General features: G+C 35.0%; 7 protein-coding genes and 1 pseudogene across 12 annotated transcripts; 7 read left to right on the forward strand and 1 right to left on the reverse strand.

The window, feature by feature from the left end:
• The first annotated feature begins 8560 nt into the window (after window positions 1-8560).
• Window positions 8561-10448, forward strand: LOC111898866 (kinetochore protein SPC24 homolog). Its single transcript, XM_023894760.2, has 5 exons — window positions 8561-8832; window positions 9519-9660; window positions 9754-9855; window positions 9947-10023; window positions 10201-10448. The coding sequence occupies exons 1-5, from the start codon at window positions 8655-8657 to the stop codon at window positions 10305-10307; spliced, it is 606 nt and encodes a 201-aa protein (XP_023750528.1). The 5' UTR covers window positions 8561-8654; the 3' UTR covers window positions 10308-10448.
• Window positions 10449-11875: 1427 nt separating this feature from the next.
• LOC111898823 (succinate dehydrogenase subunit 6, mitochondrial) lies at window positions 11876-13349 on the forward strand. Its single transcript, XM_023894693.3, has 3 exons — window positions 11876-12122; window positions 12724-12826; window positions 12968-13349. Exons 1-3 carry the CDS (start codon window positions 11943-11945, stop codon window positions 13120-13122), a joined length of 438 nt encoding a protein of 145 aa, XP_023750461.1. The 5' UTR covers window positions 11876-11942; the 3' UTR covers window positions 13123-13349.
• A 10658-nt stretch (window positions 13350-24007) lies between these two features.
• Window positions 24008-33259, forward strand: LOC111898824 (uncharacterized). 2 transcript variants are annotated; one of them, XM_023894694.3, is made up of 23 exons: window positions 24008-24249; window positions 24369-24469; window positions 24953-25528; window positions 25779-25942; window positions 26062-26133; window positions 26237-26371; window positions 26747-26871; window positions 27059-27364; window positions 27906-27993; window positions 28092-28197; window positions 28396-28503; window positions 28596-28759; window positions 28841-28961; window positions 29412-29636; window positions 29767-29957; window positions 30044-30211; window positions 30289-30394; window positions 31066-31203; window positions 31506-31667; window positions 31828-32031; window positions 32336-32530; window positions 32623-32694; window positions 32811-33259. In XM_023894694.3, exons 2-23 carry the CDS (start codon window positions 24422-24424, stop codon window positions 32961-32963), a joined length of 3627 nt encoding a protein of 1208 aa, XP_023750462.1. In that variant the 5' UTR covers window positions 24008-24249; window positions 24369-24421; the 3' UTR covers window positions 32964-33259. The 2 variants fall into 2 exon arrangements, with proteins under 2 accessions (XP_023750462.1, XP_023750463.1); XM_023894695.3 differs by having other exon boundaries at window positions 24008-24469.
• A 714-nt stretch (window positions 33260-33973) lies between these two features.
• Window positions 33974-37518, forward strand: LOC111898825 (CCA tRNA nucleotidyltransferase, mitochondrial). 4 transcript variants are annotated; one of them, XM_042895969.2, is made up of 3 exons: window positions 33975-34680; window positions 35576-35622; window positions 35760-37518. In XM_042895969.2, exon 3 carries the CDS (start codon window positions 35767-35769, stop codon window positions 37285-37287), a length of 1521 nt encoding a protein of 506 aa, XP_042751903.1. In that variant the 5' UTR covers window positions 33975-34680; window positions 35576-35622; window positions 35760-35766; the 3' UTR covers window positions 37288-37518. The 4 variants fall into 4 exon arrangements, with proteins under 4 accessions (XP_023750464.1, XP_042751903.1, XP_023750465.1 ...); XM_023894696.3 differs by having other exon boundaries at window positions 33974-34680; window positions 35576-37518; XM_023894697.3 differs by lacking the exon at window positions 35576-35622 and having other exon boundaries at window positions 35666-37518.
• A 1886-nt stretch (window positions 37519-39404) lies between these two features.
• On the forward strand, window positions 39405-40422 carry LOC111898859 (CCA tRNA nucleotidyltransferase, mitochondrial-like; annotated as a pseudogene).
• A 163-nt stretch (window positions 40423-40585) lies between these two features.
• Window positions 40586-43429, forward strand: LOC111898827 (uncharacterized). Of its 2 annotated transcripts, XM_023894700.3 has the most exons (6): window positions 40587-41086; window positions 41394-41586; window positions 41788-41874; window positions 42020-42415; window positions 42511-42625; window positions 42739-43429. In XM_023894700.3, exons 1-6 carry the CDS (start codon window positions 41013-41015, stop codon window positions 43272-43274), a joined length of 1401 nt encoding a protein of 466 aa, XP_023750468.1. In that variant the 5' UTR covers window positions 40587-41012; the 3' UTR covers window positions 43275-43429. The 2 variants fall into 2 exon arrangements, with proteins under 2 accessions (XP_023750469.1, XP_023750468.1); XM_023894701.3 differs by lacking the exon at window positions 41788-41874 and having other exon boundaries at window positions 40586-41086.
• Window positions 43430-44338: 909 nt separating this feature from the next.
• On the forward strand, window positions 44339-47003 carry LOC111898826 (argininosuccinate lyase, chloroplastic). The gene is made up of 7 exons (XM_023894699.3): window positions 44339-44785; window positions 44989-45252; window positions 45513-45629; window positions 45725-45873; window positions 45974-46265; window positions 46360-46524; window positions 46606-47003. The coding sequence occupies exons 1-7, from the start codon at window positions 44447-44449 to the stop codon at window positions 46855-46857; spliced, it is 1578 nt and encodes a 525-aa protein (XP_023750467.2). The 5' UTR covers window positions 44339-44446; the 3' UTR covers window positions 46858-47003.
• Window positions 47004-52138: 5135 nt separating this feature from the next.
• Window positions 52139-59151, reverse strand: LOC111898828 (kinesin-like protein KIN-4C). Its single transcript, XM_023894702.3, has 28 exons — window positions 59006-59151; window positions 58747-58895; window positions 58485-58631; window positions 58155-58304; window positions 57802-58049; window positions 57522-57697; window positions 57263-57387; window positions 57145-57181; window positions 56952-57043; window positions 56750-56866; window positions 56555-56668; window positions 56339-56422; window positions 56069-56255; window positions 55881-55981; window positions 55685-55783; window positions 55481-55594; window positions 55281-55397; window positions 55125-55205; window positions 54915-54986; window positions 54710-54803; window positions 54592-54617; window positions 54415-54500; window positions 54266-54337; window positions 53967-54194; window positions 53752-53887; window positions 53595-53681; window positions 52930-53526; window positions 52139-52810 (listed from the first exon to the last, which is right to left on the reverse strand). Exons 2-28 carry the CDS (start codon window positions 58873-58875, stop codon window positions 52412-52414), a joined length of 3915 nt encoding a protein of 1304 aa, XP_023750470.1. The 5' UTR covers window positions 58876-58895; window positions 59006-59151; the 3' UTR covers window positions 52139-52411.
• Window positions 59152-69667: the final 10516 nt, after the last annotated feature.

Below are 69667 nucleotides of genomic sequence, written 5' to 3' on the forward strand. Positions count from 1 at the left end.
TCCAACACTCCATCCTTTTGGAGTTGGGCAATGCGCTTCTTGTTGATATGTCCAAGACGATAATGCCACAAGCATGCTTTGTCCAAACCATTGGACGAATCAATATGCAATACATTATTTCCTAAGTTGTCTACAACCATCACAGGTTCATATATACCATTACAAAGCAATGCTTCAAAATAAAATTTACCATTACAAAAAGCATTAATAGAACCAATTTCATTGTTAAATGAAAGTCTAAAACCTTGTTTATACAAACCATGAAAAGAAATAATGTTTCTCGCCATATCTGGCGAGTAGCAACAATCGTTCAAATCTAACTATAACCAATTACTAAGCAATAAAGAATAAACTCCAATCTTGGTGACAGACGACACTTTCCTATTCCCCATGATCAAGTTTATCTTCCCATGCTCCACATCCCTACTTCTTCTTAGACCCTGCAATTTACAACAAATGTGAAAACCACATCCTATATCAAAGACCCAAGAACTAACATGTGATAAATTATTAGATTGAATTGTGTAAATACCTGCGAAGGTGGGCTTTATCTTACCATCCTTAATGTCCTGAAAGTATTTAGGGCACCTTCGTTTCCAGTGCCCTTTTTCTTGACAATGGAAGCACTCTGCTTCCTTTGGATTGGATGAGGGAGCAACAGAACCACCTTTGGACCCACTAGAAGAGGATCCCTCATGAGACTTTCCCTTGTGATTCTTTGAGGAAGCTTTCCTTTTCTTTACCTTCCCATGTCCAATTGCCAGGAGTAGGGCGACAACAGTAGGAGTGGATACAACCGATTTGCCTTTTAAACTACTTTTAGCAGTTCTCAATAGGCCTTGAAGCTTGCTTAGAGTGACTTCCTCCTTGTTCATATGATAAGTCATTCTGAACTGATCATAACAAGTAGGCAAGGAGTGTAGGATAATGCAAATAGCCAACTCTTTGTCAAAATTGACATTCAACTTTAGCAAGCGGTCCATATATCTTTGCATTTTTTGTAAGTGGGCCGTGATGGACTCTCCATCCTTCATTTTTGTTGTTATCATGGAGGCAATGATTTCATACCTTTCTTGTCGAGCACTTTGATGGTACCTTTCCATAAAGTCTTGGTGCATCTCGAAAGGCCAGAAGTCCTCGTAGGACTGCAGAAGCGTAAAAGTCATAGTGGCTAGCATGATGCTCGAAACCTTTGTAGCGTCCTTCTCACGAGCCCTATACTCAGCCAGTTGCTCATGAGTAACAATTTTTTCATCAATCTCCTTTAGCTCTTTGTCAAGGAAATATTCCTTTTCCTCGTATCGAATGGCCATGCTAATGTTTCGAATCCAGTCATTGAAATTCGACCCATCGGAAATGACCCTCCCACATAAGTTCATGAGGGAGAAAGAGCAAGAAGCATTTGAGTTTGAAGCGTTGTTTGAAGTAGACATTTGAAAAATAAAGAAAAGTTTCATTAGATAGAAATTCCTTAATATAACACCCAAATGAAATATTAAGGCTAGGACCAAAACACAATATTTCACAATTCGGAAGAGGGATGTCGTAATCTAATTGCAAAATATTTGAAGGTAGGTAAATGACGATTTACCAATTTCACCACCCAAAACTAAAATTTTAAAGAATAAGTTTTATGAAATTCCTAGTTCATTGATATTCATTGAAATTTTCAATGGCATGTTTAAATCTCGATTATGCCCTTCAAGTTTGTGACTAGGAAATCAAGGATTACAAACAAGGTGTGAATAACCATGCAAATATGCGTAGTACTCTTGATGTCATTTGTCACCTAATCAATGTGTCAGTGAACCACACCATCTCCATTGATCTATGACAAACATCGAGCAACCTTTTGCCACCCTTCTTAGTTCAAATTAGTATGTCGGTAAACCACACACGCTCCATTAACGACTTGGCAAGGTGCAAATTGCAATTTCATGGGATAACACCATTTTCACATTTTTTCTAAAGTAACTAAAATTGGGAATTTAGAAAAACATTTAGTTACTTTTATAATTATCATTATACTTTTTAATGAGAATTAATGTTCTATCCTACGCGTTCGGCTAACGACCCTCCACTAGTCAAGGGAGCAGTGGGTGAGAGTGGACACCCATTCAATCGCCATTTTATAGGCAATTTCCTTATACCCCCTTATAGACCAGCTTCGTGAATAAGGCCTACTAACGGTAAGACTGACGGTCTTATATATATATATATATATATATATATATATATATATATATATATATATATATATATATATATATATATATATATATATATATTAAGTTATTAATATTATAACAGTATAAGGGTTGAATTTTAAACTTTGAAAACTATAGGGATTAGAATTTAAATATTTCAAGATTAAAACTTTTTAATCATTTTTTAAATTCCAAAGCTTGAGGGCAAATTTTGAAACTTTTCAAAACTCTCTTGGATTAATTTGAAAACAATTAAACTAATCATCTAATTAACTATATCACAAAATTGACCTAACCTAATTTCATATAGCAAGATGATTCAAATCAAATTCTACAAATAATTAAATTTTCACAATATCAAGTGATTATCTTAAAATTTGACAATCATCATTCAATTGGATGAGGATAATCATTACCTTATCAGAAAAATCGAATTTTATCAATCAAAACAGTTTTTGGTAATGATCCTAATCCAAATCTGGTAAAAAACTCGAAAAATCTGCCAATTGATGATCCAACTCGCCGAGTCAGACAATGGACTCGTCGAGTTGGCCCTACTCATTGAGTTCCTTCATAGGACTCGTTAAGTCCAACAGTCAGAGGCAAAAAATGAAAATTTTGCAACTTTGAAAACAATAAAAGTGCATCAATATACCAAAAAACACCTTAGGCTCTGATACCACTGATGGGTTTTGAGCACTATAACAGTCATATGGTGCACAGACAACCCTAACGCTTTAGATCTATTTTTTTTCAAGTTATACATGCAATTTTCATTTATCCAACGCAAATACCCTAACTAGCATACAATTGGGAGATTTACAAGATAAAACAAGTTAGATGAGTACATCTTGTTGTAGTCTGTATAACTTGGCCTTTCAAGAGCTTAGTACCTCGAGTGTGATACTTCAAATAAGTCACAAACACCAAAAGCAAAAGGAAGCTTATGAGAGAGAGGTTAGGAAGCTCAAAAATCGGATAGGTTTTCACCTTGGAAGAGATTGGCCGATTTTGCAAAGGCTACGGGTTCAATTTATAGTGTGAAAATTTTAGGGCTTCTTACATAAAACCCTAATTTACTTAAACCTTTAAGTATTACAATAATCCATATGATAGACCATTTAGATTAACTCTTCATGGACTCTCACATAGATTTAGCCAATCCCTAATCAACATGGATCATTAGCCCAAACTATTAGTATTACTGATTTACCTAATCAGTCCCTGTAAATTTAATCAGTCACTTTTGATCACTAAATTAATTTTTGATCAGTACCAATTAAATAATAATATATTATTCATATAATATATTAATAAATCACAAATAACCTCTTTCTCATATATATATATATATATATATATATATATATATATATATATATATATATATATATATATATATATATATATATCCTATCAAATTGCTTCGGTGAATGCAGCCCAAAAGGACCATGCTACAATCAGGTCAAGTACATACCAATTATAGTTATGGGCTTAGACAGCTAATGCAACTGTTTCTGGATCCAAAATCTTGCAAGCAACCCCTCCTTCTGCACTAGTCTTCATCTTCAACAAAAGACCACCAAAAACACCACCAAGCTTCCATATCTTCACTCACAAAGGATACATTCAAAATCAGGGTTTGGAAGGAGTGGATGGTGATTAAGGGAGTCCTAAGGGTGAGTTAATGCCTTTAAATAGGGGTGATACCCTAAAAACCAGGGTTTGGCATCAGCCTACGTACCCCCGCGTACTCCTAGCATGCCCAATGTACTAGGTTAAATCTCATGATCATCTATTGCCTAGTGCGCTCAGCATACACCCTGTACTCCCAACGTACTAGGCTCAACCTAAAAACCCTCCAACTTTGAATGGCCATAACTTCTTTGTTTGAACTATGATTCCAACGATCTTTATATCAACGAAAAGTTATCAAAAAGCCCCACAATAATATCCAAATATCTGGGACTGAGAACTCCTCGAATAAAAAATCCATTTCTCATGCAAGAAACCGACCTATGACTTTTCCCACGCTACACATCAACCCAAAGCACAATCCAGAGGATTTAAGTCTCATAACCTTCATTGCCTTCTTCCAAAAGATCTAAACATTGCTTCCTTAAGGCCTCAAAGTTTTTATAGTATCGATTTCCGGCCCATGACCCTGAATCACAAAATGGCCCGGAACAGGGTGTTACATTTATAAAGGGAAATTAAGTAACTATGAATATAATTGAACGTGTCTTTCAAGGCGGTTGAATGAACTAAAAACTAAAAAAAAAAACTAACTAGAAGCTACCACCAACTAAAAAAAATACAATATTAGTTCATGAGCCGATTTTGCATTCATCCATTCCAATTCCTCCTACTTTTACGATTCTTATTACAAAACCAATTATATGAAAACGAAACAATGGAATCAAACATCAACTCTTTCCGATACTACACATTTCCAAACACCAAGACATTTCGATAAGTCCAAAGCACCCAAATTAAAGTGACACACATGGAATCCATGATCAAACGTCTGAAATTACCCGCCGTAAAGTCGTCAACCCAAGTAAACAACAAATCAATCGAATCAAAATTAGGGATCGAGATATCAACCCACTTTGCGAACTTCTGCCACGACTCTTTAGCAAGGGAACATTTCAAAAACAAATGAACAACATCTTCCTGGGCCTCACCACAACAAGGGCATAAAATAGACGAAAGATCAATACTACGCATAACAACATTACACCTAGCCGATAACCGCTTAAGAATAAGCTTCCAAGTAAAAATATTGATTTTTATCAGAAGAAATTTATTCCACCTAATAGCAATAACACCACACGGTAGAGTAAGATGGTCCAACCGAGATCTAGCTTCCTTAAATGTGAATTGTTTCTTTATCCCGAGGCTCCACTCATACGAATCCAACTTGTTAGAAATATGAATAGAGTTCAACAACTCCAACAAGGATTGAAACTAAGACTCCAAAGCAACACCAAATATCGACACTTAGCAAACAATGTCCCAATTATTTCCATTCCAATAATCGCTAGACCTAGCATCCCGACAAACACATAAGACATATATAATCCAGTGAAATGAGCATTAAAAAGCACATCCGAACCGAAGACAACTACAAAAATATGTTTTGGGCAAAAATAACCACTTAGTTTGTAATGGACATTCCTGAAGAAAAATACTTTTTCTAACAGAAAAAAGTAGATTTTGGATTGATATTCCGGACTAACATTCGGATTGAAATTTCAAAACTAAAAAAAATCTCTGAAATTTCAAAGCAAGTTAAAAATCTAATGAAAAATTCAGAAATTTGGATAAAAAAATCGTTTTTTACTTAAATTTAACAAAAAAAAAACAAATATTATTAAATAAGAACTATATACGACATTGTAAACATTAACATTTACCAAATGTTTTGATACTGTTTATAAGAGCACATCAGGCTACAGTGCTCTTACACTGTGCTTGAATGTACTGATTCTTTCTCAACACGCTTTCTTTAACATATCTGGCTCTCATTATCCCTTGCCAGTCACGACTTCCACAGAGACACCCTCTCTATACTTTCTTTCTCATAAAGTTTTCTTTAGGGAAGATTTGGGTTTTGGGAAGACGAAGACATATCTTCTATCTCTTTCTCTATGGAATCTAATCTCTCACTCTCTCTAATCCTAGACAATCTTACCAACACCGCTTCACCACCGTCGCGCCATAAACACAACACCGGAAGCGGATCCGACTTTTTTTCTTTGAGCAAGTTCGTCGTCAATGGAAGATACCCAAGAGTAAGATAGTTCTACTATTTTCTCTTTTTGTATGTGTATCTGTATCTGGTCATTTAATGGCTTCTGATTATTCAAGGTGCTCAAATTGAAGCCTTTTTCCAAAAATAAAAGAGGCAAACGATGAAGTTCTTCCGACATGTTAATGTTGTTTTTAACAAAGGTTTCATTTTTAGTATACCCAAAAAGTATTGATTTTTTGAGCTATTTCTTGACTTTGCCTCTACTATTTTCTCACAGGCGACCTCAGCCAACGCCACTGTTATTCCTTCACCACCATAGCCGTCATTGCTTTCCTATAGACACACGCATCACCACGAAACCATCGTTTGTAAAACCCCTAGATCTAGAAATCGGCCACTCATCTCACCCTTATTGTTATTTGTGTAGGGAACAAAGAAATCGACCTCAACATTGTTGGACCTCACTCCTCAAACCACTGCACCACCGCCTTTAAATGTCATAATCCTCTCTCATTCTCTTTTTTTAAGCTTTTTTTAGTGAGGACTAACTTATTAGAGTTGAACTCTCATTTAGGTTTATCTTGATTATGGACATTGAAGGATGAAGTAGTAAGAGGATTACCTCCACAAAGGTCGAAGCATAGAACACTGAAACCTGGCAGGAGTCACAATGGGTCTCCAAATCCGGGTCTGCTCAAGCGGAGGAAAGGTTTGGCTCAAACCAAACCTGCTAAGTTAAAATTCGGGAGCTTAGGACTATTGGAAACTTTGTACAAGTTCTCTTCTCTCACCTTTCAACCTGGTATTAAGTTTGCTTTTTATTTTTTCTACATTTTTTGAATCATATTTTTTTATTATAACTTGGTAGTGTCATTGAATTTTTGTTGTCATGTTTTCTCTAATTAGGGATTTTTTTTTCCAGATTGTGGAGTGCTTTGTGTAATGATAATTGTTACAGAGTAATTTGACAAGAAGAAAGGTAATGTATGAATGTAGTTAATTGGTGTTAAGTTCTATTAAACACCATGAAATCCTTTAGTTATTCAACTGAAAGTTTTAATCTTCCCAAATTCTGATCTATGAAGTGTTATTTGAAAGTTTAATTTATTCCTACAAAAAAATGAGTCAATGAATGGAAATAATTTGAGAGCATGATTCTAAAGGCAATGTATAGAAGTCCAGTTGGTTCTTTCTTTCAAAGTTAGTTGTTGTATTGATAAGGCTTTCATGTTTCAAGTTTTTTGATGATTTTATCTTTGCTGTTGTAGGTGCTTTCATTTCACATTTTATTGTTTAAAGTTTCTCACTGTTTTGGAATAATTTCAATTGTTGAAGTTTTATTTATGGCTTGAGCCCTGAAGTCCTTATTGGTGATTGTATTTGGTTGCTAATATTTTGGGCCTTCTTATTTGATTTCAAAGGTTTTGGTTTCCGGTTTTTTGGTTGAGTTTTGGCTTCTTCTTTTTTCATGTGTTTGATTTTTGGTATTACAATGAATCAAAGTAATTTTTTTTGGTGAAACTCTCTAATAATTTATTATCACATACCTTAAAAAACGTTACATGGTAAAAGATATATATATATATATATATATATATATATATATATATATATATATATATATATATATATATATATATATATATATATATATATATATATATATATTCAATTGTAAATGAAGTCCTAAACTAAGAAAATATAGATTTATCAATTATTTTACATAAAAATACTTTCTACTTGATATTTTTATCGAGTTGGAAAGCAAATTACATCAAAAATATATGAAAATTTGTCCATGAGTTTTGGTTAAAAACTTATTTCTTAGAAAATATTCGGTAGGTGTGGAAGTTTTAGTATGTGTGTAACTTATTTTTGAGTTTGCGTGGGTGCTCAATCCAAAGCAAATTCCATTTACAAATTAAATAGAATCGATTGCAAAAAAACACTTCATTGCTTTCCAAATGGTTATACTTAATGTTAATTTTGGTGCTATTTAGAAGAATATTCTCATAATCTATTAAAACACATGCAAAACAAACTACCTTATAACATTTTTAGAGTTTCACAATTAAGTAATTAATAGGAAAAAATGCAACTTATAAATATGTAAGATTTTTAAGTATAATATGTCTTAATACATCAAAAAAATATTATATCATAAAATTATTGTTTAAATTTCCGCCGCAACGCGCGGCTTAAAAACCTCGTTATGACATAAAATCAAACATATTATTGAAAAACGATAACATTAAACATTTTAAAATGAACCTTTGTAACTTCATGGTATACCTATGGATTGTTGAATTCCTATTTGGAAGGCAGCAATTTCTTAACTGCTGCAGTTTCTAAATTTCAGACATAAACAATAAAAGACTGTAATTTCTTAACTTCCGCAGTTTCTAAATTTCAGACATAAATAAGAAAAACGAAAAAAATTTGAAAAAAACTAAAATGTATTTCTGAAATTTAAAAATAAACCTGAATGAAATATTCAGGAATAAGGGATTATTTTTCTAAAACTAAAATAAAAATTATTTTAAAAAAAAAACGTTAGTTAACAAATTTACATAGATCTGTATTAAAAAGAAAAATTGCACTCTTCCCAACATTTCAATATTTTCACCATTTTCCCTCCCTTCGCCATATTTGAAGGTATTGTCGGAAACCCTAGGTTGATCGCTTCCAAAATGACTGAAATTTCCAGAAAGCTTGATGTCGAGAAACTAATTTCATATAGCGATGACCTAGTTCAGTTCTTGAAGAACGAAAAAGACATCAATGACTTGAAGCATTCAGTTGAAAAATCCGACACTCTCCGCCATCGATGCCGTTCAGATTATGCCGCAGTTCAAAGCACTCTAGAAGGTAATACGTCCCTTTTCACTATATGTCCCTTAGTTTGTGTAAAATAGAAGAAAAGTTACTCTCCTGTTACAAAAGAGATCCATATCAAACGGTTTACTTTTATTCAAAATCTTCATTGAGAAATTGGTATGCTAAGTTGTATATGGTATCAACATGAAATGTTTTGTTGATGAAGTAGTAGTAAAACCCTTTCAATTCTGTGAATTTCGAAGTCCATGGACGAAAATGGATTGAAATCCTATGTTTCCTGCTTTCTGTAAGCAATTACCCTTATTCGGAAATCAAGAAGTTAATTTCAAAGAATCAAAATCTCTCATTTGTCATGCATTAATTAGTAGTTAATCACATCTACTCTTTACACCTTGGGTCAATTATTCCAAGTTTTAGGAGTTTGGGGAGTACAAAGTTTCAGTGGATGTTTGGTAATTTACATTTAGTCACACATCCTAAACATAATTATTCGTTTCTTTGAAGATTTTTAGGATTAAAATCAATTTGTATATATATGTTCTAAATGTGGGGTGAAATTGACAGTGGTTTGCTTGGTTTAGGCTTTAGAGCAAAAGTGGCATGTAACATTTAAAAGGAAAATTAAGTGTCAACAGATTATTCAGTATTGATTAGGTATTTTAGTTGATCTTGATATTCCAAATTGCAATATTGTAATTTCACTTTTCACACAACAGATTATCAAAAAAAGATAGACCTATGCAAGCAAAAAACAGAAGCTGCAAAGGCTGAAGTTGCTTCAGATGCAGAAATACATTTGCTTCAGAAAGAATTGGATGAAGAACTTCAAAGAGAGACATTGCTACAAGAGGAGCTTAGATAAGTATATCCTTACTAATGTTTAATTTACTTTACTTTTGTGTTTATACATGATTACTGATTATCCACCATTATCATTATTATTATCAACACATCCATCACCAATGAAATTAAAGATCTTGAAGAACAAAGAAGTTCCATTGAAGACAGAAGGAAGGTTCTGAAGAAACTCAAACAAGATGAATTAAAAGCACAGTAAGGCTCCATATTTTTTTCCCCCATTAAATGTAATCTGGATAAATGATGTTAAAAGTTTATGTTTTTATGTTTTTTTTTTTTTTTCCAGGATGAAGCTATCAATGTTTGCATGTGTAACAAGCATCCTCCCTGACTTAAATGATCAGTCCAAGATGATATCTGGACGTATCCTTTTTTTTTTGTGTGTTTTACTATTACTTTTATACAATTACTAGATCATAATTTAATATATATATATATATATATATATATATATATATATATATATATATATATATATATATATATATATATATATATATTCCTTGTGAATTTGCATTTCTTTAATTTGAATAATGACAGATATTGTTGATAAAGAGAAGAAAGTTGTTGAAAAGTTTGAGTTCAATCCCCAGGAGAAGAGTGATTTTGATGCTTGTAATACAATCTGGGAGATGATAAAAGATTGAAAGCTTTTTCCTCCTCATATAAACTTAATATGTGATTGTTTTAAACCCATATTTTGGGTTGAATTTGTGAAGATTTGTATTCTTGGGGGTTCATTTGTATTTATTTGTTTGCTTCTAGTAAAATCAAAAATGGTTTGGTTTGGTTTGGTTGTAACTATACTAAGGTAGTGATAAGGCTATGGTGTTTTTTTTTTTTTTTTTTTAGTTAATGGAAATATATTTTGTATCAAGTAAACAATTTGTCTTTGTTTCTTTATACTTAATGTAGAAATAACAGACTTAATTGAGGAAGATATCCATCCATAAAGTCTAGCCAAAGTATTGTCAAATAGGTGTAAAATGACCAAAGTATCAACTAATGTTATTATATCATTAAAGTTTATAATAGCTATAGTGATATTGATTAATTTTTTAAATGAAAAAGAAAACAGTTGCTTTTAATATAGTGAAACTGAAAAATTAACTATCGATATGTGGAAAAGGAAATTTGAGATTCTATCTTTTTCTTTACTATACTCAGTAGAAAATGTAAAAGTTTATGAGGCGTTTTTTTACCATTGTCAAAAAAAGGATGGCACCTCTTAGCCTAACAGTGTTTCACAAACACAATTGGTTATTTATTGCTAACTTTAAACTAGCAATTTATTTATATACGTGTAAAGAACAGGGTATATACGTGTGACTACAAGTCCAACTAATGTGTTGGGAACTACCCCTCCAGAACCTTTAATGCATTTAAGGGCTAATGGAACACAACCACTTTTACCTGAAGGTTTCTCAAGACCATTTTTGACCCTTTATAAGATCCAGGATTCCCAGACAAGCTTTTTTACTAAATCTAAAAGAAAAATTGTCACTTTGAACTATCACATAGTGACCAAAAAACACTTTACTTCATTGAAAAGCTATGTGTTTCGCCTGTTTAGCTGTTTCTTATCAACCATGAAAAATTCGTTAAGCATAGATAGCAAACTCAATTTTGGCCAACTTTTCTGAAAATATAGGTTTCAAAACCATTTTAATAAATCAGGTTTCATCGGATATGTAACTAGTTCTATATGTTTGAACACTTTAATCCTAAATCGATTTAAAAATGAACGATTTTCCACTTTATAACCGGTTTTCAAACCTCTCTAGTTCAGTTTAAAAAATTGATTCAGCACTCATCTAATTGTATTGATATAGAATGGTAGGGTGAGCAAAACTGAAACCAAAAACCGACAAAAATCAATAAAACCAAAACCGAGAAATTGAACCCTAACCGTCGGTTTTGGGTTTAAAATTTTAGAAACCTAATTTTTTGGTTTGGGTTCGGTTTGTCCCGTCAAAACCGACCCAACCCAACTATTTTCTTATAACTTTAAAGTTCTCAAAATAATATTTTGATTTTTATATATTTTTTTTAAAGTAACCCATATAATACATTGGTTTTATAACTAGTTTCATTAATATCTATGTATTAATATCTATGTGTTCAAAAAAAAATGTAAACATTTCATTTATTTTATACTATTTTTTATTTATTATAGTTAACAAAAATAAATTATTTCGCATTTAGCCCATTTGATGATTAAACAATCGAGAAAGATATAGGAGGAGCAGAGTGCTTCAGCTGCTTGAGATAGATCGAGAGAAATGGCGACAGAAGGAGCTTCGGAGCAATCACTATGGCAAGGATTCAAAGATTTCTGGAGCGAGAGATTTAGGATCTTGGATGGTTATCACCCTTACATCCGCCGCCAAAACCCTCTTCCGTCATGGTCCTCCTCCGATGTCGAAGAATTTATCGCTTCCGATCCCGTCCACGGTCCCGTCGTATGATCAATCTTCCCTATTTACATGCCTTTTTCATCGATTTATTTATCCCTTCTATGTTTATTAATTGATCTGATTATCCGTTGTTCATAGTCATTGATTAGGTTAAATATACTGCTTGTTTGCTATTCATGATTTGATTATTGATTTTTGATTCGCATGTATAGAAAGCAATATTTGAATTATATGAATCCTTAGCTAGGCATTTGATTCGTTAGGGTTCTTCTGGTCTGTAGGTTTGAGACTTCCGCCTGTTGTGCATTATAAGTTTTTTTTTTTTGTTCGTTTGCTTTGATTTCTTTCAGTATGATGAATGGGTTATAGGGTGATATGTGAACTGAAGGCTGCAATCTTGTTTTTATAAGCGATTACAGATTACTTAGTGGATTGACTACTGAAATAGTTTGTTTCTTTTGAAGTTTAGAGTTTCAATTTTACTGATATATCATTGATTTTTGTGCACCTAAGGTCATTGCATGTTGTATTTTCAATTATGAAAGTTTGTTTATTCAACAAGGTATCAAATTTTTTCCGAATTTATGCAACAAATTCTAGAAGTAAAATGCACTACAAATACAAATTAACAATAACCTGTTTACAGCTTAAAACAACCCGTGATGCTGTGAAATTTCTTGCTGTTGGAGGCATACTTGGAGCTGTGTCAACTGGTGGATTTGCATGGAAATATTCAAAAAGTCCCCATGGTAAGTCTAAATGACCGTTTTACCCTTGCATTCCAAAAAAACAATTTTCACAACGTTCATCAGTTTTAACATGAGAGGAAAAGAAAAAGACTATTGTACCCTTACATTGCCAAATGACCATTTTACCCTTGCACTTTGCAGGTGCGGCGTTGTCATTGGCAGCAGGAGCAGTGTTTGGGATGAGTTTTGGGCAAGAAATTGCAAATCACTCTCTTCAGTTATACAGGTTGGACACCATGGCTGCCCAGGTCAAGTTCATGGAATGGTGGGAGAAGAAGGCAGGAGGACGCTTTTAAAACTTTGTGTTGTTGAGAAACTTGAAGCATGTCTGAAATAAATATTTTAGGTAGTTTCCATGTTTTGAAACCCTAAATATTGTTCTTTGTTGGTGGGTTGTTTTAATGGTTATATTTGAATTAGGTTTTCGGAAGGAAGCTGTATGACTTTTTAAATAAACTTCTTGATTGATAGACAATCTGTCAATATAATTGCAACTCTAATTTGAAGTTTTTTGAGAGTTCAATGATATGGAGTATTGGAATTTATCTCATATATAAAGTGTTTTTTACCAATGGAATTAGAAGGTTTTTTTTGTCGATATTTATTGAGGGTATTTTACTCTCTATATATGTCTAAATAGACTCCACCACAGCTGTAAGGACCCAAAGAAGGGACCATAAACTATCTTGAGGTGTATACAGCGTGTTCGGAAAAAACTAGCTAGTAACGGATAATTTGTAGCGGATAGCGGGTAGCTTATAGCTGGTATCATTTTGTTAAAAGTTACATGAAGTAGCATTTGAATTTGGAGTGTTTTGTTTAAACTAAACGCTAGAAACTTGTGGTGTCAAACGAGACTTTCTATTCAAAACGGAGCGTATTGTCAAATGCTAGAAGCTTGTTACACCATTCTTCTTTTTCTTTATTACACAATTACACACAACTTTTTTACAACCAAAAACCATAGATCCCAATCAAAATACCCCCCAAACTATCAAAACCGCAAACCCAATAATGCTTTTGTGTTAGATACAACCCCCCGTCAAAACCCGACCGTGGAATCACCTCAAGATGGTTTTGTGAATTTGCTCCAAACCGGTTCCCCTATCCAACAAGCGCCACTTTTCCGACAACAATTATAAGCTTTCATGTCTTATCAACAACAATTTCAACCCGGTTTCGTATACCAACAACCTTTCCAACCACAACAATCACAACCACCACCTTCACAGCTCCCTCTTTCTTCGAATTTTGTGTCGGAAACACAACTATAACATCCCAAAAATCATAGTAGAAATTTTCATTTTTAAAACTCTTTAATAATCCATAAACCATACAAAAATATTATTTTCAAGAGCATAGTCGAAATTAGAGTGTCCCAAAATCATCAATCAACAAAATATCTAAGGATGATGTGCACAATCACTCCTTCGTCTTGTCCCGATCATCTGATGTACCTAAAACTATGAAATCAATTATAAGCCAAAGCTTTAGTGAGTTCTGTAACATTCCCCTCTGGCACGTATCACAATATTCTCCGCTTTGGGCCACTCGGCACGAGGACTTCCCAGGGGAATAATTCTTGCTAATAAGAACGCCCATGTTGTGGCAATTCCACCCAGAAGGTAATGGGTTACTCCTACAACACGTCCTTGTACAATGCTTAAGGTGATAGTTGGGTAGCAGGAGCAACTTTTAATTTATTATGACCCCAAACGATGGATTCAATAAGTTCTTGCCAATAACCACGTCCACTGAATAAAAACATTAAACTAAAAGCCCATACAAAATGAGCACCTAGGAAAAAAAAGGCCATATATGCGGATAATGAAGAACCATAAGACTGAATTACCTGGGATGCCTGTGCCCATAAGAAATCACGGAGCCACCCATTAATAGTAATAGAACTATGCGCAAAGAATGTCCGAGTCCCTCTTCCTTTCCTGAACCTATGAGAACACTTTAAAAATATGCCAACAAAGACCTTATTCAAGACTTTATAAATTGCATCCATCGCTATCGTTTTTATGTGGTCGAGTAAGACGGCGTAGCTTCCCAAGTTTATTGGGTTTTGGAATAAAAGTACCCCAAAATCATCAATCAACAAAATATCCAAGGATGATGTGTACAATCACTCCTTCGCCTTGCCCAGATCATCTGATGTACCTAAAACCATGAAATCAAATTATAAAGCCATTCCCCTCTGGCACGTATCACAATATTCTCCGCTTTGGGCCACTCGGCATGAGGACTTCCCAGGGGGTCACCCATCCCGGTACTACTCCCGCCCGAGCATGCTTAACTGTAGAGTTCTTATGAGATCTGCTGCCCTCACGGCTTTAAAACGCGTTGTGTCAAGGAAGGTATCCACACCCCTTATAAGGAAATGTTTCGTTCTCCTTCCAAGCCGATGTGGGATCAGGTGCAACCCACCTTCACCTACATCGGCTTGGAAGGAGAACGAAACATTTCCTTATAAGGGGTGTGGATACCTTCCTTGACACAATGCGTTTTAAAGTTGTGAGGGCAACAGATCCCTTAAGAACTCTACAGTTAAGCGTGCTCGGGCGGGAGTAGTACCGGGATGGGTGAACCCTTGGGAAGTCTTCGTGCCGAGTGGCCCAACGCGGACAATATTGTGATACGTGTCAGAGGGGGATGTTACAAATGGTATCAGAGCTGGGGCTCGGGTCGATGTGTTCGACGGGGACGTCGAACCCTATAATGGGGGGGGTGAAGGTGGGTTAGACATGATCTCATATCGGCTGTGAAGGAGAACTAAGCATTCCTTATAATGGGTGTGGATACATTCCCTAACACAACGTGTCTTAAAGCCGTGAGGGCAGCAGATCCCATAAGAACTATGCAGTTAAGCATGCTCGGGCAGGAGTAGTACCGGGAGGGGTGACCCCCTGGGAAGTCCTCGTGCCGAGTGGCCCAAAGCGGACAATATTGTGATATGTGCCGGAGGGAGATGTTACAAGTTCCCCCAAAGTACCCCGCACAACACAATAATACAATGCACGCAACCAAGCCTACAACACTGTAACACCCCGTTTATTTAATAAATAAATAAACAAATTAATGAATGAATAGTAGCCCTATAATTTATAATTATATATCAAGGTGTGGGTCTCGAGGAGTTAACTATCATAATTTTAGAAGGCGGGAATTAAAGTGTAAAATCCAGACTTAATTAGTAAGTAATATTGAAGACAGGGGTTGCTTGGTAACAATTAGGACTTGATATGAAATGAATTATGAAAACAAGGGCTAAAGAGTTAATTAAGGACCTCATTTGAAAATAATTGTAAAGGGTGGTGCCACTTAGTAAAATATGGGACTTAGTTTGTAAAGGGGTTACATGGATGGGGTTAAAAAGGTAAATTTCGGATTTATTTTGGAAAAGACGCGCTGGCCCATTTCGCATAAGAGTTATCTGGCCCATTTCGCATAAGAGGACTATCTAACCCATAAGTTATAAAGTTTTATATATCTTGACCCAATTATTTCATTTTTTAACATAATTGACTAAAAATATTAGTTTGGCCAATTCAACCCCTTAGTTTGGTAAAGCTGGCAATTTTTAGCCCTTTTTATGAAAAATGACATATTAGGTCCTTGAACCATTTTTCTTGACATTTTTTGACCTAAACACTTAGTTAAATGATGTTTTAAGCCCACAATTTTATTTAGGACAGTTTCAGCCCCTTATTTAAAAGATTTGCATTTAAATCCACACTTTTCGCAATTTTTACAATTTTTACCTAAAATCCAAAATCTTTGCATTTTTAGTCCTTTTTGATAAGTAAGGCCATTTTAACCCCTGAAATGAGTTTATTTACGTATATGGCCCCTGTTTGAAGAAAACTTTCCATTTCAGCCCCCTTAAATTTGGTTTTCCGCATTTTTGGGCCTAAATAGCCGAAAAGCCCAAATTTTAGCCCATTAAACTAAAATTTACATTTTTAGTCCTTTAGAAAGCCTAATATTTATAAAAACTCTTATTTTAGCTGTTTTGACCTTTTGATCCTTGTAGAAACCGTGAATGACATCTTTTTCCTCAATTTTTGTTTATTTATCAAAAATGGACCAATAAGAAATTTTATGTTGTAGTGTGTTTATTATAAAGCTTATATGGTAGTTTATCTTGACATGTTAAGTGAAATATAACCTAGTTCACATATTTTTCCTTCTTGAACTATAGATCTCGAAATATATTTCATTTTTAGCACATATTTACCACATAAACACATGAAATCACACATAACATACAAATACACATAGATCTTCACAATTTTACTTGTATTCTTCCCCATAAATCATATGAAAACCGAAAATATAGGGGTGTGAACTCACCTTGAGTTTGTGGATTCGGTTTTTGAAAAAGATGTGGAAAGATGAAGTGATTTTTCGGCCCTAGCAACTCCCTTGAGTAGATCTCGAACTCAAGAAGATTTCTAGGAGTATGATTAAGAATTTAAGGTGGTAAGAAAAGTGATTAAGTTGTAAAAAGCAAGTATGTTGTCAAGATCTTACCACAAGTATGTATCTTGGAGTGATTCTTGGATGAAAATCTTCTTGAACGCCCTTAATCTTGAAAATTTTGAAGGAGGAATTAAGGTGTTCTTGAGAGAATTTGGAAGCGAATTAAGTGTGTGTGTGTGTGTGTGTGTTTGGTGATCCTCGACCGAGAGTAGAAGAAGAGAAGGGAGAGAGTGAGATGAGTTGACATGCATAGAGATATGAGAATGGTGCATGAATATCCTATGTACATTTATGAGGTGACACCACAAATGTCAACCCTCATTTCATCCTTTCTTTTACTACCTCCGTCCTAAATTGATAGTCCACTTTTGAATTTTGAAGTCTTTTTTCTTCAATTTTGACCTTAAATAATCTTGTTTTTGATAGATAATACTTGATGCAAAATACATGAATGGATTGTATTTTAAATGTTTTTTCATTGTTATAAGTTTTATCAAGTAATATATGACACAAATAAAAATATTTAAGGTCAAAGTTAAAGAAAAAAGACTTAAAAAGTCAAAAGTGGACTATCAATTTGGGACGGAGGGAATATTTATTTATTTATTTCTACTTGGGCCGAAATGGGCTAAGGAAGGAAGAAGGAATCACTTTGGCCCATTCTTTCCTTGGCTCAAGTTCATGAGGCCCATAAGGAAAACTTACGGCCCATTAGGCCCTTAGGGTAGCTCACGGCCCAATCTTTGTATAAGATAATGGATTTGAGTCCATTAAAGCTAATTGGATTTGTTATGGCCCAATAAGGCCCATTAAAGATAAACTAGTCCATTTTAGGCTTATAAGACCCAAAAAGGTTAAGTCTCATGAGAGTGGGTCCAATGAGAGCCCATTTAAGAGTTCTAAGCCCAAAATAGTCAAATTGGCAGCTTATTGGCCCATTAGGCCCAATAAGGAAATCCTAGTCCATACAGGACTTAAACCAGGAGTTCTAGGGTTTTTCAACTTTACTTGATGAATCTAGGTTTGAATGTGTTTCCATAGGTTGAACTTCAAGCATAACATGAATTAGGGTTACGAGTTTACAGTAGATAATGTTTACAAGAGTTTAGAATTTCCTAGTTAGAATGCTAGTTGTGACATCATCCCCCTGTTAAAGGGAATTTCGTCCCGATATTCTTTTTGAAGCTAGAGTTCAAGAATGTGAAAATAAGTGAGGGTACTTCTATTTCATCTGGTCTTCGCGTTTCCAAGTGAATTGTGGTCCACGCTTTGCGTTCCATTGAACATTCACTATTGGAATACGACTTTGCTTAGTATGCTTCACCTCCTTATCCATGATCTCGACGGTTTCTTCCACGAACAAGAGATTCTCGTTGATTTCGATTTCTTCCAATGGGATGACGAGAGTCTCGTCGGATAAGCACTTTTTCAAATTTGAAACATGGAACACGGGGTGTACACTGCTAAGTTCGGTAGGTAGCTGCAATTTATAAGCTATTGGACCGATTCGGGCATGAATCTCGAATGGTCCAATGTATCGTGGGTTTAGTTTTCCCCGTTTCTCAAAACAAATCACCCCTTTCCAGGGAGAGACTTTTAACAACACCCGATCCCGACTCGGAACTCCAAGGGCTTTCGCCGTTTATTAGCGTAGCTCTTCTGTCGGTCTCGTGATGCTTGAAGTCAAGCTTTGATTTGAACTATCTTCTCTGTGGTTTCGCGTATGATTTCCAGTCATGTTAATGCATTGCTTGGTGTCTGTTCTCTTGCTAGCTGAGTGTCACCTACCTCAGCCCAACACAACGGTGATCTACATTTACGTCCATATAAGGCTTCAAAAGGAGCAACTTTGATGTTTGAGTGATAACTGTTGTTATATGAAAACTCAATTAAAGGCAAGTGGGTATCCCACGATCTTCCAAAGTCTATCGCACATGCGCGAAACATATCTTCAAGCGTTTGAATGGTTCGCTCACTTTGACCATCGGTTTGTGGGTGGTAGGTAATGCTCATGTCGAGTTGTGTTCCCATAGCTTCTGAAGCGATTGCCAAAAGCATGAAGTAAATCTACTATCTCGATCTGAGATGATAGATATTGGTACTCCATGGAGTCTCACAATTTCCTTGATGTAGATTCTCCTCAATCGTTCCATCTTGTACGACTCCTTTATTGGCAGGAAATGAGCGAATTTTGTCAATTTGTCTACTATTACCCATATGGCATCCAATCCATCTGTTGTCTTGGGTAATTTGGTCACAAAGTCCATAGTAATCCTTTCCCATTTCCACTCGGGTATTACCGGTTGTTGTAATAGTCCCGAGGGTTTCTGATATTCTATCTTCACTTTAGCACAAGTCATGAACGAAGAACACATCCACTTTCTTTGAATGTTTTCATTTTTCATTTTTATTTGGATGTTATTGACTTTATGAATTTATGTTGAAAACTTTTTTTTATGTTAATTACTTTAATCATTTTATGAATTTATGTTGAAAAAACCTCATTTTTTTAAAATGTGTTGTTTATTTATTAAACGAGTTATATGGGTTGGGTTTGACCCATTAACTTGTGAACCCGCGAACCCATATACTTAAACATGTTATATGGGTTGGGTTGGGTTGAGGTTTCCAACCCACCACCCCGTGACCCGTCAACCCATATATTATATGAGTTGGGTTGAGTTTATGTTTTTTGACCCGCCAACCTGCCAACCCGAACCCAACCCAATTGTTAGGCCTAACACCTCCTATTGCATGTTGATATGTATGATTCGTATGTTATGTTTGGTATGTGGTATTTGGTGAACTCACTAAGCTTTGTGCTTAAAGTTTGTGATTTATGGTTTCAGGTAATTCTGGTTCGAAAGGGAAGGACCCGACTTGATTGCAGCGCATACACCTGTGTTTTCCGCAAACTCGTGATTTTGGGAATGTAGTATGATAATTGTTTTGTTTTGAAATACTTCAAAATTTTTGAATAAAGTATAATTGAATGTTTTGATTATATTAAAAATGAAATTTTTATCCTATGATTTTCGGGATGTTACAAGAACCCCGAGACCTCGTACCTGCCTGCGAGCCTTCGTGGTCCTTCTCGCCGCTGTCGATCGTTCGTACATGCTTTCGTTCCTTCATGTTCGTTTATGTCCCCTTTTCTATTTCCTGATTAAACAAAAGACAAGGCACAAAAATCCCTAATTTTCCTTAGTTTAGGCCATTAAACAACACCAGTCCCTCCATGAGATGTTTTTAACAAAATAAATCACAATCTTCAAACTTTGAATTAAGATAAGCATTTCAGCCCCTTCATTGGAAACTCTTAACAAAATCAGTCCAATTTTCAAACATAAATTCCATTTAAACCATTTTAGTCCCTCCCTTAATTTATTTTAACCAAATTACTCCTACTTTGGCTAATTAAATTACCAAACAACCCCTATAGTGTAAATTCGCTACAAAACGGTCCCGAAAGTATTTCAAATTTCAAGAATCATGGCTTTGCGGTTTCTCATGACAAGTTTCTCAAATAAACCGATTCTATACAAATCGAACTCACGCTTCAAGGGTGAGTTTTACGGCCCCATTTTAACGTTTTTACATGTTTCCGCGGGGGGGGGGGGGGGGGGATACATGCGCTATAATTTATTTGGTTTATGAAAAAACTTATAATTTTATAGCTATCTTATACATGTTAATTTATTAAATAACACCTCATATGCAAATAAATTAGTTATCACATGTCATACAGATATATTATAGTTATTATGATTATATTACAACTAATAAAAATGATATATCTTTCTACTACAAAGTGCTATGATTTTATTGTATAAAAAGGTTGTCATAAAACATGTGTCGTAATCGGTTATCAACTCTGTAGTTTTCAACATTATATCATGCTTACTTATGCAACATTACAATTTGGTTTTCAAGTATATTCAAGGATTCTTACAAACATAGTTTTAAGTATAGATTTACTTATACAAAGATACATTTTGGCTTTCAAAGACTCTTTACAAACGCAATTTCAAATATTGTTATACTTACAAAGAAAATAATTTTTAGACTTTTTAAAAGTATTACTGATGTTACCAGAAAACCTGTAACTCTCACCAACCTTGTGTTGACCCTCAAAACTACATGTATTCTCAGGAAATCACTAAACAAACATTCAAGACGGATTGGATTACAGGTGACATAGTTTACTAGCTATTGTATTCTCTGCCTATCTATTAAGGTAATTCCTGTACTACTATTATCTGTAAAAAAACTTGTATTCAAATATAAAGATGGAACACAAATGTTATTTTTTATTGTTGTACTTGTACTATATATCCAATTGCACGTGGTTTATGAACTTAGTCGCACAACCGAATGTGTTCCGCCACCTCGACCTTGGTTGTGACATAATCACATGTGAACCTTACATGATATCCGACGTGTTCCGCCGCCTCGGCCAAGGGTGTGGCATAATCACATGTGAACCTTACATGATATAATAACATGTGAATCTTACATGATATACAAATATGTATTTTTGTGAGTGTTCTTGTATTAATCAGTATATTTTTATAATTTTTTTTGACGATTTAGAAAAATTTGTGGAAAATATTGAAGATGTGAAAATGATAAACTGAAGAAAATATGGAAATCTTGATACGAAGACAAGAAAAAGCTTTGAAATTTTGTAGCATTTTTTGTTTTCTATATTTTATTTTCTATCGAATAAAATACTTATACTATTGTGTTTATAAATTAGTAAATAAAAAATGTATTTTTTATGATTATTTACGAATATTATAGTATAAAAAATATGCATATTTTCACCTAAAACGTTATTTTTTTTGGTTAAAAAATTATAATTTTTTTTCTTAATATTCCATTTTTTTAAAAAAAATTTACCGTTTTTAAAAAGATTGCAGCTTTTTTTAAATATTATTTCCCTTTTTTTTTTAAATTCATGTTTTATAAAAAAAAGAGTAAATTACACAGATGGTTCCTATGGTTTTGGGTAATTTACACGATTGGTCCCTAACTTATTTTTTTTTAACTCGGAAGGTCCCTATTATTTGTTTTTGTTGCGCACTTGGTCATTGTCTTACCTAAAAAGACTATTTTACCCATGATTTTTTAATTTATTTAAATAAACACACCCCTAACCACACCTCCACCTCAACTTACCTTACCTTATCTACCCCACATTATTTAAATAAATTAGAAAATCAATGACAAAATAGTCTACAAAAACAAACCCTAGGGATCTTCCAAGTTTAAAAAATAAGTTAGGGATCAAACGTACAAATTACCCAAAGCCATAGGGACCACTTGTGTAATTTACTCTAAAAAATCTGCATTTTTATAAAAAATTGAAAATTATTATTTAAAAAAAATACCCAAAAAATTAATTTATTATGTTAAATTTTAAATATTTTTCTTAATATTTTCAAAATTAAATATTAAATGAGATTAGTAAGATAACAATAATGACCTTAATAAATTAATTTTTATCTAACACTTCATCTTTGATATCGCCTGTATTTAATGGAAACGAAGTAATAAACCCCATCTTTGGGGTTTTTTTTTAGCACTTAATGAAACTAATTAGACGATAAGAGTGTCAAACTTTTAAAAAAACCACATGTCTTATCCATGTCAAAAAATCAAAATTTGAGCTAAAAATACAGATTGAACAAACCACAGGGACCAAAACTGTAACTTACTCTTTTAATTAAAATAAGCGGGATGCATGAGTCGGCTGACGGAGTCAATGCGTTTCCACTCTAGTAACGTTCCACGCCTCCTTTTTAATTATTATAATAATAAAAATAATATTTATTTGCTTAAACCTCGGCCACTTACGCGTCGCCACGTCGGACCACTTCATCCACGTCCCACTTCAATCTCTATTCTGTTTCTACTTTCTAGTTTCTACTCCTTACAACGTCGTCGTTCTGCCTCTCTGTTTTAATGTCTACCTTCCGCCCGAAGCAACTTTATTTATATTTTATATTTATACATTTCACATAAAATAAATAAAATACCACATTAAATATTACAAATATATCAAAATAAAACTTAATTTTTATCTGGTTTAAAATTTCGAAATCATTAAAATAGTCCCAAATGTGTTTTCTGCTATAAAGTGATTTTGTAAATAATAAAAACATATCTTTTAATTTAATAATTTATTTGGCAATTCATTCTATTTTCAAAATTAAATTTAATAAATAACTACTTTAAACAATGAACATAAGCTTCGTATCATACTATCAATGGACTTTGTGTTTACTTTTATATGCAATCTTTTAAATATTTAATTAGTTTATTAACATTTAAATATCTATCTATTTTTCCTGTATGATATGAAAAATATATTGCATTAGGTATAATCAAAATCTTTATTTTATTTATTCGTGATAAGATATAATCATATAAGATAGAGGAATTAAAATTATCGTCTACAGAATAACTAACATTTTTTTTCCTACAATTACATAACTTTATAAAATATATAAATTATTTTAAATAAGGATTAAGTATAAATTTACAAAATGGCTACATTAAAAGCTTCTTCTGCTATATGAATTGATAAAAAAGAAATTTTTATGAATATACCGTTCTTAAAAAACTATTTTAGTCTACAGAATAAAACAATATATAAAATTATCTGCATAAATAATGCATTTTCTCTCTATCTATGGTTGTTGTGTGTTTTAAAGAGGGAAAGAGTAACAGAACAAGAAGCAAATTCATCCCCTGAAACATCATTCTTCAGCAGCTAAAAAGAGAGAAAGAAAGCATTTTAATTTATTTTCCCACTTTGATCAGATCCATCATCTATCTCTCTCAATCAAAAGATTGTCTTTTTCCACATTATCGTACTTCATCTGCTCCAACGCGTTGTTTACAGCAGCAAAAAACCCCACTCAAAACCCGTAACTTAAAACTTCAATACGCAACTTACCACGTGCATTTTACAAGTTTCATGTTTTCTCTTCAGAGTTTATAAACTTTTCATGCTCTTGATTCCCCCCCTTTTCGAATTTCGCTGCAGTTCCGGAGGCTGGATGTGATTTCTAAAGAAGAGAACCCTAAAAGGAAGCAATAATGTTTACCGAAGGGTTAGACAACAATGCTGTTAGATGGGTAAAAGAGGTTAGTTTTTCATATCCCCAAAATCGCAATTGTCGAAATTTGTAGATTAGATATTGATTTTTCATCTGTGTTTTGTATGATTCACTTGCATTGTTCTATATTCGTTAGTTTAATTTCTGTACAGTTGAAATTAAGCTTCTTTACTCGATCTGCATCCAGCATTCTCGTTTTCAGTGATTTTAGATTACAACTATACGTTTTTTGTTTATTAATTTTGAATGGAGTTACTGGATTTGCTTACGTACAACAGATCTTTTAATTACTGGTTATAGATATCTCGAATATTTCAACCTCATCTCGCAATCCATCAGTATAATCACTCAAACTTTGTCATTATGCTTGTCCATTCTGAATCATGTATCTTGAACAAGAAAAACCCTAATTTTGTACTATGAATAATCACTCGACTTGTTTTTTCTTAACTATTGGTATTGGGCTTTTGATGACAATTATGATTTCTTATGTTTGAATTACAAAATCCAGGGGTCAAATAATATCAAGAAGGAAGTTCCTTACTTTATGTCAAATCAACAACCTCAAATCAGCCCCATTTCCTCACGAAACATGGGCAGAGGGTTCGGGCTGCCCCCACCTTCAAAATTCAGAAGCGGGCATCTGCCCGGGATTGTTCCAATATCTCAAGTCCTGCCCGGGGAAGATACAGATTCAGCTTCTGAAAATGACATGTCAACGGATTCAGAAGGTGAGGTGTATGGTGGACGATACTCACTAGATTCCTCTCACCCGGATGACATAGTTCCTCCTAGTAGTAGGTACCATGATCCTCTACAGATGCGCCCACAGTATCATGTGTACTCTAGTGATGTGAGTTCTTGTGTTGAAACCATGGGAAGTAGAGGAAAAGGGAATGTGGTTGATAGATTTAAAGGAATTGAGAAAAACCAATGCAATGTTAGAAATAGTGTTTATACTGAAGATGAATCGGATGATGATGATGATGATTCAAGAGGTAGCTCAGAGTTGTCAACTACACAAGTCAAAAAGGATGTTTATACTTCTCATGTGTCACGAGCCAATGAAAATGTTACCTCAAGAAAGGTACGATTTCTACTTTCACTTTCATTTTAGTTTTAGGTAAATGTTGATTTGATCTTGTATGGATTATTGGTAATAATGACTGTTCATACTCATTCAAACAATGCATGTTGAATCAAGAAAATCGATAGAAATTAGTAAAACATTTGGGCAGTGTTTGGTATGAAGGAATGGAATTTTAGAATGAAGAAAAGGCTGTTTGCATATATATGTTATATGTGTATATATGTGATAAAGGTCAACCATTTTGCAGGAGTTGGATGATCAAAACATACAGGATCACAAGGCATATGATGAAGATATTCCTAGTGCACCTCCATTTGTGGGCCCAGTTGAAGAAATCAAACAAGAAGAATTCCCACATTCTAAAACGAATCATATGCCATTAAGAGACGAGATTTCAAAACAATCTAATAGGTTTGTTTATACTTTATACACTTCAGTTATTTTCCCCCATAAAAATAAAAAAAAGATAGGTAATTATTAGTTGCACTTAATTTATGTATTATAATATAAGAGATGTTTATTCTTTGTAGCAATAATGTTTGTGGTGAAGGGGGTGCATCTTCAGGATCAATTCCTGTTCGACTTCCCACATTTCATGCAAGGTACATTTTCATATTTAAAGATTAAAAGTTGTATGCTTTAATGGTTTATCATATACCCTTTGAGCTTATTTATTTATTTATTTTTATATTTTTTTTGAATCAGCTCACTTGGGCCTTGGCATTCTGTGGTTGCATATGATGCATGTGTTCGGCTTTGCCTACATGCATGGGCTAAGGGTTGCTCAGAGGCAGTCATGTTTTTGGAAAATGAATGTGCTTTATTAAGAAGCACATTTGGGTGAGTTTTATTCTTTTAGATCATATGATTTTATTATATTTATAGTTTTAACTTTACTTTATATGTTAGTTAGTTATTGCTAATAAAATTTGTATCTACAGAATAAAAAAGCAAACTTAATAAAGGCTCATTAAAAGCCAAATAAGATTATAATAAAAATATACTTTTTCTAGCTATTCTTTGAAATAGAATTGTAATTTTGATCAAATCATGAAATTCAGATCTTTAAATATGAACTAACTATTCCATTCTTTCTTGATTCCATCATATGAAACATCACCTTCAGTTTTATATACTTTTGAGAAATTCAGATCTTTTTTAACTTTAAAAACAATATAGTCATCTTTTTTTTTTTTGTTCTACTTTTTGGTATAGTTTGCAACAAACATTACTACAATCAGAGGAAGAGCTGCATCTAAAACACTCTTCAGAATCAGAAGTTGCTAGCAAAGGAGCTGCAACAAAACCAAAGAAAATGGTTGGGAAGATGAAGGTGCAAGGTATTGACTTTTTAGTCAACACAACACATGTACTGTATTTAGCATGCATTGGACTGGGACTAATCACTAATGTCAATATGCCAAAAAAAAGTCCCTCTCGATCTCTCGTCTATGCAAAAAGACACAAATGCCCTCCTCATCCTTTTCATTGAAAATAAAATAAATAACAATTTGTTTACGGGTGCAGTTCGAAAAGTGAGAATGGCCTTGGATCCACCAACAGGATGCAACTTTTCATCAATAAAACCACCAAAAATCAAATTAGAAACTGTTAAACGACATGTTTTCAATGTGAAATCCAAGATTTCATCAGGGTGGAAAGCTGTTAGAAGAATTCCTTTTTCCCCTCAAGTACCTGTAGACAATTCTCTTTCTAGCCAAAGCTTGGCCTATATGAAAGCAAGTACTCAATATATAAAACAAGTTTCAGGCCTTTTAAAAAATGGTGTCTCAAGTCTACGCAACACTTCATCTACCAAAGAAGTTCTACAAGGTTTGTGGATTCTTTTCTTTTTGACTTAATGGGATAATCTATATATAAAATGAGTGTTTCTTTTTTTACTTAATGGTGTCTTTATCTATTAAGACATCTTTATTTACATTGTTACTATTTAGACAAACTTTCCTTTCCTTTTCCTTTTTTTTTCTTGTTTCTTTTAGTATTGTTATCTATCTTTTGCTAAAAGATAATTAATAAAAACAAGTTATAAGGATTATTGTTGACTACACTTATGTAGTAAGAAATAAAGATTTCAACTGGACATCACTTACAGACAAAAGGGTAAAATGGTCTTGTTTCATATTCAGGCTCTTCATTGAGTCCAAAAAAGAAACAATCTTTGTTTATAATGCAATAGCACTTCACCCATACAACAATTAATGAAGAAAAAAAAAAACAAACAACCCCTTAATATAGACAAAACAGCTTAATAGAGAAATGTCATGGAAATGATGCCTTCTTCGTTAAGTCCTAACTTTTTTTAATAAATAATCTTTTTTGAATATGGTTTTAATTTTTTGTTACATGTGGACAGAAACATACTCATGTTTGCTAAGACTTAAAAGTTCAGATGAAATGGATACAGTTCGCATGCAGCCTGGTTCTAGTGAAACCCATATATTGTATGTGTTCTTTTATCTTTTTTTTTTTTTTTACCAATGATTCTATTTGTGATTGATTGAAATTTTGAAATCATACTTACTGACCAATGAGATTACAGCTTGCCAGATAGTCTTGGAGATGACTTGATTTTAGAAGTGAATGATTCTAAGGGTAACAATTATGGTCGTGTTCTAGTGCAAGTGGCTACTATTTCAGAAGATCCAGTAAGTAGCAATGAACTTTCATTTCATTTCTAATTTGGTCAATAGACTTTTAAATTCACATCAAAACAATCCAACTTTCAAAAACACTTTCAATGACTAAACTAGAAATGAAGTGGATGTATGATGTATTATCATGTATGTTACAACTTTTAGCAAATTTTATGTTTTGAAAGTTTATATTTTTTGTATATATGACAGCATGACAAACTAAGGTGGTGGTCTATATACCGAGAACCAGAGCATGAGCTTGTTGGAAAAATCCAACTTTATATAAATTATACAACAAGTTTGGACGATAGTCTCAAGGTGAATTGTTGGCTCTTTTCCCATTATTATATGTTACACAGGATGAGGAGGGCATTTACGTCTTTTAACCAAGAATTCTTGTTGTTTGACAGTGTGGTTCTGTTGCTGAAACGGTGGCATACGACATTGTTATGGAGGTTGCCATGAAAGTTCAAAACTTCCAACAAAGAAATTTACTTTTGCATGGTTCATGGCAATGGTTGCTCATTGAATTCGCATCATATTATGGTGTTTCTGATGCTTACACAAAGCTAAGGTTTGATATTCTCATCATCATAATAAAAAAAAGAAAAAATCTAAATATATGATTTCTAACCTTTTAGAGAAATGTTTTCAGATACATTTCGTACGTAATGGATGTTGCTACCCCAACAGCTGATTGTGTCTCACTTGTCTATGACTTATTGTTACCAGTTATGATGAAGGGAAATACCAAGAGTGCCCTTAGCCATCAAGAGGTTAGCTTTAAACTTCAAACGTTAAAAAAGAGTAACATACTTTCATTTCTTCTTATTACAACATTATACTTAAAAAAAATGTCCAATTATAGCAATGTCACCCAAATACAAAGCCAGTTTTATCATTATTCATTATAATTGGGTAGATTTTTCAAAGTATATTGTCCTAATAAGAATAAAATTTGAAAGTACAATTGCTAATTTCTTGCATTTATCCCAATTATTGATATACGGAGTGTTTGGCAAAAAAAAGTGATTATGATTATGAGTCTTTAGGCTTTAAAAATCTCTTATGCACATCCAAACATCCCCAATATAAATAACTAATGTTGTATACTTTTTGTATTTTAAGGCAAACTTGTTTGGTTTTCATCTTGTGTAAATCTAATGAGGAATGTTAGTGGATTTTTTTTATTGATTTTTAAATAACAAAGTCGTTTAATTTACCAGAATAGAATATTAGGAGAGATTGATGAGCAAATAGAGCAGATTCTTGCACTTGTTTTCGAGAACTACAAGTCACTAAACGAGCAATCTCCATCTGGCATCATGGACGTTTTTACCCCTGCCACTGGGGTGGCAGCACCCGTGTTGGAACCTGCTGTGAAACTTTATAAACTTCTTCATGATATATTGTCTCCTGAGGCACAAAATAAACTATATAGCTACTTCCAGGTTTGTTGTTTCACATGCTTCTTAACATTTTTTTTTTCATCATAACAATTGTTATGTAAACCCTTTGGAGGGTATTTTAGGTATTTGACATATAGTTCCACATTTGAGCTAAAATTGGTGTGATTGTTAGGCTGCTGCGAAGAAAAGATCTAGAAGACACTTGACTGAAACCGATGAATATGTGAGTGGAATTGGTGAAGGCAATTTGATGGATTCTGTTGCTATTTCTACAGCTTATAAGAAAATGAAATCTCTTTGTATGAACATAAAGAAGGAGATTTTTACAGACATTGAGATCCAAAATAGCAATATACTTCCAAGGTGCTTTTTCTCTTAACCCTGTTCCTCTTATATCCATATGATCTTGTGAAAAGGGTAAAATTGTCATTTATGACCCTGTTTTGCAGTTTTATAGACCTACCAAATCTTTCAACAGCAATATACAGTGCAGAACTCGCAAGCAGATTAAGAGCCTTTCTTGTTGCATGCCCTCCAACGGGTCCTTCTCTTCATGTTGCAGAGCTTGTAATTGCAACTGCAGATTTCCAGAAGGATCTTGCTTCTTGGAATATCAAGTAATGTTTTCCCAAATTTCATTCTTGTTGATTGTTTTGATTTTGCAGACATTAATTCAATCTTTTTTCTTTCTCAGTCATGTCAAAAATGGGGTTGATGCAAAAGAATTGTTTCATTTGTATATCATGATATGGATTCAAGATAAGCGTATGTCTCTCCTGGAGACATGTAAGATGGATACGGTATGTACCTTGTTTTTTAAAATTTTAACTTTTTTGGTTTTCCAAATTTTGTAAGTAATTAATATCTTTGATATGATTACATAAACTATCTTTTTACGGTTCTTATGTTAAAAGTTTGAAACAAAATCAATTACAATTTGAAAATTTATTGATATAGTCCTTCTGAACTCTCGTTAATGTTATTCTACTTAAATTATATGAAACTTTTGTTCAAATTTCAAAATATATAGTTTTTTTTTAATCAAATGTTATAAACAAAAACACAAACTTTTTCGTGAAGTTCATCAAAATCATAATTCTTCTAGACAATTAGTGGTAGAATCAATTTTCATTTATTGTATCATATTGTTATTAGTAATTTGTATATTTATACATCAGAAGCTAAAATAGTTTAGTAATATTCTGTTTTGAGCAAGAGGCTCTTTTATTTTGAGACAGAGGGGGCAATCATAAAGTACATTCATTATGTTATAGAAAGTTTATATATATATATATATATATATATATATATATATATATATATATATATATATATATATATATATATTTCAATTATGTGTTTATGTATTTTGATGATTGAATACTTGTGTTTTGTTTTACAAACTCACACCAATTTGCAAGCTTTGAAATATGTTTATTATAAAAAGTTAAAAGCAACTCCAAAATTGCAGGTGAAATGGTGTGGAGTGAGGACACAACATTCAACAACTCCATTTGTAGATGAGATGTATAATCGTCTTATAGAGACTTTGAATGATTATGAGGTCATTATAAGCCGTTGGCCAGAGTATACCTTTGCTTTGGAGAATGTATGTTATGTCCTCTTTGGTCATTTTCTTTTACATCACAAATTCAATAAGATTGAGCAATAAGGTTGCATTTGTTACACGGAGCTAAGAAAATGTTCTCCGGTGATAATGATGAGAAGGGCATTTACGTCTTTTGCACATACAAGAGACTAAGAGCAAGTCCATGTCCCAAACACATCACACTTTGTTATGTCCTAAAGAAATGATGGTGGGACCCACAAAATGGAAAAAGAAAGAAAATTGTGATTTGATATCTTCTAACCGAATCTTTTTTTTGGTTACTTTGGTCTTTGATGAAATAGGCGATTGCTGACATTGAAAAGGCGATAATTGAAGCCTTAGACAAACAATATGCAGATGTAATTGCACCTTTGAAAGAAAATATGACACCAAAGAAGTTTGGGCTGAAATATGTCCAAAAGCTCACTAAACGAACCACTAGTCCTTATGTGGTGCCTCCCGAGGTTTGTCTTATTTTTTCTTATCAAGGCATTAACTTTCAAATCTTTTCTTATTTATTAGTACATTGCATTTCAAAAAAGTTATTATCAAGTTATAGCCATGAAAATTGTTATCTTGATTTATTCTCTGAAGTTTTTTTTTTTTTTTTTTGGTCGATTTCAGCTTGGGATTCTCTTGAACTCTATGAAGAGGATGCTAGATGTTTTACGACCTAAAATTGAGCTCCAATTGAAGTCATGGGGTTCATGTTGCATTCCTGATGGGGGAAATGTGGCACCTGGAGAACGTTTAAGTGAAGTCACAGTGACGTTCAGATCAAAATTCCGGAATTATATACAAGCAGTTGCTGAGAAGCTTCTGGAAAATGTGGGTGCTTTTCCTTTATTCAGTTCATTGTTTCTTAAATAGACAAAGTTTGTTACATGAGCTTTCTTGGACTTTTTTGATGATGAGTTTAGAATGGGCATTTACGTCTTTTGCACATTTGAAAGTCCCTGTCTCACTTTGTTATAGCTTTTTCGGTGGGAATGGGATAAAAAGTTGTCTCATTGACGTTAGTCCAATGTATGCCAAATGTTATCAGTGTCATGTCATGCATAACAAACGTATTATGGGGACTTAGATAATAAGTTTATTGATTTTATTGGATTTTTGTTGTTCTTGTGATCAGACAAGATTACATAACAGTACAAAACTGAAGAAAATCCTTCAAGATTCCAAGGAAAGTGTGGGGGAATCTGAGATTAGATGCAGAATGCAACCATTAACAGAGCAGCTTACGAATACAATGAATCATCTTTACAACATCTTTGAGACTCATGTTTTCATTGCAACATGTCGAGGGTATTGGGACCGAATGGGACAAGTGAGTTCTAATGGATTGTGAAAAAGAATAAATGAAAAATTAAATCTTTTTTAGCTGTGTTGTATTAATGGTTTCTTTTTGTGTTGTTTCAGGATGTTTTGAGTTTTCTTGAGAACAGGAAAGAGAATCGTTCGTGGTACAAAGGTTCAAGAGTTGCTGTTTCTGTAAGTGGCTTTTCCTTCTCATGAAATTTGTGAATACTAGGGGTAGTTTGGTAATTTTCATTTATCTACATAATCAGCTTTCATACACTCTTTGTTTTTTTTATCATGAAATGCAGATTTTGGATGATACATTTGCATCACAAATGCAACAGTTGGTGGGAAACACGCTTGAAGAAAAGGATGTTGAGCCACCAAGATCCATTGTTGAAGTGAGGTCAATGCTCTGCAAGGATGCTGCTAGCTACAAGAATGATACTTTCTACTATTAGAAAGTCTCGGTTTTGCACATACAGATACAGGAACAAGATGGCTGATGGTGTTGACTTTTGGTCAACCCAGGGCTAATTTTTGTGGGTTTTTGCTACAATTACTCCCCTTTTGTTTATCTCATGTCATGAGCCTGTTAAAATCGGTTATTTATATGTAGTTGACATCAACTGAGTATAGAAAATGATTTCTTGATGTTTACATTACATTATAGCTAATTATAATTAGGATCAAGAGGAAAGATGATTTTTAGCGTTGGATTCGTCATATTCATAATTCTTAACATAATTTAAAGCAATGTGATTCTTCGTTGTTTGTGGGTGGTTTGACTTTATTATATAGCATGGTCTTTGACCAAGGTTGAAATTGACAATTTGTAGTAAACTAAAGCTTTTTATTTACTCTTTCGTGTATTAATTGCCAGCTCATCGGGCGTTCGGAAAAAAAAATACATACCACATAAGAAAATTTTATATTATTGATTCATTGATGAATTTTGAAGCAAACATCTATCAAATTGTTTATTTAAAAAGTAAGGGGTCTTTGATAGTTGCTAACTAGGTTAGAATTGGCTGAGTTAGAAGCTGACTGGTTACTATCAAATTGTTTATTTAAAGAGTAAGGGGTCTTTGATAGTTGCTAACTAGGTTAGAATTGGCTGAGTTAGAAGCTGACTGGTTAGAAACTTTAACGGAGTTATTTTCTGACCGAAACTTGTTGTTTGATTTTAAATCTAACTAACCGTGCAAAATGACTATATTATCCTCAAACAATATTTTTTTTATAATAATTCATTTATTAGTAAAAGATAAAATATTAGAATAAATTACAAAGAATTAGATGATGTGTTATTAAGAAATATAACAATTAAACAATTTAATCAATTTGATTCGTAAAAATATGAAACGGAGATCATTAAGTAATCAATATTTCACATCTCAAACCAATTAAACCAAACCTATTTCTATATAGATAGTCTAAACTCTAAAATATAAAAAAGGTTTATAATCAGTAAAGTGTTAAACTAAAGAAAAAGCTTGGTAAAAGACTTGAAGGCGCACATGTGATACCAAAAGCATGTCTTTTGATTTCAGCAAACCCAAAACCCAAATCATCGATTCTACTCGCAATTGCCATTGTTGTTGTGCTTCTAGTTGTTTAAAGATATGCATCTCTCTTGGATAAGGATTCGTTTTTTTCATCGCTGTATCACTCCATGAAATCCCAATTCATAGAGAAAAACAAAACTTGGGTCTTTAGTTTTAGTTTCTGTACATTGAAATATCGATTTCGAAGAATTGATGAATCGATTTCAAGCATATGAAGAAATCGATTTCAAATAATCAATTTTACAGAGACAAGCATTGCTAACCTGTCGATTAGGTCAAAACAGGAAAAATCATACCAATTCTGGAGGAGGAGCGATATAGGAGATTGAAGGAGCATCGAGGGTAAAGCGTGTCTTTTTCTTCATTCCGTCCGAGTCAGTCATGTTTTTCATTTGGACTGAATCAGCACAAATACGAGGACGAATCAAAAATTTGGACCGAGTCCAAGATTGTAGTAGAAAAACAAACGCACAGACCGGAGATTTCTGACCGAGTCCAAGCATTCAACCGGAGATTTCCGTTCACTCTCCGCCTTCTACAGCTTCTAGGCCTTCCCTCTAAAAATACGAAATTTCCGCTTCAGAATCGAAAATATTCAACAAACCAACTGGTAAGTGCTTACTTCATCTTTTATTTACATATAATTTGTGGGTGTGCAAACTGCAAAGCCCCCCTTTTTTTTATTATCAGCAGTAATACAAATCTCATGAAATTTGAAGCGAGAGCACAGATGAGAGTGCATACACATCAACACACAAGCTGTGATAAATTAAGATTTTTGTCCTTTTGGTGATTGCTGTGAGACATCATATGATGTTTATCGTGCATTAGCATGAAAAGTAAAGTATTTGAATAAGATGGTTAGGATTTAGGATCTGTGACTATGAAGGTAGTTTGATCTTTTTGTTTAACATTGATAATGAATGATATATAGGATTGAAAGTCAAGTTGTGAGAAACTTGTATGTATCTGAATTAATTAATCTGTAGATCTGATACATGCATCAAATTTCATGTTTTGGGACCATAACATGCTCTTTTTCTATTGCTGACTTGGAGGTTGAAATTTGTTTTGATAATATCATTATTACAATAAGCCTTTTTGTATATGATATATATATATATATATATATATATATATATATATATATATATATATATATATATATATATATATATATATATATATATATCTGAAAAATCATGTTTAGTGTAAATGGCTGAAATTGTTTCAAGTTGAATGCACATCCTTTCACTTGTTGTTAACTGTTATAGCATTGTATTTTGAAATTGTAACCAATTATAGCAATGTCATTGATTTTGTTTTGTTGAACCCTAATCCAGAAGCTAAAACAAATTATTTTGACCATTTCATCATTTAACCAATGTATCTGTTGGAATGTGATGCTACCTTAAGTGAATAATAGTATTTTTCTCAAATTCTTAGTTGAATGACTGCGTTTTTACTTTAATAGTGATAGTTTTCTCCCCAATAAATATTTGCAGCCACTTTCACTGTGGACATGGCTAAGATTAGTGAGAAAATAACACAAGTAAGATGGTTTTATGGATCTTCTTTGACCACAACCTTTACAGGAAATTCCCTTGTTCCTGTGCATATAACCACCATCAAGTTCAAGACTCCATTACTCCCCTTTCCAAGAACTCAAGTGTTGTATCGTTGTTGCAGATCAATCATGAAGACAGATACAACATTACCTATCATAGTCAAGGAAACCATCGATCCAACTGATAAAGAAAAACAGATATTCGATCGATTGCGTGAAGTTCTTGTTCATTTCAATCTTGACACACAGCTTCGTGTTGCAGGAGGATGGGTTCGCGATAAGCTTCTAGGAAAAGATTGTTATGACATCGATATTGCTCTTGATAACATGTTAGGAAAAGAGTTTTGTGAAAAGGTAAACGAGTATTTAGTATCCACAGGTGAACAATCACAAGGAATTGGTGTTATTCAAAGCAATCCGGATCAATCCAAGCATTTGGAAACAGCAAGAATGCGATTATTCAATGTCTGGATCGATTTCGTCAACTTAAGATCCGAAGATTACACTGAAAACAGCAGAATTCCAACCATGCAATTTGGTTCTCCAGAACAAGATGCATATAGAAGGGATCTTACAATCAACAGCTTGTTTTACAACATCAATACATGTTCAGTTGAAGATTTTACAAAAAGAGGGTTGAATGATTTGAAATCTGGGAAAATCGTGACACCATTGCCACCCAAAGAGACGTTCTTGGATGATCCTTTGAGGGTTCTTAGAGCAATTCGTTTTAGTGCAAGGTTTGAATTTGAAATGGATGAAGAATTAAAAGTTGCAGCTTCAGACAATGATGTGAAATCTGCCATTGGTGGGAAAATTAGCAGAGAAAGAATCGGGCATGAGATCGATCTTATGGCATCCGGGAATCAACCAGATAAAGCAATAACTTACATATCAGAATTAGGTTTGTTTTGGGTGGTTTTCACATTACCTGAAAATTGTAAACCTTCAATTTCACAAGAAGATGATAGAATTTGTGTTGAGTATATGAATTTGGGAATGAGACAGTTTCTTGAAGTGGGGTGTAGTTTTACAAATGAACAGAGAAGGATTTATTTATATGCATCGTTGTTTCTTCCACTTAGGAAGACAGTTTACATAGACAACAAAAAGAAAACATTTCCAATTGTGAATTTCATTTTCAAAAACTCTTTAAAGTTAAAAGTTAGTGATGCGGATGATGTTACGAGGCTACATAATGGAGTTGACAAGCTTTTGTGTTTGATCCCATTCGTGTTATCCAATGAAGATATGAGTAAAATTGATTGGGAAATTGATTTGATTGAAGTTCCTGTGAAATTGAAATCAAGGATCTTGTTGGGTTTGGTTTTGAGGGAAATGAAAGATTTGTGGAGGGTTGCTTTGATGCTTTCGAGTATTGTGGGGGAACAAGTGGAGAAAAGGAGGGAAGTGTTTATGGAGGTTGAAAGAGAAATATTGAAATTAGGTTTGGAGAAAGTGTGGGAAGTCAAACCTTTGGTCAACGGGAAGGATATAATGAAACATTTGGAGCTTGAAAAAGGGGGCCCGGTTGTTAGTGAATGGCAGCGGAAGCTTCTACAATGGCAGCTTGCTTATCCTTCCGGAAGCTTAGAGGAATGTGTTGATTGGATGAAGAGGGAAATGGAGAAGAAGCGTGCTAGAACATGAAGAGGAGAATAATCTTAATCTATTTCTAGGTGTTTTTATTATTATTTTTCTAGTAAGTAGGTTGCTATTTACATTTTTATCAAGATATTGGTATATCTTAGAATCTAAATATGGGGAACAGTTTTTTGATGTAAGTTGTTGTGATGTACAAAAAGTAAATTTTGATGCTGGTGATATCGGTTTGCATATTCTGAAATATAAAAACAGAGAAAACGTGATGGTGTTTTTTCTTGTTGCTGTGTTGTGTTTAGGGAAAATTGTAGGAAATATCAACGTACTTTGCTCATGGGCAATGTACTTTGATTATTTTTTATACATAATAATAAGTTGCTTACAGTTTTTTACCTAATAAGGTTTAACTGGACAACCTTATTTATTTAATTTTTTTTTTATTATTTGGTATCTTATGTGGTGCTAAATCAGCATTTAAATCACACTCAAGCCTAAAAACAGTTGCTGTAATCACAAACCAACAGATTTATTTCAAAGAATTCTAACTAAATAATGTTCATTATGGTAGATCAGGCAGTTTTATTTACGCATATTAAATTTGATAACAATTTCACAAATTTAAACACAAGTATTCTGAACATAATTCAAACAAAAGATTACCCATTTGATCAAAACTAATTTGCAACTTCCGGGTCTAGATTGAAAATCAAGAGTTTGAAGTGTATACAATTAAAATCCAGTTTTCGTCTAGATAATATTTGAACTATGACAAAATTATAAAAAAGAGCAAGTATATGATCCTTCATGACATGTACAACAACGATTTTTATATTTAATTTTTTTAAGGTTCAGTGTTAAATACTATGATGAACAAAATTATAATTTGTTTTTCAAAATGAATATATATTTTCCACAAAATAAGTAAAAGATTAAGCTATATTTGTAATTTTCTGATTTTCTCAAAAAAATATTCAAAATTGATATTAAAACTTGTTGTACAGTTAAGTTCCTAAAACTTTGACTGCAAATGTGCAATAGGTAAAAAAGTAAAAAAAAAAAAAAAACACCTTAGTAAATTGTAACTCTCCGGTCTACAGTAAGTTAGTAACTCCTGCTTCACTTTCGCCCATCACCGGTCCTCTCTTCAGAGGATCTCAATCTGAAGATTACAGGTGCATTAATCTCTTTGTCTACATTCATATCTAATTGATTCTTTTTACAGATTTTACTCATAAGCATTCGATTGAGTCATCTAGTTGCTTAATCTCACTCGGTTTTTGCACAATTAGGGTTTCATGTTGTTATTTTTGTTGTTTGTATGTTTAGGTCGAATTTGGTTGCTTTTCCATGATAAATGTTATGTTGCTAATGGGTTCATATGATTCTTTTTTAATCTTCATCACAACAAAATTGAAAAATAGAAAAAGACAAATTTAATCTAACTTTTTAAAGTTTTTATAAGAAATAACAAAAAAAATTTAGAAATGACCTATATAGCCAACAAAATCTCAAAAGGCATCTGACCTTTGCGATTTCCGACCATTTGCAATTTCCTCTGACTCAATCTTATCTATGATTTCTTCTATTATTTTGCCTCTTTACAAATGTCTAATGCATAACGGTATGTATTAGACACTATTGTGAAAAACAAAGATAAGTGCGATTGTACAAGTGCTTGTGTGTAGACATTTATACAATCTCACTCTAGAAGAGGAAATCATACAGGAAATCGTAAATGGGGTCTGCGATTTCATTATGCCAAAATTGCAAAACCAGATTTCCTTTTGTGCTTTTGATGAAATCGTTGTCCAAATGACGAAACCCAGCCCATAAAGGCCCAACTGCAATTTCAATGACTATATGGGTCACTTTTTAAATTTTTTTGGCTATTTCTTGGAAAATATTTAGGGAATTTGACTAGATTTGTCTTTTTCTCACAACAAAATCGTGCACACTAGTTATTGATTTTGTTGAAAATCCTAATCCACTAGCTAAAACAAATTATTTTGTTTTAGCCCTCTATCATTATCGAGATTTTTTTTGGCCATTTCATCATTTAATCAATGTATTTTTGCAGCCATGTTCATAGCTAAATTAGTGAGAAAGTAACGCAATTAAGTTGGTTTAATGGATCTTCTTTGACCACATCCTTTACAGGGTAGTTGATGCAGGTCAATCATGAAGACAAATGGAACATTACCTGTCATAGTGAAGGAAACCATTGATCTAAATGATAAAGAAAAACAGATATTCGATCGATTGCATAAAGTTATTGCTCATTTCAATCTTGAAACAAAGCTTCGTGTTGTAGGTGGATGGGTACGCGATAAACTTTTAGGAAAAGAATGTTACGATATCGATATTGCTCTTGATAACATGTTAGGAAGAGAGTTTTGTGAAAAGATAAACGAGTATTTAGTCTCCACATGTGAAGAAACACAAGGATTTGATGTTATTCAAAGCAATCCGGATAAATCCAAGCATTTGGAAACAATAAGAATGAGTTTATTCCATGTCTGGATTGATTTCATGCACTTGAGATCCGAAGATTGCAATTTGCAATTCGGTTCACCAGAAGAAGATGCGTATAGAAGGGATCTTACAATCAACACCTTGTTTTACAACATCAATACATGTTTAGTTGAAGATTTCACAAAAAGAGGGTTGGATGATTTGAAATTTGGGAAAATCGTGACACCATTGCCACCAAAAGTGACGTTTTTGGATGATCCATTGAGAGTTCTTAGAGCAATTCGTTTTAGTACAAGGTTAGGTTTTGAAATGGTGGAAGAGTTAAAAGTTGCAACTTTTGACAATGATGTGAAATCCGCAATTTTGGGTAAAGTTAGTAAAGAACGAATGGCCTTTGAGATTGATCTTATGGTAAACGGGAATCAACCTACTAAAGCATTAACTTACATTTATGATTTAAGGTTGTTTTCGATTGTCTTCACACCACCTACAAATCACAAGCCTTTAATTTTAGAAGAACATGAGAAAAGTTGTGTTGAGTATATGGATTTGGCATGGAGACAATTTCATGAAGTGGGATGTAATTTTTATGTAGATAACAAAGACAAAATGGTATCCGTTGTGAATTATATATTAAAAAATTCTTTAAAGTTTGTTAGCTTAAAGACAGAGCAATATTCAATGGTTTTTGCCCGACGGTTGTTAGCTTAAAGAGGCGGTGATGGAATATATGCATTGGTGGATAAATAAATAAAAAATAAAGAAAAATGTTTAATTTCTCTAATAATAAATATGTGGATTTTATGTTTAGTCGTAGCACAAATATTTCATTTTGCTTTTAAAATTTCATAAGGAGAAATCAAACAAATGATTTGAAAATAATTCCTTAATCAGAATTTTTCGAAATTAATAGCATTCCCTCTAACGTCAATCACAGTCATCCTGATTTGATTTCCCCAACTAACAAAACCCTCCATTTTCTAGGGTTTATCTCCGAAAAGGGTTTATGCAATTTGTTTCTCTCCACGCTTAATTACACTCGTATATTCAGAAACAAATGACGATTTTAAGTTGATTCATTATCAGAATCCTTTTCCGAATTCATAGCATTCACTCTCACACCAATCACAATAATCCGTGATTTGATTTTCCCAACCAACAAACCCCCGGTTTATACGGTTTATCTCTCAAAAAAAAGAAGGGTTTATGCAAATTTCTTTCTCTACGCTTACTTCCACTCGTATTCCTTTGAGCGAGGGGAATTCGTGCAAACTTCATAGTCTCAGTCGTAGAAATCATCAATGGGTGACGAAATGATGTCGGAGAAAAGAGGAGGGTCGATCAGTGAAGAAGACCTATCTGCTGTCGCCCAAAGGTTTCTCTCCTTGATCACCACTTTCTGGATTTCGTTATATTCAAAAAACACGAATTCCCCCGGAAATTTTTCTTGTCGCGTTTGTATATAATAATGAACAAACGTTCTTGAGTTGTTTCATTGATTTGAACATCTAACTAATTTCGGAATTTTTGAACTGAATTGTTTATTCTCTTGAGAATACACAGAGAGTCTACTACATGGATTACGTCAATTTCATTGCTTATACCATTCTTAGCATCTTCATATGTTCCATTGGAATTGAATAAATACTCATTTCTATTTGGGGATTGTTGTGAAATTGAAGGTACAAGACTACAACAGTGCTAAATTTGCTTCAGGAAGTGGGTCAAGTTCAGGATGTAATGATAGATTGGTATGCAATGGTGAAGCATACAAAAACTGGCATAACAAACCCTAGGGAATATCAAATGTTATGGCGCCATTTAGCCTATCGTGAACCGTTAATTGAAGAGTTTGAAGATGATTTTAAGCCATTAGTAAGTCTATCATTTTTGCAAACTGTTGTTTTGAAATTCTGTATTTTACTAGAAAATCCAAGTATTATGATGGTTCAAAAAAAGTTTGTGATTTTTGTATTGTTAATATTAAATATTAATCAAATCAGGTAGCAAAAAACTCAAATTTATCGAATCTTGTTATTACAAAACTTTTAAATTCATTAAAAATACCAATCACAGGATGATGATAGTGATCTAGAATATGAACTTGAAGCTTTCCCAACTGTTAGCAAAGATGCTTCAGCAGAGGCTGCAGCTTATGTGAAGGTAAAACAAAATCAAAAAATCGAATTTTATCAATTAAGACCAAATAAACACCCCCTAAGGGTAAATTCGTAAATAACCCAACCCATAAATTTTATTACTCTTTTTTTCTGTCCCCCTTATAAAAAAAGTTACGCAATTTTTTCAGGTTCTCATTGCTTCTGATTCATCAAGTGAGTCGTGTATAGAAAAAGGGTTGGTGATGGAGGCTCCATTGATGATAAACATACCAAAAGACAAATCTACCCCTCCTCCATCATCAGATGAGAGTACACAACTTGCTAGTTCAACGGGTGGTGTTAATATAACAGTTCCGGTTTTTGTTCCAACACAAGTGGTCCCACCAGTTTTGTCTGGTGAAACATTGGATACTACAAACACGTGTCAAAACAGCAACTTCCCATCTAGGAGGAAAAGAAAACCATGGTCTGCACAAGAGGATAGATCACTGTTTGATGCTGTACAGATATGTGGTGAAGGAAACTGGGCAAACATTTCAAAAGGAGATTTTAAGGGTGAAAGAACTGCTTCACAGCTATCTCAGGTTAATTATATATCTTTAACTTATGGTTTTATGCTAAATTTTATAAAGAATTCTATTAATTATTCTTATATTGATGAAATAATTGTTATTACCAGAGGTGGAGCATTATTAAGAAGCGTCATACAAACTCAAATATGAAAACGGGCCCACAGCTTTCAGAGGTACAGCTGGCAGCTCGACATGCGCTTAACATGGCTCTTGATAAGCCTGGTAATAACAATTTAACAATTTTCTTTTGTAGATGAGGGTAAATTTGTAAAATGTAACGACTTAATAAATGCCACCTTCTAAAAATATCCTGACTTTAGTTCAAATGTGAACAGGAGGGGCAACTTTCAGCAATAAACCGGTGCAACCCACCATGGCGGAGCCACCATCTGCCGCCACACTCCGACAAAATCAGTCCCAAGCGGATCCAAAAAGATTGTTCCCGAGACCGCTCGCCTCTGGGCCGGACGCGGTCAAAGCCGCCGCGGTTGCCGCCGGGGCCCGCATCGCCACCCAATCGGCCGCCGCTGTAATCTTGAAGGCACAGTTGAAGAGTGCCATCCATATCAACAAAATGGGTAATGGAACCAGTAGACCGCCTGTTGCACGCATGGGGGGGCCACGTGAGCGGTATTCTAGCATATCGCCACATGGACCACGGCCTAACCTGGGCTCGGGTCATGGTAATTCAAATGTTGGACGGACCACTGGTCCACACGGTGGGCTTCAGGTTAAACCTTCTGGCCCACCTTCACCGGTTGAATCTGTTAAAGAAGAGCAAGTTGTGGTTTCTGAGAGCCTACAAAAGATGAATCTTGAATCCGATTTAAAAGATCAAGAAGAGAAAGTTGTCCCCACATGTTTGTCCTAGCAGTAGGCAGAACAACATCAGTGTCAAAGTTTACTTTTTCTTTTGTGGTTTTGTTAGGAGCTTTTTTGAGCAAATATTAGGGTTTTTTTTTGTCGATATTCTGATTCCTTTGTTATTGAATGTATGCTAATGGAAAAAAGTAGTTAGTTGCACCAGATGTTATTCAATGATGAATTACTTTTATACTGACAAAATTTTTAGAATGTGATTATTTTTTATTTGTGTTTACAAAAAGCGATTTTAGGGGGACCAAAATGGAAATTTTGTTAACATTTTAGTTTTTATAGTATCAAATCAAAATAAAATAGTATAAAAAAGAGCAGTAGGCAGTAGGCAAAACAACATCAATGTCAAAGTTTACTTTTTCTTTTGAGTAAATTACACGAATGGTCCCTATAGTTTGGGGTAATTTGCGCGCTTAGTCCCTAATTTATTTTTTTAACTCAGAAAGTCCCTACTATTTGTCTTTGTTACGCGCTTGGTCCTTACTGTTTGTTTTTGTTACGCGATTGATCATTGTCTTGCCTAAAAAGACTTATTTAAATAGGAAAAAAATTGCGGGATAGGTAAGGTAATGTGAAGGGGGTTGGGGTTAGAGTGTGTTTATTTAAATATTTAAAAATATCAAGGGCAAAATAGTTTTTTTTAGGTAAGACAGGGACCAAACGTGTAACAAAAACAAACAGTAGGAACCTTCCGAGTTAAAAAAATAAGTTAGGGACTAAACGCATAAATTACCCTAAACCATAGGGACCATTCGTGTAATTTACTCTTTTCTTTTGTGGTTTGGTTAGGAGCTTTTTTGAGCAAATATTAGGGTTTTTTTCCCTTTGTTATTGAATGTATGTTAATGAAAAAAATGAAAAAAAGTAGTTAGTTGCAACAGATAAAGTAGTTAGTTGCAACAGATGTTGTTCAATGATGAATTGCTTTTATACTTACAAACTTTTTAGAATGTCATTATTTTTTATTTGTGTTTACAAAAAGCGATTTTAGGGGGACCAAAATGGAAATTTTGTTAACATTTTAGTTTTTATAGTATCAAATCAAAATAAAATAGTATAAAAAACAAAAAGAAGTCAAACCACACAAAGACACTCACATGCTTTCCTTCTCGACTTGAGACGCTCCTGATAATTCCCTACTACCGTCGCCGCCGCACAACGGAATCAATGGTGTTCGCTCCTTCACCTTTTCGGTCGACCTCCTCTGCTACACACTCTATCCAAAGCCCTAAATTATTGTCAACAATCGATCATCGTCTAATCTTCTCCGTCTCATTCGATTCTCTAAACAAGCGACGTTCGGCGGCGATGGAAGTACTGTGCTGCGCATCACAACCGAAGAACATGGCAGCGCCGCCAAAAGAAGCGAAGCTATGGGGAGGAAGGTTCGAGGAAGGAGTTACGGATGCAGTCGAGAGGTTTACTGAATCGATATCTTTCGATAAAGCGCTTTACAAGCACGACATTATGGGTAGCCGAGCTCACGCTTCCATGCTCGCTAAGCAGGTATCACTTACTCCTTCCATTTCTAAAAAAATAAAAACACATTAACTCAAATCTGTAATAGATGAACGAAGAACACAATAGGGAAACACTTTGTATTGCCTAGAATACTGAAATTCCTTAATAACGTTCTGATTGATGGAAACCCTCAATTTCAATCAAAATCTATTTGTTATTCTTAGTTCTAACATAAGCACATAATGTAGGGATTAATTAGTTTCAGCGACAGGGATAGCATTCTTGAAGGTCTGGACCAGATACAGGCACGAATCGAAAGGGGGGAGTTTGAGTGGAGGACTGACAGAGAAGATGTACACATGAACATTGAAGCAGCCCTTACTGATTTGATTGGTGAACCTGCCAAGAAACTGCATACAGCCAGGAGTCGAAATGATCAAGTTTCAACTGATTTTCGCTTGTGGTGTCGTGATGCCATTGACATGATTGTTGCACGCATTAAACATTTTCAGGTTGCTACTAGACTACTCCCCTGATTATGGCATAAAGTAACTGTAGTGCATATCTATTTCCCCTTAATCCTTTCATTGGACTAAGTATGGGAGTGATGTCAAAACAAACAAAAGTTATAATTTTTTGTCCCATCCAAAAAGATGGAACAAGGTTTCACTCTCGATCTCTCATCCATGCAAAAGACATGAATGCCCTCCTCTTCCTCATCATCAAAAATAGCCCTAGAAATGACTAATAAGTATTTGGTTAATCACTACAGATTGCAATGGTAAAGTTGGCCAAGACAAATGAAGGAGTGATTGTCCCTGGTTATACACATTTGCAAAGGGCACAACCAGTTCTACTTCAACATCATCTCTTAGCATATGTTGAACAGGTTTCATATTCTTTATGTAACTTTTATCATCTTGCATAAACAAACTTAACCATGGTTAAACTTAAACTTTAAAACACCTTGTTGTATTTGTGTAGCTTGATCGTGATGCTGGACGTTTATTGGACTGCAGAGTTAGGCTAAATTTCTGCCCTTTAGGAGCATGTGCATTAGCTGGCACTGGTCTTCCCATAGACAGATTCATGACCTCTGATGCTCTAGGATTCACTGCTCCAATGAGGAACAGGTATGTTTGTTTATGAATATGAATTCCATATTATTTATTATTCATAATAATAATAATAATAATGTGTACTTATGTTTTGAAAATTAAAACAAACAAACAGTATGGATGCAGTTTCAGATCGTGATTTTGTTTTGGAGCTTCTTTCTGCTAATGCGATTATAGCAATGCATTTATCTCGACTTGGTGAAGAATGGGTGTTATGGGCATCAGAGGAATTTGGGTTCATTACTCCTAGTGATTCTGTTTCAACAGGTAGCAGCATTATGCCTCAGAAGAAAAACCCTGATCCAATGGAACTTGTTCGTGGTAAATCTGCTAGGGTTTTAGGTGACCTTGTCACCCTTCAAGTTTTATGCAAAGGTCTTCCACTCGCTTACAACCGTGATCTACAGGTATATTTTATTATTATTATAAAATCCCTTAAACCTCATGTACTTCTTATTGTCATGTCATTTATGATTTGGGGTGTTTTGAATTTGTTTGTAGGAAGACAAGGAACCAGTATTTGACAGTGTGAAAACAATAATGGGAATGTTGGAAGTATCATCGGAGTTTGCAAACAACATCACCTACAATAAAGATAGAATAAACAAGGCTTTGCCAGCTGGACATCTGGATGCCACCACACTTGCAGATTATCTTGTTCACAAGGCAAGTTTTATAATCAAATCATAGTCTGATGATGTAATAGAAAGAAATGAATGAAAGTGGATTGATTTTTTTTTTATGCAGGGAATACCTTTTAGGACATCACATGACATAGTTGGAAGGGCAGTTGCATTATGTGTATACAAAAAGTGTGAGCTTCAAGAGCTGAGTCTTGATGAGTTGCGTACAATTAACACAGTATTTGAGAAGGATGTGTATGAGTATCTTGGGGTTCAAAATTCCATCAACAAGTTTACTTCTTATGGCTCCACGGGTTCTGAATGTGTGGCTGCTCAACTAGATTTTTGGATCACAAGGCTCGGTATTGACCAATGACAAAATTTGTATTTGGTACAAACCTAAATGCATTTTGTTTTTGTTTTCTGAACCATGTTTTATTTTGTGGCTCTTGTCTTGCCCATGAATTTCTAGTTATTGTAATAACTTTTGTTTTAGTTTTAAGTTGAATAATAGGTTATTAATGTGTTGTTAGAACTTAGAACTAGGATTGTTTTGTTATTAGTTATTAGAAAAACTTTTGTAATGGTTTTAGCTTCTCATCGGTGAGCTAGGCCAATATGATCAAATGCCAAATCGGAAAGTGAGACCATAAGGAGGTGCATTCCACCTGGCATCAGGCACCATATTGTAGTTTGAAACCATCGACTACTTCATGAAATTAAGAGATGACTAATTTAAAAAGGGCAATGATGGAGTTGATGATTAAACATGATCAAAAGACGGAGGCATGTGAGATAAATCAAGCAATTTATATGAGAAATTTGGAGAATCAATCAGGACAATTAGCACAAGCATTAAGCTCTCGAGAACTTAGAGCGTTGCTAAGTAACACCCAAAATCTAGGTAATGGCAATGATAAGAAGAAATGCAATGCCATCACACTTAGATCAGGCAAGGTATTGATTAAATTGAATTTAGAATTATCACTTACCAATGTGGATCATCAGTTGGTAGGTGTTGGTGCTGATAAGAAGAAGTAGGTGTTGAATGAAACTATTGGTGAGATATTTTTATAGCTAAAGGGTGTTGAGAAGGAATACATTGAGATAGAAGACATAACTGGGGGAGAGTATGCGTAGAAAAAAGAGTTAGGAATAAAGGTCCAACAATACCAAGTTTATGCGTAGAAGACTAGTGTTGAAGTAACATGCGTAATGCTGCCTTTTCCACCTCGGCAAAGTAAGTTCAAGGTAGCAATTCAAAAAGTTTCTAGATCCGTAGCAACATTCTTTTTGTTGGAACGTTGAAATAGAGGTTTCATGAAAATTGTTCTCACAAACAAAAAGAGTCATTAACGAATTTAAGATGAATGCCATGACCAAGAGGTATACACTGGTGATCCAAAAATAGGTTACTTGTAAAGAAAGATGATCCATGTAGTTTCATTCTACCTTGCAAAATTAGAAATTTTGACAAGATAGGATTGTGTAACTTGGGAGCATGTATCAACTTCATGTTATTATCAATTTTCCGTGAATTAGGAATTGGAGAAAGATAGGCCAACCACGGTTTCATTTTAATTGGTAAATCGATCGGTGGTATATGCAAAATGTATACATGATATTATAAATAAGATTGACAAATCGATCGTTGATTTTAGCATCTTGGATTGTAAACCTGATGATGACTATGTAGAGTTGCACATTGGCGGTCCAAGACCAGTCTTGGGTCGATCTCGAAATGGTCCGGTCTTTTTTCGGACCGGTCCCCGTCGGTCTTTTTCTTGTCCGGTCCGGTCTTTTTCGGTGTCGTCTTCATTCGGACCGGCCTTTTTTCGGTCAGGTTTCATGGTCTTTTTATAGTCAGACTAGCTTCTTTAGTCAATAAGCCAAACAAATATGAAACAATCTATTTTCTACTTCTATGATTTTTGATCAATAAGCCCAACTGATGTCTATGTGTATGAAATTAATGACTTAATTGTACATGGGGACATGGAGCCAAAAAGAAAAAAGAAAAAAAAAAAGGTGAATTGTCTAGTTATGTCTTATATGTATTGTAGTTAGGGATGACAATGGGTACAGGTATACCGGATTTCGTGTTCTCCATCCCCATCGGGGATTAAAAATTTATCCTCATCCCCATCCCCAATGGGTATAGGGGATCCCCAATGGGTAATCGGGGATTTTTCCCCGTTACAAAGTTTTGAACTTTTATGAAAATAACTCATAATTATATAATAACAAACAAAACAAAAATCAACAGAACTAATATAAAACACAATAATCACTGAATGTCTTCAAACACGAACAATAACATTCAAGGTTACAAATTAAATCATTCTTTGCAAAAAAAAAAAAACATAAAAAGTCTTCCCAAAACTATACCTTTGATTGTTAGAAAACCTTATTTTGTCTAATGAACATTTGCTTATGCATTATTAAAAATAAAAACATAAATAATACTATATATATATATATATATATATATATATATATATATATATATATATATATATATATATATATATATATATATTATCGGGTACCCATCGGGGCCGGTTTTGGGTACGGGTATAGGTACCCGACAGGTAAAACCATCCCCATCCTCATCCCCGCTTTTTATATTCGGGTAATACCCATCCTCATCCCCATCCTCGGTCAACTCGGGGATTTACCCGGTCAACTCGGGTTAGGGTTTCGGGTACCCGTTGGGTATGAGTTTTTTTGCCATCTCTAATTGTAGTTCTCATCAAAGTCAATTTCATAAATAAATAAATAAAATTACCACTTTACAAATTAAGTCCCTTGAGAAATACCTTATTTACTAAAATGGCACAATACCGACCCACTGGATTATGTATCCTGGTACACTGGATTGATGTTATGTTGAGTAAGTGTTAGACTAGTAGATCTGTGAATATCTTTTTGATGGTTATATGTTTATTTATCGCATATGTTGACATAGTGCGGTTGGGTTGAGGCGACATTGTTTTGTGCCGAGCCAACAAACCCGGGAGTATTCCAAATATAAGTTGTGGGCCGGACAGACAAGCTAGACTTATAATATGGGCTCAGGAACAAGTCAGACATAAGTCGAGGGCCGGTATGGCAAGCCAGACTTAAGTTATGGTCTCAGGGGTAATCCAACCCGATGGAGGTAGACCCAAGGGTATTCCGATCTGATTATTTATTGGACCTAGCATGCATGATTGTATATGTTGTATTTTGTGTAATGATGTTTTAGGGAAACTTATTAAGCTTTGGCTTACAGTTTAAGTTTATTGTTTCAGGTACCTCAGATGATGATCAGGGAAAAACAAATGTGTGATTATACACATTCTTCAGTGATATGTTTGGGAGATTTTGTTACACTATGATTCTGGGATATATGTATTTGATACTTGGTTTTGTCTTGGGGATGGTTTGAAAAAAATGATTTTTCCTTAATTAAAAATGAAAGATTTTATCTTATTAAAAGCACAAATCGCACCAATTCCACCTTAGTATATGCATGTGTCTATGCGAAAGAGACATGGTTTTTGCATCTCGTTAATCTTTGTCTGATTTAGTTTGCGTTTTGAACACCATGTGGAGTTTTGATCGCAAATGAACATTAGTTTCATGATTATAAGATGTCCAACACATATAAGAACAAACATTTCTATATTTTCACAGCATATGAGAACTAATTAATGGGATATAAAAAGGCACCACACAATAAAACGATTAACTATTTCTAAAAAAATCAAAATACATATGATTTGGTTTTTAGCACAAAACAATAAAAAAACACCATTAGCATTGCCACGTCACATCTCCAGCAACCAAAGTCAAACAAGAGAACAACAATTTTTAGATGCGTTTACATTTATATGTAGAACTAAAGATACACAACACAACTTAGCAAACCAAACAAGCTTGTTCTCATCAACGGAGAACTATATATTATTATTTTCTTTCTCGTTTGTTGTTGGTTCGTTGTTGACAGTTGAATCTACAAACTGATTATGTTGGAAGTTTATGTCTCATATCTTTGTTTGGTTTTGAACAAAAGTTGAAAGTAACGTTTCATGCATATTGTTCATGAGCCTAGAGATCTTTTGTTTGGATTACGGATTATGAAACCTTTTGTTTGGAATATGTATTAATAAACTGTTTGCTTTGGATTATGGAATACAATTCCTTTTGTTATAAATTATGGGATAAGCCCTTTAATTTTGGACTTTGGGATGTGATAAATTTGGTTAGATTTATGGTTTATATAACCTTAATTTTTTAAGTTTGATTCAAGTGTAATGATTGCTATCATTACTTACTTAAAATGAATCGATCTCGTGTATTCTTACTAGGTATTCCATTATCCAACCTATGCTTCACTTGTAACACGGTTTATAAAGAATTAAATTACAAGCATCACAACATTCCCTAGCAGTTTGAACAGCTATGAGATTACTCATACGAGTACTACTTCCATAGGACTAATCCACACAACTAAATTTTCCTTCTCCATAATGCGGTTTATAGGGAAATAGTTTATAACCATCACAACAATCCTTAGTTGTACCTATAGTTGGCTAACATATGTCTTCAAGGTCTAGTCAACTTATATTTCTATTCTTTACTAATCAGCTTAAGTTTTGGGATCTACACTACAAATGCCTGGTTCAATTAAACCACAACTTGTAACATTTAATACAAAGTACACCCAAAAAATAATTTACTATAAATCTCAATTGCACTAGCTTATTACACCATACATTAATAATCTGTTGTAAATCTCAACTTTACCATTTTTTTACACCATGTAACATTAATCAGCACATTATATCTTTCACATAACATGATAATAACAACCAAACACTAATCTAGATAGCAGTTATCTAGAAGGGAAGCATGGTTACTCACCTTACAGGGAGTTTTGACATCCCTACCCACAAACAATCATGTTTTCCTTGTTTTTCCTTTTTGAGCAACATACTTTTCTTTCCAACTTCAAATGGCCATAATCATACCCCCTTTACATCTACTATAAGTGATTTTAGTGTTATTAATGAAGGGTTATACATGAATCTTCTTAAAACTACACATGAATACATTTTACATTCACACTTTCATATACTCCAACAAAATATACGACTTAACCTTTTATTTAACATATAAAAAATGTTATATATTCTTTCCTGTACCTTTTATTTAACTTATAAAAAATGTTATATATTCTTTCCTCGACATCCAGGCAAATTGACTTAGAAGAAAAGCTATGTTCTTCATTTTCATAAGTCCACAACACAACCCCATTTCCTAGCAGTTTTTGTGTGAGAATCCTTACAGCTTTCAAGGAAACACCCTCCATATCCAATTCACATGACCATAAGACAATTTTAAAAACCCACAATTACCAACAGAGTTCATCTTGACGTCAGCAAACCCCTTGTTTCGATATGAAAATATCATATCCAATTCACATGTTGATCATGTTGGGAATCATATGAAAATATCACTTTACCATAAGTACACCTTTTCAAATAAAGGATCAACATACAAGTACAACTTCTCAAATACCAACTAAAAACAACTCACTGCATGTAAGTAAAAACACAAAACATTTGGATTTCAAAATAATATAAGATAGAAAAAACCACAGGCAACCAAAGTGAAACAAGAGAACAAGTTTAGATGCATTTACATTTACAATGTAGAAATAAAGATGCATTTCAACACAAGTAAGCAAACCAAACCAAACCAAACCAAACAAGCTGCTTCTCATCAATAGAGGATTGATCAATGTTTTACATAACACAACTACCCTACCCAAACAGTCCCATTCTCTATCCTCAAAAGGTACATTACCATTTACGGATTTGTTTAAACAACTAAAACGAAGAAAGAGTTAGATAGATGGATAAATGATAACTGACGCCATTACCTTAAATCCCATGATTATTATTATTTTCTTTTTCGTTTGTTGTTGGTCTAAGAGGAATGGCAGTAGCATGCTCTGGTTCTTTGTTAGCAGTCGAATCCCCAAACTGATTCTGTTGGGAATTTCGGTCTCTCAAGGGAGGATTAGAAATGGAATTGTTAGGATTTGACATTGCAGATCGCATTGCTCTGGGTAACCTTAACGTTTGTGGGATATTTGTTGTCTCAACAGCAACACAGCTATTGTTATTATTATTACTCTCCTGTTTTTGTGTCTGTGGAGCTTCTGTTTCTGTTTCTTCTGTTTGAGAAGGAGGAGGAGCCACCACTGGAATCAGCTTGATTGCTGCTGATTTGCGCCATTTCTTCCTTGGAGCTGGAGGCTTTGGTGCGTTCGATTTCGCCTGCAAAAAAAAAAAGTTCATCAAGTTTTTGACTTTTCGTTACTTACTTACTATAGTCGACTTCGATGCAAAATTTTTGAAAAATAAATTGAATAAAAAAAAATGAAAGTAAGACTCACAACTTTATTCCCAATGTCTGACAGCGGCTTTCTTTTTGAGCCCTCAACTTCGTTGTTTATCTCAGCCGGCTTATCACCAAGAGCCGACTCAAGTAACATCGCTGCCCGATTCGCAAGCTCCTGATCATCTGATAAATTAACATCACCGTCCACCAAAACTGCCACCGGTGGTGCTGGTAGCGGTGGTCGGGAATCAGACTGCTCCACAACAACCGCCGTTTCCCGGTTGGAACATTTCTTCGGGTTACACCCACACGACGCCGAACACATGCCTTCCGCCGCTCGACACTGGCATTTCATCGTTTTACATGAAGAGCTTTTGCTGCAAGTACAACACTCCCCGAAGGGTACTTTCGGGTTTTCACCCGTACTACCTTCTTCAGTCGGAGACGTTTTCTGGATTTCCGAATCGGTGAAGTCGGCTTTGGAATTTCTTTTAGCGGTTTGTTTCCTCCGATTGCCCCACTCGTCCTGGAAGTCATCGGAATGTAACCAATCGTCGGAATTATCGGAATTATCGGAATCTGACGTGTCCATGTCTTCCAGTAATTCATCCAGATCTCCACTGGTGTTGTAAGCTATCGAATTCCGTAGTCCCTATAATAATATAATAATATAATTTAAAACACGTGTACATGTTAAGTAGAAAGAATTTACAAAAATACCTTGGGTCGCAAATCATACACGTGTCCTTCACCATCGTCATCTTGATTTGTGGATCTTTTTCTGAAACTCTTGGACATCATCATCTTCTGTTAAATAACAAGTAAAGTGAGAACCATAACAAAATTAGGGTTTAAGAAACACACACGCTACACAAACCTTAAGCTTTTCCTGTCGAATGAGTTCGGCCTTGTGCATTTCAATCTGTCGAATTAAATTGACGATTTTCTCCTTCAACCCTCTAATCTCCGTATCCTTCTCTCTACACGCGACTTCTTTCTCCCAAACCTGGCACCTGTAAAAGCATACAAAACGGAATTTATTAAATTTGAAGATTAAGATTTCCCAAACAATCCATGATACGAATACGATACCTTGAAGATGATGCCAGATTGAAGAGATAATTCATGATGTTTTTAGCATCCTGGAGAGATCGAACTTGATTCCAACGACCTTTGCCACTAAAGGCTTTTTCTCGCTCTTCTGCTTCTGATAACTGTGACGCCATTGCAACGATGGTTTTGGATGAAGTAGCAAGCATGTTATCAAGAGCATATATCCTTGCGTTTCTTGCTCCAGGCGACATCGTTTGACCACAAACACTGCATGCAACAATCAACAATCAACAATCAACATCAAATATAAATCAAGAAAGTGAATTCAGTAACAGAACCTTAAACTTGAATGTTTTGCCATATTTGCTTCATCCTTCAGCTCTGCCAACTCTTTTGCCATTTTTACCCTCCTGAAATTCCATGATCAGAAAAATAATTTAGCAAATTTCATAATTGCATATTCATTAGAATTGTGGAGGGCACTCACTCTTCCTTTTGACGCTCATGTTCACAACGTACTTCATGCACACGAACATAAACCTCAAGCTCATGTTCAATTGCTTGCATCAGTGCCTGTAATGAAATTTGACAATTTAATATTCACAAAAAACAAAATATATTATTTGAGTAAAAGAATGGATTATCCATTAAAATATAGTAATACCTGAACTCCAGGTCCACTGCTACTTCCTGTAAGTGTTTTTTAGACCATTATATTGTTAGAATCTAGAAGCTAAGATAAAATATGTAATGAAAATACATTTTTAAATTTAAAAAATTACCATATGTATCACGTGAAGAAGTCTTGCGTGAATCAAGTACTTCTTTTAATCGTTTTGTAGCCAGAGCAGCTTCTTCTGTCTTCCTTTGCACAACCTTAAAAACAGAAGCAAAGGTTATTGGCTTATTGCATTTGGATTAAAACCAAAAAGAAAAAAGAGAAAAGAGAAAAGAGAAATAAGTATTGGTGATAGTATTTGAGCTTACCATTTTTTGTCTTTGATTTAGAGCTAGTAGCTTATGCATCTCATACTCATTCCTTCTTCCTTCTTTCTTAAGCTGTTACATAAAAAATATTCAACATTTAGAGCAAGAAATGAAATTGTAATGATAAAACATTAAAACTGATAGATCAAAATGAAATGAAATCCAAATTTTTATACACCATCTCAAAATTGATGATTAAAGTCTTTATACCTGGAGTACTTCTTTTTCTCGTGAGGCCTTCCATAATCTGAACTGCTCAGATTCTTGCTTGATTTTTTGTTGTAATTGTACCTAAACATTGTATAATCATAGATTTTAGTAAAAGTAATTTTAAAACTGTTGCTGTGGTTTAAATAAAAAATAAACCTTCTGCGTTTTGATTCTATGAATCTCATCCTGAAGTTTCCTTGCAGCTTCATCACTCTTCTGTTTTTGCCTTAACAACTGTGCCTGAGCATCTTGCTTCTTTTTCAACTCCACAACCTAAGATTCAAACATTCTTATTTAATTACTTATTACTCTAATATTGTTAAAACATCCATCCAGTTTAAAGAAAATGGACTCACTTGGGCTTCCAAAAAGTTCAGCTTCTGAAGATAATTTTCCTTCAACTTCTGTGTACTGTCATCAGAAGTGGTGGAAATATTTGCAAGATTGTTCCTAAGTTGCTCAATTTCTTTCTGTCACATTATCAAAATAATAATAATAATAATAAGTGAGAAAATTTATAAATTTTCTTATTAAAATTAGCTAGAGAAAGAAGGGCAAACCTGCAAGGCTCTCTTTTCTTGTTCCAAGTCCAAAACTTTCTTCTCATAATGTTGTTTAAGTACAGATGTATCACCACCCGCAACACGCTTCATTTCAGCCTTTTGTATATTCATAGAAGATTTAATAATAATAATAATAATAAATGTCAGCTTTTATAACTTGATAGACAGAATGAAAGCAGGTGAAACCATATACCTCCTTTTGTTCAAGCTTTTTGTCCAATTCTTTGAGCTCATTATCAAGTTTTTCTTGTAAGGAACAATGTTCTAGCTCTTTCTCTTCATCTTCAGGATTACCTACAAGCATATAAGATTGTAAATTGACTTTATGAACTAATAATGAGCAAAGAAGATTTTAGTAAAAAAAAAATATAAGAGCTTTACCAGCATCTTCAGCAGGTTTAGAATCAGATCCAGGAAACAAATTACTTTTTGGGTTAAGAACACTTTCATCCAAATCCAAGAAATCGATAAGTTCAGTGCGTTTTGAAGTATTTGATCTTCGTGTGCGCATCAATTCTCCTTCTAATTCTTGAATTTTTGAGACATACGTTTTCAATAAACCAACATCCTGAAAAGTTTTGAAATGGTTATTAACTTTTAAAGATTTAATGAAATACAATAAATCTTGGAAGTATGTAAAACTCACTACACCTTATTCGAGTCACAGTTGTTCTCATCCCAAGGTTTACCATCACGAGCAGATTCAAGTTTTAATAACAGTTTGTCCTTTTCAAACTGTAAGAAAAAAATCATGTGTTAAAGATAGTTGAAAATAGCAAACTTACTTTACCTATAATAGCAGCAAGCTGAAATTTTTTGTAAATAAATTGATGATCTGATTCATATATTCGAATATTCTTAACTTACTTGAGCATCAGTTGCTTGTTTAGTCAAATGTTCAAAGTTGACTTGATGTTCTTGAAGCTGTTTCTGTAAGTCAGCATTGCTTGTTTCAAGTATTGCTATTTTCTGTTTCAAAAGCTGAGGGAAAAAAGGCAGATTCTTAAGTTTTGTATACATGTTCATTAAGGATATTGACTGGAAATTTAACAAATGTCTTACTTGAAGCTCTTCAAATGGTGTGGAAGAGTCTCCCTTTACATAAAGAAGCTCTGCTTGCAACTGTTCGATTTGATTTCTCATTTGTTGCATTTGAGCTGTAACTGGATCCCGATTCACCTACATGACAAAAGATTAGGATGGAAACATGATGGAATAACTAATAAAAAGTTGGGTTAAATTAAAAGAAAAAGATTAATCTTACCACAGCTTTGTTTTGAATGTTGCGTGCTCGATTTGCATACTTCAATGTGTTGAGAGTTTCTTCAGCATTTGTATCTGCTGGACTTACACAAGCTACATCACATAAATTAAGAAAAGTAATGATAGTTAGCTTATTAAGGAAAATTTATACATATTCCGTAGCTCAAACATGATAAAACTTCAAAGAACAATACCTATCATTACTGTTTTGCTGTTGCCTCCTAAAGAGTCCTGAAAAAAAATGCATTTTTAGAACATTTTTATATTAAAGGTGAAAGTCCAGCACTTGGTATTATAAAAATACTACAACACCTGCAAAAGGCGAGTTAACTTGCTGTCTCTATAGGGAACATGGCCACCTTCTTTTCGCTTCTTCTCATCACCCAATGCACTTATCACATTACCAAGAGCTAATAAACCCTTGTTGATATGAATTCCTAACACCACATAGAACAATAAGAAACTCATAATTAGAAAACTCATCAATGTACTATAACATCAAAATGAAGACATCATGAATCATGAGGCTGAAAGAATAAAAATGTGCACAATGTGTTAAATAATATTATACCTTCCCGTAAACGCATCCCATCAGCTCCTGTCTTTTTTGCTCTTTCAGATCCAGCAAGGTCAACCAAATGAAGCTTGGCACACAATATATCATCTCCATCATCATGAGCTCCTCCATTTGTTGAGCCAGAAATTCGTTTTTGTTCCATTGTAATTGTAAAAATGGCATGTGATCGACTGAAAGAGCAGAAATGTTGGTGAAACTAACTTAATACATAAATGATACATGTAAAAGAATCACATGAAAGTAACAAACTTTTGAATATAAAATCAGAACAAACCTTGATTGGCTATTCATATTTGTGCTCCCAGTTGCTCTGCACACAGATCCTCGCAACAGAAATGAAGCCATCTCCTCTTGTGAAGTAACTTCAGCCTCTGTTACACCAGCAAGGGAGATGCCTCCATTTGCTGTTTCCCTGATTTGAATAGGAGCCCTAGATGGCCCTGCAGGTTTTCCATTCCCATCAGCCTTGGAATATGCTGCTGAATTTGATTCCAGTAAATCAAAAACCTCCTCCTTAAATATCTGAAATGCCAATATACAATTTCAGCAAATAACTACATGTAAAAAGGGATGTGTGTAGAATTTACAAGTAAAGCCATATAAGAATAAGACCACAATTGTCATTACCTCAATGAAAGATACTCTTATTAAAAACTCGGTAGTGCCTTTGGTCTCTTCTACTTGTTTGAATATCATTTCCATCACTTTTGGAATCACGCCATTACTGCCTTCTCCGTTATAGTTTGTGCCCATAGTGTAGGTTTTACCCGATCCAGTCTTTGGTAATAAATAAACAACAGAAATCATAAGCTTCAAAACTATAACAAACGCGTATTGTCTAGTAATGAAGAGAGACAAGAAGCATTGTGAGCATTCTGACTACATATTTGACTATCATAAACCAATTGTGCACAGTAAGTTGTTTCATAGAAGAAAAACAGGTGAAGGAAAAAATACCTGGCCATAAGCCAAAACTGTGGCATTGTAGCCATGAAATAGTGCATCAACCAGGGGAGCAACGCAGTCATCAAAAATCCGAGAGGAGGGATACCCGGTACTCCCATACACATAATCAAATGTGAAAGAATGCGAACCAATTTGCACCTAATTTGCAAAAAAACAAATCCGGTATAAATCTCGAACTTTTTACTGAAATTCAGCAGTAATCATATACAACCACATCAGTTCAAAAGTAGCAACTTATGGTACGTCCAATCACCTGCGGTTCGCCTGGAGTGACACTGATGCAATCAGAGCAGCCAACAAGAAGCTCCGGAGTAACCAGTGGTCGAACATTAACAGCTACTCGAACAGATTGAGATCCATTTTTCCCATCGGGTCCATCCATCTCGATTCAGATTCCAAACCCTATAATTGAATAATAATATCAAAACCAAACAAATTCAAACTGCATAAACATGTTTGTGATTGTTTGCGTGTATAAAGTATGGATCAAGCAAACAAGAGAAATCGATTACCTAGGGTTTCGACTCTGTGTTTATGTGTGTGTGTGTGTTTGTGTGTGAGAGAGAGGGAGAGGGAGAGAAAAAGAGATTTTGAATTTGGAGAGAGGGAGAGACTTGTTAGAAAGAAACGGCGCTTTCAGATTTGAATTCAAATAAACTTTCAGAATTGGTGTGGTCACGTGAGCTGCATGTGATGCTACTATGTATTTTCTTTTAACATTTGCCAAAAAAAATTATATAAAAATCCAAGGAAATTGAAGATAGAGTAAATTACACGAATCGTCCCTTGTCCAAGTGTCAAAATACACGTTCAGACTTTATTTTCAAAAATTAACTCGGATCGTCCCTCATTTGGTTAAAAGTTGCACGTTTCATCCATCGTTAATTTAAATTTACACACTTAATCCCTTGCGATACATGAAATTACTACAATGCCCTTTTTAATTTATTTTTCATTTATTTTTAACATTTCTGATTATTTTTAATTACTGAAAAATATTTTAATTAAAATATATATTTTTTCCTCTTTTGTAACACTTAACCACCACTAGTATATAGAGTTCTACCGGAAATGTGCACACCCGCCCCTTATTACCACCACCGAAAAATAGAGTTCCACCGGAAATGTGCACACCTGCCCCTTATATTCCCCTCCCGATATGCTCTTCTCCAGAACTCGAAAATAAAAAATAAAAAAATCTGAAACTTGTAACCCAAATGATTCTAAAAACATAAATTTGTTTTAGAAGTCTCAAAATCGTTCCATAAATCAAAAATGATGTTGGATCCTTTTGAAAACCTGAAATATACACACCGATTTCTCTCCCTCTGATCTCATCTGATTTTTTTCCTGAAATCCTTGTCCCTTCATCGCTATTTGTTTCCTCGTTCTTCTTCCTTATCAGAGAAACACAAAATACAAATACACCTTGTGTATGTTTGTTGATGCGATACATAGGGAGAGATAAGGTAAGAGAGAGATAGAGAAAGTTAGCAAACATGTTGTCACCATTGCCACCCATATGCTAGGATTTTGAGTAATCGGGATGAGATGTGTGGTTTCAGATCAAGAACTTTGGTGGTTTCATGAAGGATTTCACTTTGGGGGTTTTTCCACAATTGGAGTTCGATTGGGGGTTTTAGGAGGAGGCTGTACAGGGTGGGAAAGAGGTTGAATACGTAGAGGAGATTCGTCGATGGAGACGATCTGTGTTCGATTCGAACCTGGTTCTCCTATTTGAATCTCCCTCTTCTCTAATGGACTTATGACATGGTCTGGTGATGATACACACCGAAGACGACACACTGAAGAAGAAACGGGGGAATGGAGATGATATGTTTAGGGTTTATAGTCTTTCTTTTATTTTTATAATAAAAAAAACAATAAATAATTAATTTTTATAATAAAAAACAATAAATAATTAATTAATAACAATTAGATGGAAAATAAATCATAAAAGAAATAAATAAGGGCAAAATTGTCTTTTTATGTCCGGAGGGATGAAACGTGCTACTTAAACCAAATGAGGGACGGTCCGAGTTAATTTTTGAAAATAGAGATTGAACGTGCATTTTGGCACCTGGGCGACGGACGATTCGTGTAATTTACTCTTGAAGATAATTCGGCAAGATTAATGCTACCATACGGTAGCGTTTGATAATAGGGCTAGACGGAATAGGATTGGACATGACTAAATAGAATTGAACAATAATATATATATATATATATATATATATATATATATATATATATATATATATATATATATATATATATATATATACACACGGAATAAGATTGGACATGACTGAATAGAACTGAACAAGAATATATATAGACGGAATAAGATTGGACATGACTGAATAGAATTGAACAAGAATATATATATATATATATATATATATATATATATATATATATATATATATATATATCAATGTGTGTTTGTTAGTATTACGACAGGACAACAAATAACAGTCAGGATTACTATATTGTTGTTCATATCAAAATAAACAACATAACTTTATAATTACCAAATAATCTAAATTCTAAACAAAATTTATAACTAACAACGTCAATATTTGGTATCATTCTTGAAACAGTAAATTTATGTTGTTGAAACCTAAATTAAACCCAAATAAAAAATCTTTGTTGAAGAATAAATTCATATTATTTGTTTAAACACAAATATGAGCAAATCATATAAAGGGAAAAAACAAATCATGAAAGCACTATGAAAAGTATACATTCTTCAAATATATAATTTAAAATTATTTATTTTATCAAGTTTCATCTACCACCATATAACAAATCATGAACGAGTATTAGGAAAAATGATACAAATAGTTTTCCTTTTCATTTTCTTGTAAGCATCGTCTCTCACATTCACACCTAAAACATCTAGAAAAATCCATAGGTTTTCTTATTTCATTCTCAGTGTTCATTTGTTATATTCTCAAGTTTGATCTTGATTCATGCCGAATTCGGTTTTAGTCATTGAAGTGCTATCTTCTTCATTCTCCTCCGACTTCTTGATCGATCTCTTTTCTAACTTATCATTCTACAAATCATGAAGCAGATGTATACATACATACATTAAATTGTTCGAGAAAATAACAAGCACAATCAATAAGATCTTAGCATGTGCAAGTAGGAGTGAGAAGAGGAAACATAGACCAAGAGAATAAGAAAAGCAGACCGAGCATTCGAGATGGACATGAGAGAAAGCAACAGATGGAGCAACATATCAGACTAGGAAAGGGAAGCTTTAGTAGGGAAGAGGTGGGGGTCATCAAGGTGTTTCTAGGAGTAGATAGAAGTGTTGCTTGACAGTTGAAAGAAAGAGGGGTGGACAAGGATATAAGGTGGATTTTTTTATCATTTTCTTTTTTTGTTCCATTCAGTTCTATTATTTTAGATCTATTATTTTAGATGAGACTAAAATTTAACAACTTAGTCTCATTGACTAGTTTTTGTTCCATTCATGTCAAACACCTTATGAACTGGTTTTGTTTTGTCTAGTCCAGTTGTAGTCTAGTTTTGTACCACATACTAAACGGTGCCTATAGGTGTAGATTTTATTTGAGAAAAAAGTTGATTTACATAAGCTTCAAACGTCAAATAACAATAATTTTTCAAAATAACAATTTTTATAATTGTTATTATATATAGCAAGCATTTTGAGAAAATTCATGAAATGACCATAGGAAAGGGGTTGGTTGGAGATTTTAACCATGAAAAAACATGTTTTGTAAAATGACAATGACTTCCGCAGAGGGGGGGGGGGGGGGTTTGCAGAAGCGTTAAACCTCTAAGGAATGGTACTATATCTGAGGTATTGAGGTGGCAAGGGTAATATTGTAAATCACACAAAAAAAACATCGATGCAACTTGGTTGTCTGTGGAAGGATGAATGGGTTAGGCCGGTGGGGGGGGGGGGGGAGGTTTGCTGTGGAACGAAGGCGGAATGAAGAATCGATCGATCGTTGAAAGATTGTTGTTATCAGATAGTTAGACGATCTGTAACACCCCGACTCTCAGGTATAAGTTTTAAAGCCTTACATACATGTTTATGGACCTACTCGACGAGTTGGTTTCCCCAACTCGTCGTGTAGAGGCGGGTTAGCCCGCATGGATTATTGGACCTACTTATCACACCCCCAAACCAAGGATGGCGGAAACGTCCGGGGGTGGAGGACTTCATGTATAATATCACAACAACGAGTATAATAGTGCTTAAAGTACATACAACCATCATAAATATAATCGAGAGTTACATGGTTTTATAAGTGTACATGTTTCAAAATCGATTGCAATATAATGATAAAATGTTTTGACTAACGCCGAAGTGTTCCATCCTCAAAAGCTGGTAGTCACCTGTTTTTATTGATTACCTAAGAATACAAATAATTTTTGAAAGAGTGTCAACAATTAAGTTGGTGAGTTCATAAGCTTTTTTATGAAGAGTTGAAATTTGTTATATGTAAATGTAGTGTTTGTTCAAGAACAATCCAATATTTTCCTTATAAAATGTTTTGCTGTCTTAAGACCCAAAGACTCAAATGTACAAGTATTTTCCATACTTATGATAGTATATGAAATTTTAAAATAAATAAAACCCCTCTTAATATAAGAAGTCCCATAAACTATGTGTCGTTATCTCCCTATGTGAGTCGTTATAACCATACTATGACATAGTAGACCCGCTGCGACGTTCTTCAGGCATCGGAATGTTATGACATCTGTCACCCTGACCTGTCGGCCGAGCTGTTGCAAGTAACTTGGGTGTGGGTTGCCAATACCAATATAGATCTATATACAACTATCACGCTCTCCCTACAAGAGACTCTGGTTATAATTTACAGGAATTTTAACAAGGCAACCGTGTGGGGCATGGAGTACAACAAATGAACACCCAAGTTCATTAACACCTACAGGTGGCGAGCCTGCTAGTGTTCCACTAGACCGTCTAGAAAAGTCTGTGGTCGTCATCTAAACTCCGCTAGATGACTGAATCAACAACAGCGAGACCTCTCATCAGTTTATCACACGTCAACTACCTACCCAGTTTTACCCAACATTTTTGTAGATAGCAACATGCATATTCATTCATATTCAACTTATAAACTTGATAAGATATACATTCAACACTCATTCCAGATAAACAGAGCATATACATATATACATATATACACACATAGCACATATTTTATATGAGATACTTCATATTTATGTGTTACAAGAAAATGGAAGATACCCTCACTCAAAACATATACTTAATACATACAACAATACTTGTATTAACAATCGTGTATATGAAAGGGACTATGCACTTAATTGATAAGAAGATTATCAGACAACACTACGGCTCTTCAAGTAGTAACTCTTCGATGAATCCGGGATATCTTCACACACCAGGCTTCTCGCGGGCAGAGCTTCGACTCGGAAACTATTTTCTTCTCGGGATCTTTGGAGCTTCGAGACTTCCTTCGGATGTTGGGATGATATCAAGGCTTTGGGGGTACTTCAAGACAGCTAGAGAGGGTATCGGGAGTAAGAGAGTGAAGGAAATAGCAACCATGGTTGGTTGCCCTTCAATTTCTATTTATAGGGCTGAAATTCGACGCTCATGTCGTGAGCCACAAGTGCTCACGTCGTGAGCTCGATGTCATTGCATTCGTCATCAAGCCAATTGCCCTGGAAGACGTCCATCATATGCTCACGTCGTGAACTCTCTGTTCACATCGTGAGCTCTGACACATGTGTTGAAGTTCGTGCCCTGAACTTCATAAATTCATATCTTTCGCATACGAGCTCCGTTTTCGATGTTCTTTATATCCACGCGTAGGTGAGATTATGCTCTACAACTCTCGTTTAGACTACGGCGGCTAATTTTGAAAACTTTTATATTAACTTTTATTATATTATTTTTAGTAGGTCTGGACATGAAAACTCCGTTAGAAATTCATAACTTCTTCATCCGACGTCCGTTTTCGTCTGTCTTTTCACCGTTGCACTACTATCGACGAGATCTTCGATTATTGTTTAGATTGTTTCGGCCACAAATCACTTGATCTCAATTTCGAGATTTGTGTTGCATACCGCTAAGTCGAAACTTTGAAAAATCATAGCTTCCTCATACGAAGTTAGATTTAGACGTTATTTTTATGTATGCTCTTGGTTTAACGTATTCTACGACTTTCGTTTAGATCACCAAGGCTAAATATCGCTCTATTGTAAACTCACTATTTATGTCACACAGTGTCATATCGGTTCTGTCGCGAAACTTTGACAAGTCATAACTTCTTCGTTATAACTCGGATTTCGACATTCTTTATATTTTCGGAATCCTCGTAACGACCACTACAACTACATGTATAGATATCAGACTTATCTAATATTTTATTATTACGCTTAGTCTTGTTCTTAATTCATTTAAGTTACACAATTAAGCATAAAACACATAACACTCAAAATAATACATTTTTATTATTTCACAACGGTTTACAAAGGTTAACCTAGACTATTACATCATCATTAATGTCTAGCCTAAAAACACGGGTGTTACAGTTTTTGGCTTGGATTTGCAGTTTGTTGGGTCTGAATGTATCTTGGGCCAATATTGGAATAGTTGGGTATATGGGGGCCTTGTGGCCTAATAAAGAAATTGACTTCATATTTGTGGGCCTCGGTTTGAGCCAATTTTTGGAATAGGTTGTTGTGGGCCTTCGTGGGCCAATTGGGTCAGGATTTTTGACTAAGGAGAATATTGGGCTTTAGTATAAGGTCCATTAGAAAGGTCCAAGCCCGGTTTGGAAAATTGGGCCATTGATGGTTTTATGGACATTATAATGCTGGGCTTTTGTTTCAGGTTTGGGCCTTAGTTTTGGAACATACTGGGCCAAGGGTAAAATGGTCATTTTACCCCATGCATGGACTAATGATTATGGTATGTAACCCAATTGCTAATTGGGTATATTGATTGGTAGTGACAGCTCGGGAAGCTGGCGGGGTAGCAACTAAGGAATTCACGCGGTAAGCTTTTGTAGTGCGAGGTGAGTCTTCTCACCATACCAATGGGTCTAAGGCACCAATGCCGACCCATTTTATGTTATGTGGCACACTAGTTGTAGTAGAGATATGTGGTATGATATTTAGTTTTATGCTAAGTGGTATGCCAGTGATTACATGATACGTGTTATGCTAGTTGTCTTTGTGATACTTGTGTAACACCGTAAATTTCCAAAACAATTTTTCACTTTTTATAAAAACATAATTCATCCATTATTCATAAAAACATCATTGTTTGAAAACTCAGTTCATAACATATATCAATCCCAAGATCTCATAATATAAAAATCCCGTGTGTGTACTTATCAAGCCGGCGCCTTTCCGCGATCCTCACTAGTACCTGAAACACGTAACATAAAACACTGTAAGCACAAAGCTTAGTGAGTTTCCCAAAATACCACATATAACACATATTAGCCACTCGAGGCTATAAATTTGTGGGTCCGTGCACCCAAACTCTGTGAACCCTCAGGTTCTAACTCTGTAAACATGCACAGCATAAATCACATAGAATAATGCAGTGCAACACATAACACATATATAGCATACAAACATTGTATCACATAACTCTAGTTACCTACTCAAGGTAAAGTATAGTGAGAAGACTCACCTCGGATATCTCAGTAAATCTCTGACTCGGTAAACTCTGGTCTAGCCCCTGCCTAATCACATAAAATAAATACTCTAATTAATACAACCCTTAGGGCTAGGCTGATCTCTTCCTCTCAATACATCCACTAGGAAGGGTAAAAGACTATCCTACTCTTCTGATGACTCTAAGGTCCAAACATTGACTAAACCTAAAAGTCAACGGTCAACCTTGACCAAACTCGCCGAGTGCACAACTGTGACTCGGCGAGTCCACACGTGTTCTTCACTCTCTTAGTCCTCATTCGACTCACTGAGTCAACCTTAACTCTGCAAATCATCACTGATCACAATCTGTGAAATGTCCCGACCCAACTCGCCGACTCCGGCTCCTGACTCGGCGAGTACCATCGTGCACTCTGTCCTCTATATTCCCTTTGACTCACCGAGTCGCTTCTCTAACTCAGTGAGTCACCAACTGTGTGATTATCGGGAAAACCCTCGTCCTACTCGTCGAGTCGGCTATTGGACTCGGCGAGTTCATGCCATGCTCAAGCTGAATTGACCTCTTGAGGCCAGATCCACTTCACTAAACCATAGATCCAGCTTCCCAAAGTATTATAATCACGTAAAGTTAACATATTGGTGCACATGCAAGGGCTCAGAGGCCTTATATGAAGATATGGCCTCTAAAATGACATCCTAAGTTCAGAACCTCCATTAATACCCATAAAGCTCAAGGGAAAAGGGTCTCTGGACCTCTTCGGGTCAAGATCTACAGCACCAACACGAGAAGGGACCAATTACTCCATATAACCATCCTCTAATGGGGCTAAAAAACCCTAACTCTAAGAATTACACCATAAACTGAAGAAGGGTCGACTGAATACCTCAAAATGAAGTCTCTAAGCCCTGGAATCACTGGATTAGCACCCTCTTCAGCCTCCTCTTGTATTGGCCCTCTTCTATTTGCAAAACACCAACAAAGGATCAAGAAATGACTCCTTTCCTCTCACAAATGCTCTAGCTCACTTAGGGTTTCTCTCTGGGGTCTGGTAGCCGCAAATGACGACCATAAGGCCCTTTAAATAGGCCCCAAACCCGAGGAATTAGGGTTTCATTAAACAGCGTGGACTCGCCGAGTCCTTGGGGCGACTCGCCGAGTCTAGCCATCCACCCGGATAATGATTCGCGTCTCTACTCGGCGAGTCTACGCATCAACTCGCCGAGTTCTTCCACAAAACTTGAAATTCAAACGAATAAATATAATACCTGAAATTCTCAATGTTACAATTCTCCCCCACTTGAATCAGACTTCGCCCTCGAAGTCTCATCCCTGAAATAGCTTTCGGATGCTGCTCACACATCTCCCGCTCTGGCTCCTAAGTCAACTCGGATCCTCTCCGATGTTGCCACTGAACCTGCACCAGAGGCACCTCCTTGTTCCTTAGAACCTTGATCTTCCGATCCACAATCGCAACTGGCTTCTCCACATAGTTCAGGACCGCATCCACCTGAATGTCCTCTAACGGCACTACCGCTGACTCGTCGGCTATACACTTCCTCAGCTAAGACATGTGGAAGGTATTATGAATTCGCTCCAACTCCACAGGTAGCTCCAAGTGATACACTACTATGCCCACCCTCGCGATCACTCTGAACGACCCAATATACCGGGGCCCTAGCTTGCCCCTCTTCCTGAATCGAATCACTCCTTTCCAAGGAGATACTTTCAGGAGAACATAATCACCGACCTGGAACTCAAGCTCGGATCGTCGCCTATCCGCATAACTCTTCTGGCGAATCTGAGCGGTCAACAATCTTTGTCTGACCTGCTGAATCTGCTCTATCGTCTGAAGCACGATCTTTGTGATACCCATCACTCGTTGCCCTACCTCTCCCCAACAAATGGGAGTCCGACACCTCCTCCCATACAATAGCTCAAAGGGTGGCATACCAATACTCGAACGATGACTGTTGTTGTAGGAGAACTCCGCTAAGGGCAAATACGTGTCCCAACTTCCGCCAAAATCCAACACACATGCTCGGAGCATGTCCTCGAGCGTCTGAATCGTCCGCTCGCTCTGACCGTCAGTCTGTGGGTGGTATGCGGTACTAAAATGCAGCCTCGTACCCAACTCCTCATGGGATTTCTTCCAAAATCTGGAAGTGAAACGCACATCTCGATCTGACACAATCGAGATCGGCACCCCATGCCGCGATACCACCTCTCTCACATATATCTCTGCTAACTTCTCCGCAGAAGAACTCTCACTAATGGCGAGAAAGTGAGCGCTCTTTGTCAAGCAGTCTACTATCACCCAAATTGCATCGACACCCCTCACCGTTCTCGGCAATTTGGTGATAAAATCCATGGATAACTGTTCCCATTTGCACTCTGGGACTTCCAGTGGCTGCAATTTACCATGCGGTCTCTGATGTTCGGCCTTAACCCTACGACAGGTTAGACACCTCTCAACAAACCACGCTACATCTCTTCATACAGGGCCACCAATACTCCCTTTTTAGATCCAGAAACATCTTAGTGGCCCCGGGATGGATCGATAATCTCGATCTATGCGCCTCCTCCATCAAGATGGTACGCGTTCCTCCAGCAAACGGTACCCAAATCCGACCCTGGAAGGTCATAAGCCCTCTGCTATCGGTCACGAACTCCGACACTTGTCTGATAACACACTCTCTCTTGCGGTTCTCCGGTCTCACTGCCTCAACCTGAGCCCCTTTGATGGTGTCCAACACCAGAGTCATCACTGTCAATCTCATACAAATATCCCGAATCGGGGCGCTCTCTGCTCTACGACTCAGGGCGGGCTACCACATTAGGCTTGCCCGGGTGGTACAGGATCTCGCAATCATGATCCTTTACCACATCCAACCATCTCCTCTGACGCATGTTAAGGTTTGGCTGATCCATCAAATACTTCAAACTCTTGTGGTCCGTGTATATCGTACACCGTACCCCATACAGATAATGGCACCAAATCTTGAGGGCGAACACCACAACCCCTAACTCTAGATCATGGGTGGGATACATAGCCTCATGGGGCTTTAGCTGCCTCGATGCGTATGCGATCACATGCCCCCTCTGCATCAACACCGCGCCCAACCCAGATATCGATGCGTCACTGTACACCACGAAGTCCTCCATCCCCTCTGGAAGAGTCAACATTGGGGCTTCGCACAATCTCTGGCGAAGAGTCTCAAATGAGGCCTGTTGCTTTGGGCCCCAGCTGAACACCACACCCTTTCGGGTCAACCTGGTGAGAGGAACAACAATCTTGGAGAAATCCCTGATGAACCTCCGAAAATAGCCGCCCAACCCTAGAAAACTCCTGATCTCAGAAGGAGATTTCGGCACCTCCCAACTCATCACCGCCTCGATCTTGGCCGGATCGACCAAAATCCCCTTTTGGTTAACGAGGTGACCAAGAAACTACACCTCTCATAACCAAAAATCACACTTGGAGAATTTGGCGTAAAGCCTCTCCGATCTC

The sequence above is a fragment of the Lactuca sativa genome, chromosome 6, assembly GCF_002870075.4.
Source record: "Lactuca sativa cultivar Salinas chromosome 6, Lsat_Salinas_v11, whole genome shotgun sequence".
NCBI classification, from domain to species: Eukaryota; Viridiplantae; Streptophyta; class Magnoliopsida; order Asterales; family Asteraceae; genus Lactuca; species Lactuca sativa.

Excerpts from the sequence above, each read along its gene's own strand:
- LOC111898823 (XM_023894693.3), top strand. The coding sequence starts at position 11,943 with ATGGCGACAGAAGGAGCTTCGGAGCAATCACTATGGCAAGGATTCAAA. Across the intron at positions 12,123-12,723 it reads ATCCCGTCCACGGTCCCGTC|CTTAAAACAACCCGTGATGC; the intron begins GTATGATCAATC and ends ACCTGTTTACAG. Across the intron at positions 12,827-12,967 it reads ATATTCAAAAAGTCCCCATG|GTGCGGCGTTGTCATTGGCA; the intron begins GTAAGTCTAAAT and ends TGCACTTTGCAG.
- LOC111898825 (XM_023894696.3), top strand. The coding sequence starts at position 35,593 with ATGGCTAAGATTAGTGAGAAAATAACACAAGTAAGATGGTTTTATGGA.
- LOC111898826 (XM_023894699.3), top strand. The coding sequence starts at position 44,447 with ATGGTGTTCGCTCCTTCACCTTTTCGGTCGACCTCCTCTGCTACACAC. Across the intron at positions 44,786-44,988 it reads CTTCCATGCTCGCTAAGCAG|GGATTAATTAGTTTCAGCGA; the intron begins GTATCACTTACT and ends CACATAATGTAG. Across the intron at positions 45,630-45,724 it reads TCTTAGCATATGTTGAACAG|CTTGATCGTGATGCTGGACG; the intron begins GTTTCATATTCT and ends GTATTTGTGTAG.
- LOC111898866 (XM_023894760.2), top strand. The coding sequence starts at position 8,655 with ATGACTGAAATTTCCAGAAAGCTTGATGTCGAGAAACTAATTTCATAT. Across the intron at positions 9,661-9,753 it reads TTGCTACAAGAGGAGCTTAG|ATCCATCACCAATGAAATTA; the intron begins ATAAGTATATCC and ends TATTATCAACAC. Across the intron at positions 9,856-9,946 it reads CAAGATGAATTAAAAGCACA|GATGAAGCTATCAATGTTTG; the intron begins GTAAGGCTCCAT and ends TTTTTTTTCCAG.
- LOC111898828 (XM_023894702.3), bottom strand. The coding sequence starts at position 58,875 with ATGGATGGACCCGATGGGAAAAATGGATCTCAATCTGTTCGAGTAGCT. Across the intron at positions 57,182-57,262 it reads AGTTAACTCGCCTTTTGCAG|GACTCTTTAGGAGGCAACAG; the intron begins GTGTTGTAGTAT and ends ATTTTTTTTCAG. Across the intron at positions 56,256-56,338 it reads ACAACTGTGACTCGAATAAG|GATGTTGGTTTATTGAAAAC; the intron begins GTGTAGTGAGTT and ends AAAACTTTTCAG.
- LOC111898824 (XM_023894695.3), top strand. The coding sequence starts at position 24,422 with ATGTTTACCGAAGGGTTAGACAACAATGCTGTTAGATGGGTAAAAGAG. Across the intron at positions 27,365-27,905 it reads TACCAAAGAAGTTCTACAAG|AAACATACTCATGTTTGCTA; the intron begins GTTTGTGGATTC and ends ACATGTGGACAG. Across the intron at positions 28,504-28,595 it reads GTTTGGACGATAGTCTCAAG|TGTGGTTCTGTTGCTGAAAC; the intron begins GTGAATTGTTGG and ends GTTGTTTGACAG.
- LOC111898827 (XM_023894700.3), top strand. The coding sequence starts at position 41,013 with ATGGGTGACGAAATGATGTCGGAGAAAAGAGGAGGGTCGATCAGTGAA. Across the intron at positions 41,587-41,787 it reads AAGATGATTTTAAGCCATTA|GATGATGATAGTGATCTAGA; the intron begins GTAAGTCTATCA and ends TACCAATCACAG. Across the intron at positions 42,626-42,738 it reads CATGGCTCTTGATAAGCCTG|GAGGGGCAACTTTCAGCAAT; the intron begins GTAATAACAATT and ends AAATGTGAACAG.